Here is a 66,922-nt window from a genome sequence, read left to right on the forward strand (position 1 = left end):
GGGCCCTACCTTATGAAAAGTTCTGGATCCGCCACTGCCACCCCCTGGGTCTGTCTATGCATCTGTTTATGATTCTGCGTAATAGTACCAATACTGTTTTTTTTTTCACCTTCCTTACTTGGCCCTAGACAGTTGCTTATCTGGTCAAGGTTCTATCACTAGCTTTTTTTAGACTAGAGATTTCATGAGTACAAATTAAACCGGACCTCGGTTGAAGTATTATACGGCGGCTTCACTGTTGTGCCTTTAAAATACACCTATACTGCACGTACAAACTATGCTAGAGGAAAAACGGGTTTGTTGTGACGCCTCCGGGTGTGGGAGCTTCTCGCTGCATTGAAGACCCATTGGTGGCCTTCAGCTGTTGTCTCCTCTATGGTCGGGTTGTAATGGGTCTTTCCCGTATAAGCAATTTCACACAGCAAAATATAATGAACATGTTTACTTTTATATAAGTTTCTTTAATAAGGAAGTTTATTAGTAAATTGAGTTGTTTTCGCATCACTTAAGTAATTACATGTAACGAACTAACATAGGTCCAAGTAATGTGCAGTGGCTGATCCAGGGGAGGGTTTTAAGTTGGAACCGCCCCTTTTTTGGGGTGATCAATGCATTTGAATGGGCACATGGTTGGACCCCCCCCCCTTTTCACAAAACGGCTGGATCCGCCCCTGATGTGTTTCAGTTTAGATTAGAGTAACTGAGACAGATCCAACCATTTTTTAAAAGAGGGGCCTCACCCAGGATAAGCTGAGGCGGATTTAGTAATTTTTCAAAAAGGGGGACCTAATGTAAATTGAGTTTTTTCGCATCACTCACTAAATAACATAGGTCCGAGTAGTGTGCAGTGGTGGATCCAGCAGGAGGGTTCCCGGTTGGAATCGCCCCTTTTGTGGGGTGATCAATGCATTTGAATGGGGACATGGTTGGACCCCCCTTTCAAAATGGCTAGATCTGCCACTGATGTGTTTCGGTTCTGACTTGACTAGCTGAGACAGATCCAGCCATTTTTAAAAGGGGATCCTAGCCAAGGATAAAGGGTCAATTCCAACTGATATATCCAAATGAATTGATCGTCAACAAAAAAGGGAGGTTCAACCTTCGGAATCCCCCCTCCCCTAGATCCGCCATTGACCAGAGACTTAATGTGTACAAACCTGACGTAAAATTATGTACTATTGAATAATAAATAATATCACATTACCTCCAAAAATCACATGTTTCAATAATCCAAAAACGATGTTTATGTAAGAAGTTCCCGCGCAAATGTCATGTGTTACCGAAACGGGAAACACACAAAAGAATTGTAGGTGCATGTTGTCATTCACATTCCGATTAATTTACACAGTTCAATAAAATATATATGTTAACATTATCTATATTGGTTTTGAATTTAGTTACTAGATCAGAAAAATGATTTGTTTCTCGCAGACAACACAAAATAATAACTCGACACTTAATCTAAACATCCCTACAACAAAATGGGACGAACACACAGATTTCCTAATTTTGATAAAGGTGAAATATGTAGAATAAGAATTGTGCACTCTGGAATAAGATCATAAATAAAGCCCTATATAGAGTGTAAACAAAAAAAAATAATGTATGAAATCATTGTTTATTACATCTGCTTGCATAATAATATTGAAGTTGAAACTAACAACGATCACGTGTATCCTGTCAACCCCTGAAAAACATAATATTGTCTTCTTGACTACTTCCGCAAACCGTGGTCTGGTAAAATGATATATTGTTATAGTGTATGTTAACTAAAAGAAATGATAGAATTGTAAAATAAATTAGGAAAAGATAGCTTTCAGACAATGCTTTAAGAAAATCAAAAGAAAACAGGGTCACCGTACGATTTTTCCGGTTAAAATACAAAATAGAAAAGTTCCATGTAGAATCTTTCAGAAAATGCACTGTTTGAGAGTTCCCTCCCCTAAATATTCCAATTTAAAAATACCCAAAAATAATCAAGACTTGTAAAAATAATAATATTTATAAGTTATATTCTGATAAATTGGTTCTTTTAATTGAAAATTTACATTAAATATCTGCATTCCTGAATCAGATTTTGCTAACTTTATAGAAAATCTGGACCTTAGGTTCTCTGTTTTTTTACAATCCAAGATGGCGGAAGACACCCATACCACCTTAAAGAGAGGACAAATTTTTTTATGAACACAGTGATCTATTAATCCATGCACTGAAAAGAGCTAGAACATTTATATACATAAAACAGTAATGAAAAATGCCCTACAGATACAGTACTGATTTAATTAGTGTTATAATGAAACAGTACTGAAGAAATTAGTAACGAAGCATTACTGACGAAATCAGTACTGAATCATTACTGGCGAAATCAGTACTGAAACAGTATTGTCATAATCAGTACTGAAACAGTACTGTCAAAATCAGTACTGAAACAGTACTGTCAAAATCAATAATGAAACAGTACTGACAAAATAAGTACCAAATTTATAGAATTAGTAAATGTACCGTTTTTTGTATAGTAATAAACAGTACTGAATAAACAGAAAGTATAACATTACAATTTTTCTGTCTTGCCGAACAGTACTAATATATACGAGGGTAGACATGTACCAAAATCGTGAGTAAATTCTTGTTAGTGTAGGTCATGATATCAGCCCGAGAGACGATACTTAGGTTTTTTCTTAAGAAACGTTTTGGCCTCACGGTCTTCGACGGTGTTGAGGTCTCCTGGAATAACATGACCATAAGGAACATATATAAAACTAGATTTTTTTTACAGTCTCAAGTGGAAGGAACATTATATTCTATATTGAAGTCTGATGTAACTGACGTATAATTGAATGAAACATCTGCTAGGATTTTTTTAAGATAACGAAATAAAAGGTAGTTCTATATCATCAAAATATGTAGGTATTAAAATTTTAGTTATGGATGGTAGATTCATTGAATACACTTGATAAGTTAAAAATAATCAATATCTCTATTTATTTATTTTTATTTAAGAAAATGCCGTTTATGATTTTATAAATGGACCAGTCGAGGATCACGCTGCGTTTGAAGACCCATTGGTGGCCTTCGGCTGTTGTCGGCTTTGGACGGGTTGTTTTTCTTTAAAATATTCCCCATTTCCATTCTCAATTTTATTATCGATACTAGGAAACAGTCTGTGAGGACGAGTGTATTCATACAATGGGCTAAAAAGGGAAATTTGTTCACACTATAGCTAAAAACAAATATCATATAAATTAAGTTATAACTTCAATCAATCCATCGGAGAATTTTCGTACTTTCGCATTTCATTTTGAAAAAAAAGGAAATATTGGATTTTTTGTTCAAATATAAATTTAAATATGTTTTTCATTATGTATCAATTGCAACATGTCTTATCAAAATCTAATCGATACTTGGCAGTATATTCCAATTTTGAAAAAAAACATCATAAAACTAGTACTTACAAATAACCAATTATAATTGCTTACTTTTTACTGAAAGTTTTAGCAGAGGTATACGTTGTAATTTGAGTTAGAACAGGCGAAGACAACCAAAGTTCGTTTTCGGGTGAAAAAGGTGATCAGTGCTGATTTTCTTGAAAAAATAAAAGACATAGAAAATTTTGTCATTTACATCTCAAGGGATCTGGAACAATCTGTGTTCAATTAAAGTAAGATTATTGTAGATGAAAGACCTGTTAACAGAACGTAAAAATCATTTCACTTCATGTTATATTTTTTTCTTAAACCACTTTTCGCTGTAGCATTATAATTAAGTACAAAGGATCCTTTTTTTCATTCCGAAGACAAACAACTGTCCAAAAAATAATTTTATATAACTTTGAATAAATAAATATATTTTTCAGATAATAAATATTTTAGTGAATTAGAAATGGTTGTGCAATTTCATAATTGAACTTTCTATTGATATTTGACCAACATGAATGATAATGAAAGATATAATTGATAACTTTTAATGAACCTAACAAAGTACAGATAATAATTAATTATAGATCTACTATCGAGGAATTTACCCTGCACCCCTATCTGTGTCAGCAACTTGTTATCACCGATTTAGTATAAAAGACACAGTCCAATTAGAACACCTCAATTAGAAACGAGACATTACACAAGCTCCATAATGGGGCTAAAGTTACTTATATTATGTGCCCTTGTGGTACTTAATCAAGCAGGTTTGTTATAGGCTAATTATATATTTCTAATTTTGATTCAAATAAGTAACGATAAAAACGAATAATTTATTATCCAAACACACATGTGTATTTCGTAATATTGAATGATAATTAGAAACTGATAATGATTAACCCTTTAATTGTAAAAATTCTGTGTATCTCATTGTTACTTTATATCTTACTTTTTTTTTCGTTTATTGTTTTGTTCGTAAAACTTTATTAGATCGTTCGTTTTCTCGCTTGAATTGTTTTGCATTTGTTATTTTTAGGCTTGATAATTATTTAAGTCCGTACGATAAAATACTCGTGTCTGGTTAAGAGATGTTTCATTGCCAGTCATACCACATCTTTTTATTTTTATTATTAACTATGATACTCATTTTCAGCTAAACTACCTAAATCCCAGACTGCTACATGTGCAAGACAATGTACAGGTAAGTCACGTGTTTCATAACTTGTTACCTGCAATCTAGCGCAATTTTATAATATAAACATCATTGAATTCTTACGATAATGTAGTTTTAAAGCCCAGAAATATAAATCCACATGCATTTTGACAAGATGCATTTCTTTATTTCCTAAATAATAGTTGTCTCTTTTACAGTCATGAAAATAATCTCTTTTCCATAAAACCGAAATTATTTTAACCGTTCTATTAATAAAAGGTTTCCCCCATTACTATGAACAGGGACAGTCTATACCTGTCCCGGCTTCGAATTATCCTCGTATTTAAATTAAAAACTTCCGTTGATATAAGTTCACTTTGGAACAGCATATATTGTCCTTTTTGAAAGGAGGTTTTATTATGGTCATTATTTTAATTTGCAGAATCGAAAAAATTTGGATACGAAACCGGAAAGACATACGACTATGACTACACGTCAAAGGTGTCAACGACAATACAAGGGGCTTCCGAAGATAAAGCAGGAATTGACATGGCTGCAAAAGTTCACATCGAGGTTCAGTCAAAATGCGATCTAGTGCTTAAGGTAGTTAAGAAGAACAAAAATAAAAGTTAATCTAAATTCAATAACTTAATGTAATGAATTTTGTTGTTGACATTAACTATAAGTAAACATTATGTCATTTATATAAGGAAGATCGCTTCTCAGTTTCAAAATAAATAATTCTCCATAACACTAGTAAATATTGATAGGGGATTAATTAAGGAATCAAAAAAGCAAAAAAAATATAGAGGTCAATGTGCTTGTTTTCGAGATATTAGCCATTGAAATTTTGGCGGGAAAATGTTATCTCTTGATTTTTCATAGCTTTATCATCGACAAGTTAAAGTTCTCAAAAACTATTAAAAAATAAATAAGATTTTATAAGACTTTATCAAATGGCTTCTGATTATACATGTAAAAGATTTATAAAAAGAAAAATTGGGTCAATGACCAATTTGTTTTAAGGCATTCAAATGGATAAAACCAGAGGATTTCGGAAATATATTGTCTTATTAGATTTATTTGATAGCGATACATTTTCGTATTCAGAATCTAAATGAATTATTATAATCATCTCTTTTCATTTGCAGGTTTCTGATGTAGTACTTACTGAATCAGACCCTAAATCACCAAACACCAGACGCAATGCTGACGTCACTGGCGAATTCAAGAAGAGTCTTGAACAGAACCCATTGATGTTCTCTTTCCAAGATGGCCGTGTTGATGAACTATGCCCTTCAAACGACGAACAGACATGGGCTCTTAATATCAAACGAGCAATCATCTCTGCTTTCCAGAACTCTATGGATGACTTCAGTCAGGAACAGGAAACCAAAGAGGTAAAATTGTGTACCATAATCTAAGGATAACCGATCATTCAGTTGTAAATATTGAACTCGGCAAAAAATATGTTCGGAATGTGTCGGCCGTGTCTTTCACTTACAAACCTAACTTAAAGTCTGAGCAAAACAAAAGTAAAGAAATCAATGATTTTTTTTTTAAATAACTCTTTTCGTGGTTGTTTTGCTCTATTTCATTTTAGATTATAACAAACCAGTCAGCTACTCCCGTAAGTGGGACCAAGTCGTTATTCTAACCATTAAAAAAGAAAGTTATCATAAAATCAGAACTCAAATAAAAGTATTATTATACTAACTATTTAAATTTTCAACAATAACCGTATGTTATGAAATGAAATAATTATGAAATTGTTTTCAGATGGATGTAACCGGAAGTTGTGATGTAAATTACTCTCTGGCTTCCAATGGGTGGTACACAATGACAATTAAGAAGACAAAAGACACATTAGGATGTGTAGATCGTCATGGTTACAAAACAGCCATGCAAGGAACACCATATAGAGTACCATCTGTAAGTTATTATTCTATATTCCATTTCTTTTCAACTAATGGTGTCGCAAAATATCCATATTCTACAGTTGGATTCACTTTCAAACAATATTATATCACGTAAAACAAATTGAGTAGATTAAAACTGTGTGTGACTGAAACGGTTTTCACTATGATTTTATTATTGTTATAGGAAATCCAGTCAATGCCATTGGTTAAAAGCACACACGAATGTCAACAGGGAATCAGTAAAACTGGTATCCTTCAGAGCAGCAGTTGTGAAGAACAACATGTTCTACGACCATTCTCCAGAGAATCAAGTGGAGCTGTTACAGAAACCAAACAGACATTGAAATATATTACAGAGAGTCAAAGCAGATCTACAAAAGGTGAAATTGAAACAACAGAAACTATTGATATATGCATCGCGAATCAAACGAATACTAAGGACTTTTTATCTACAAAAATCTTCCTAATATTAACGAAGTCCAAACGTCATTTGTTTCCTTGTAAAGAAATTGTAATACTAGAGCTGATATGACATGTTCACTACTTAATGGCAAAGTTGACAATAGATGAATTTGTCTGTTGTGTTTACGTTCCCGATCAAGATTAGATCACGCAAATTAATAACAATTTTGTTTATTACATTAACGTGCAAACTATGTATATATAATTTCCTAATTAAGTATTTATGTTCAATTTTAGTGTCTACTGAAAAGAGAACAACACTGGCATTTGAGCATGCTTTTGACAACACCAATTCTGCAAACGCACAGAAGGAGGTTGTGAACAAATTGAAAGAATTTTGCGAATTATCTAGAGATGCCTTGAAAGTCTCCACAGCTAAACAGTTTACTGAGCTTGTCAGACTTATGAAAACTTTGGATAGCGATAGCATGGAAAGTGTCCACAAGAAAGTACATTCAGGAAAAGTCTGTCCAAAGAATACAAAAGTCAGGTATATATATAGTTTATCTGTAATATTTTTTCTCTGCAGCGTTTGCCATTTACGACTTTAGTACTGTACAATATTACATGATCGGGTAATTAGTTAAGTCAAATAATTCAAATTCTGCTTTCTTGTAGCTTTTGTGTTGTTTTTTACACATTATCTCATATTTAACGTAATTCCAAATATGACACCGGTAACTTGGACAGAGTTATAAAGACATTTTCTTTTTCTTCAATAATTTGTAAAACAATGACCTTTCCAATCTGATGAGAAGTCTTCAGTAATTGATACCATTACTGCAAAAAAGCCATTGCTTTATTAAAGTTAAAAGTAAAACAATTTTTTCATAATTTGCAGGAAATTCTTCCTTGACGCCATTCCAATGGTTGGAACTAAAGCTTCTTTGAAAATGATGACACATTTGATTAATACCGACGAAGTTACCGGAGCTGAAGCTGATATGTGGATGACAAGTCTATCTTTTATTCAACATCCAACAAAAGACATCCTATTGGAACTGAAGGTATATATAACTCTTTAATTATTCACTTGAAACAAAAGATTTAATGAATTGGTTTCGTTTTCAAGATGTTAGAATGTAATGGTTCTTTGTATATTTGTAAATTTATGTATATGTAAAAATACTAACGGTTCTTTCACATATGTAAATATATGTATACGTAATGATAATAACGGTTCTTTCAAATGTGTAAATATCTTTATACATATAGACAGTAACGGATCTTTCAAATATGTAAGTGTATGTAGATACGTTTCATCATAATGTATGGTGTTCATGTCTCTCGTTTTAGCCTTTGTTGACTAACACAAAGAACGGACAAGCCATGCTTGCAGTTTCATCACTTGTGTACACCTACTGTAAATCATCTTCCTGTGCTAACGACATTGATATGGTAAACCTTGTTGCCAGCTTAGAAGACAAGATTGGTGTTGGATGCTATGCAGACAAGAACAATGTTAACAACGTAAGCAGTTTCATTCATTTCTTAAAAACATGTTCATTGTTCTTCGGAAAATTTACTTTTAAATAAAATTTGTCATATTAGACAACAGTATTTTCAATATAGGATAATTCACTTATCTTTTATGTTTCGTTTTAGATAATCCGTGCCTTACGTGCCTTTGGAAATGCTGGTTTCTCTAGCAGTATCACAATGGTCAATAGCTGTTTGACAAGAAAAGAAAATCCGACAGAGGTTCGCCTTGCTGCAGCTCAAGCTTTCCGCCGAATGGCATGTGATGCAAACGTAATTAAAAACTTATTTATTATTTCTTATTCATTATCTAACATTCTATACTCTATGATAAACGAATCTATAATTAGACTTGTTAAATTGCCGACATTGTATTTTTAATTTTTATCAAAATTGTCTTTATTGTATCAATATACAAATACAATCACACTGTCTGATTACTGTTGTGCAAACATTTTATTTTGATGTTACTGTCATTAAATATCATAATTGATTTATCTTTTAATTTAGGGGTAGAAAATGAAACAAAATATAAATAAATATAGTGTATTTAAGATATCGAATGTATTATTACTGCAAAATAACATACTTAAATGCAAGAAATATATCTTCAAAATAGGATTTGTTTTTATTTCAGAGAAACGAGTTGATGACAATTTACTCAAATCGCAATGAGGATTCCGAGATAAGAATTGCTGCCTATCTTGGATTGATGACATGTCCCTCAAAGTCTATCCTCAACAAAATCCAGACAACACTGGAATCAGAAGAAGTAAATCAAGTAGGCTCCTTCGTCTGGACTCACCTTACAAATCTAATGGAAACATCAAGTCCACTGAAACAAAGCATAAAATCTATTTTATCTAATGACATACTGAAGAAAGAATTCAACTTAGAAAAAATGAAGTATTCCAGAAACTATGAAGCTTCATTTTTCCTAAAAAAGTTGAACACAGGTGCAGCAATTGATAGCAATCTCATTTGGTCTTCTAAGTCTTTCCTTCCAAGATCAGCCATGACAAACCTCATCGTTGACCTTTTTGGTCACTCTGTTAACCTGTTTGAGTTTGGAGGAAGAGTAGAGGGACTAGAGTATTTCCTAGAATCATACTTTGGACCCGAAGGATATTTTGGCAAGTCAAAGGATGTTGTCAAACAATCAGTGAAAGTTATTAGCAACAAAGCAATGGATAAACTGAACGAGGAGGTGAGCAAATAGATTGACAGAAGTTATCTGTTCTTTTCATATTGTATTTGAAATCCATTCACATTTGCCTTTATTCATATTTTGTTTGTTATACATTAAGTGTCTAATCGTTTTATTCAAAAACCAATACTTATATGAAATAACCACTTTTCGTCCTTTTCATCTTATAAGTTCAAGTATATTTAATTAATACAGAAACATCAATAATAAATTTTGAATTTTTGCCGTTTTTTTAGTTTGGATCAACAATGGAAGAGTTCAAAGGGAGCATGTATTTGAGAATATTTGGCAATGAACTACAGTACATCAACACCGACGATATCAAAAGTCTGATTGAAGGACAAAACTTCAACATTCTGGATTTTATCATCAATCTGGCTAAAGAGCAAGACTATTCTTTCACACAGAGCTTCATGTTTCTAGATACCAGTCTCATAATTCCAACAATGGCTGGTTTCCCACTTAACATAAGTTTAGACGGAAGTGCTACAATTGACCTCCAAGCTTCCGGTAAAATGGACCTTAGACAAATTCAGTCAAATCCCATGACAGTTTCAATCGATGGAAAAATTCGACCAAGGTAATATTAAATACTCAGATACACAATTTTAGTATTAAGATCAACCAAAACAAAAGACGCAAAAATAAAAAAAAACCAAAGGCAAATGTCAGCTTGAAATACAAACTGAAACATCAGGAAAGTCATTAACCAAATAAGCACATATCAGTCAACAATAATAGTTTGAATGGAGTTTTATGATTGTCTCCGTTATTCATTCAAACATAAAATTTGTCATAATTTTGCGCAATAAATATCCCGTGGTTGATGATATCAACATGATCAAAGAAATCAAAAATTATATCAACAAATTATTATAACAAATTTTTCAAACTATAAAGTAACAATAAATGCTTTAAACAGTGAATACATATAATCAAACAAGTCTGGTGTTAATTTTTTTCTAGACAAAAAAAAAATTAAAGACTATGCATGTTTTTACGCACGAAAAAAAACAACCAGTATATCACAGTTGCGAAAGAATGTAGATCTGAAAAGATATATATCCGTACGCATAATTAAGAAATGCATATTTTCTAGGTAAATTTGTATCTTAATCAATCTAAATATCTTTTTGATTCAGTGCTGCTTTGGAAGTGACAAGTCTAATGAGTGTTGATGCCTTCGTAACTAAAGCTGGAATGAAAATGGTATCCTCAGTGAACTCTGCCTCTGCTGTTGAAGGTCATCTGGAAATTAAAGGTGGACAACTCTTTAGTGCCGAATGGAAGACACCAGATGCAAAGACAGAAATATTTGAAGCAAAGTAAGTATGAAAAATTTCATGATAAATTATTTAGGTCATAAAAAATATCTTTTACTCTTAAGGTAGCACAATACAAAGATTTTATACCTCAAATTCCCCAGTTTTAAAATGCTGTAACTTTCTTTATAATGCTTGAAAATTTGTAAAAGTGGTATTTATGGATAGCTAACAGATTACTCTTTCAAATTAATGCAATGTTAGTATTATACAACAATTATGTAATCAATTATAAGGTTAACTGTGTCTACAAAATTTTACAAGAAATTTTGAAGTTCAATTGAAATTAGCTTCTTCATTGATATCCCGAGAGGGTTGATTTTATTATATGTTGTTCCTAGAGCCATTATCTACAAAAGGGTGTCTCAGATTTTGGATAGAATGTATAGATCAAATTTTACACCTAATCAAAAATTATCTACTTTTATGTGGTAAGGATGTTTACACTAATTAGAGATTTATGAGAGAATGGAATATGATAGGGATAATTTAAGACACCCTTTTGTGGTTCCTGCTGTGTTGATTAAGATTTCGTTGAAATTTCCTGTATAGGTATAGAGATGAAAGAGTTAAATTCATTCAAGTGAACTGAACAAGATTTCCCCATTAATTGCATAATAATTGATTACATAATGATTGCATAACAAAAATATTGCATTCATTTAAAAGATGAATCTTTTATCTATCTATATATACCTCTTTTATTAATTCACATGCAGTCTAAAGAAAGTAACAGCATTTTAAAGGTTAGAGATTGGAAGTAAAACATCTTTGTATTGTGCTACCTTAATATAACCAGTCTGGGTTTTTTAAATGGTATAGTTTCCGTGCTGTTTATGAAGTTATGTTGATATAATTCACTCGAATGACAACCTTAACTTACCTCTTTCCATATCAACAGCATGTTTTTTTAGAATAATTGACTGTTCTGTTCTTTTCTATCTGTTACATTTTTTATTAATATAAAAGGAAGAAAAGGGAATGCAGTCTCTTATCCATATAAACCTTGCATACTTTATAGTATGGTAATGGTTATCTCTTTTTGCAGAACTTCATTCTTTACTGTTCATCGTGATGAGACCCGTGAACAAAAGATGATAACACAAAACAGACAAACAAAGAAACTATGCACAGGAGATGACCTTTCCCACGTGACTGGACTTGAACTCTGTGGCGAAATTTCCTACCCTAATGCTTCTTTAAAGGCTGATTCTCCATATTTCCCTCTAACTGGACCATTGGCAGCTGGTGTTACACTCTACAAGAGAGACAGCCATACTAGTTACAAAATGGAGTATAAATTTGGAAAGGTATTTACCTTTTTTTTACAGCTTACTTTTTTGCTTAAGTCTAATGTTTAAAAATTATGAATTTATTTTTGATCACTGAATGTTAGTCTTATTTTTCAATTAGGTAATAATACTTCAACCACTCATATATATCGTAACAGGAATATTATCAGATTATTACATGGCATTTTTCATATCGCATGTATTATCAGACCTAGGTTCAATATCAGCCCAAGAGCCGCATGGCTCGAGGGCTGATATTGACCGAGGGCTGATAATACATGCGATATGAAAAATGATATGTTATGATCTTTTTATCATATGCTTCAACAGTAGAGAAAAATAACAGATTCACATTTTGATCCTCTACGTGGTTTCCGAAAAGAAGTTGAAAGAGTAAAAAGTTCACGGACGTCGGACCCAAAATTTGATACATTCAATATGAAATCTTTCCATCATATGCCTCAACAGAAAAAAAAACACATTTTAATATAGACAATTCGACAAAAAAATAATTCAACAATATACATAATGAACATTGTTTGGAAAAGTCAACTTTTTTAAAGTAACTTTCTAAATTATGTTTCAGAAAAACTTAAAAAATTCATTTATTTAATATTCTATTTTTTTAATTAAATTTAATTATTTTACACAATATACTTTCCAGTATTCAAATAATTGTTTTGTACACTACTTTGTAATGTTTTTCACTGAAAACGTAACATTGAGATGTATTTTCCGGAATTTGCCGAGTATCACCGGAATGCCATGTGATAACGTTACGGAAAGGCATGTGATAACAATCGAAGCATGTGATAAACTTTTCATATCAGCCCGCTAAGCACCAATTCGAAAAATATGGAAAATACTCTAATTTAATGCTATTATCATACGATTAAAATCATATGTTATTTAGTCTAAGTATATGATAAAAATATATATATATCATTATTCCTTTTTTTTCTGACGTGAGGTATAAAGGTTTTATTATCATAATTTATTTTAGACAAAATCTGTAGTGATTGCCAATGTAGGATTTAACACACCAGGGTCAAAGGTTGATAGAGAAATGAGACTCGGTTTCAATCTGAATATGAAGAAGCATGATATAGAAATGATGATGCTGTCACCATGGAAAAAGGCCACCTTCAATGGTAACTTTTAATATATAAGGAATTATGTATTATATGTCAATACCTTCAATGTTATTTGTAATTGACAATGCTATCAATTTTCACAGTAAAATTTAATTTAGCATCAAGTCATGATTTTAAAGTTTTAAATCTTAAATAACATTATATTTATCAGGTATTATGGACTTCTTCCTTTTTTATTTATTTAAGAGATAAATATTTTTGTTAATACTTTTTACAAAAAAGTAATCTATTTTATAGGAGCTGTCGATACCAAACAAAGACAATTAAATGGTAAATTACTTATTGACCAATCAGAATACTCAGTCAATGCAGCTTTAGCTAGTAAGAAGAAGTCTTCTAAAATGATATATACACCATCTGTAGAAATAGTCATACCAAAGAAGGATAACATCAAACTTGATGGAACTATTGAATATTTGGCGGGAACAACTTTGGATTCTGCATTTACCATTCGTGGAGTTTCAAAAGAACCAATCAACATGAGATGTGAGTTAAACATCAATAGTCATAGAAGTTAAAGTCACATCCCCTTGCAAAGAATACAAAAATAAATAAACAATAAATCAAAAAGAATCAGCATGCCAGATTTACAGTATTACATCTCTTTTATGAAATTCAATGATTTGATTTACTTTAAATGCAAAAAAAAAAACCCAGCAACTAAATGCTTTGATGCATACAAAATCTATTATGGGCACAGTTTCATTTTTGTTTATTTTCTTCATAATTTACGTATACATATTTTTAATTAAAGTGCTATACTTAATTCTATAATAAAAAGAGAAGTTTAACTATATGTTTTTTGCTGTTTTATTTGTAGTGAACATGCTCAACAAGAAGGTTATAAAATCCATCAAGGGCAGTTTTACAATGGACAAAAAAGAAGAATATAGTTTCGAGACCAGAATGCAGACACTAGTAACTAAAAAATCTCTGAGATATAGTCCATTTATCTCAGTTAAAACCCCAGCAAAACTGTTGATGGGTCTTGGCGGTTCAGTGGAAATTAAATATAAAAAAGCTGCAAAGGTTGACCTGACTGTTACCGGATTGACACGTTCTCCAATGAAATATTTCGGTAAGTAGAATTATTCTTTTCTATATATATTCCATTTATCTCTCTTTGTTTAAGAGTATATTACAAAATGTATTTAGATTTAAAGGACGAATAAACTTGTTGGTATTCAACTTAATTTAAAACAGATAATAGAATTTGTTTTGGTGACATTTGGTTGTTTATAATTAGGGCCAAACTTTCCACTTTTGTTGATGTCATTTTTAAATATGATTTTTGTTTTCAGTTCAATTAAGAGATACAGGAAACGCAAAGCAAGCCCGTTATCAGACAAAAATGAACATCCAATCTCCAATTCTGACTACTAAAGGCAGATCCAACATAATGATTCGACCTACATCTATTATAACCAGAACCACGTTTGATTATATCATCCCACGTGTTGCCCGTGATAAGGTTACCATGAACAGCAAGATTGTCATGAAATCAACAAAGAAAGCTACATCAATCAAAGGCAATGGGTCAGTGTTATTTTATTTACTAGAGTATCCATAAGTCAAACATAGTCAGAAAATAAACATAAGTAGCCTAAAAACATGGCAAATCTTTTAGGAATTTTGGTCCTCAATGCTCTTCCACTTCGTACTTTATTTGGCTTTTTTTAACTTTTTTGGATTCGAGCGTCACTGATGAGTCTTTTGTAGACGTAAAGCGCGTCTGGCGTATATACTAAATTTAGTCCTGGTATCTATGATGAGTTTATTTACAATATCATCGTTTAAATATTTAGCCATCGCTTTAATTGATTAGACAATTTTGTAATAGTATCAAACAATGTACATATATTTAAGAGTCTCTTTGTATTTCTTTACAGTGTTTTGACTTTGAAGAAAATGTCACATTTGAACCTTAACCTTGGAATGAATTTTTTGACCAACGCTAAACTGACCACTAGCAACTTCAATGTCAAGTATGGTTCCAATAAGAAAGATATGAACAAACAGATTAGCTTTTCATCAACAGTAAAACACACGTTAGCATGGAGAGCAAGCGATGTCAGAGTCAGCGCACAACTGCAACACCCTGAATCAGTAAGTTATAACAACACTTTGCAATGTACGGCTGATATTCTATGTTTAAAATACAGAATATTATTGTCTTAAACGTCACAAAAAATATTCGATCAATGAAGCCTTTAAGTAAGTCTACATTAAAGAATAAAATAGAAAGTTTATATGTAATCTGATTTTGTTTTGAAGAACGATGTCTATATGGTACCAAATATTTTGTTTTCTAGGCAACAGACCTGAAGATAAAGGGAAGTCACATTCATACCAAAAAGTCACTGGATACCAGCATTTCAGTGTCAGTTGGTAAGAAACACACCTTGAGCACATCAGTCTTCCTGAAAAACAAATCAAAGAAATTGACATCTGTTTCTGGTGGAATTTCACTTTCGTTGAATGAGAAATCCCTTTCCATGTCAAATGTCTTCATCCAACAGAACAACCAAAAATATACCAACGACTTCGCTGCCACTATCGGTAAACAAAGAACAACGATAAAATCTGCCATCAAGAGCATGTCAAATATTGAATTCGAAATATCCAATGATGTAACACTACCAGAAAGAAAACCTTTTACCATTGCTGGTCAGCTAAACAGGAGCCCTAGGGATTTCAAAGTAGGAGCACAAATTGGAAAATCATATATTTTGGCATTTACTTCTCAATACAAACCAAAGACCTTGATCAAGATGTCTGGTGATGTGAAGGTTAACAGCAGACGCGTGACAGCTGAAATTGAAGCAATGAACAACAATCCTCAGTATACCGGAGCATTTGATGTTAAGTGGGATGCTGATAAAGATGAATCAAAAAGAATAAAGTTTGTAGGAGATTTGACATACAAAAACTCCATGGATGTAAACGCTAGACTAGAACATGTCAACCCATTTACTAGTGTCTTATCGAGTTATAATCATATAGTTGATATAAATACCCAGGGCCATTTTGATATCTTTGTGGGAGGGAAAGAGGAAATAGCTTTAGATCTTAATCTAAAAAACAAAGATGAAGGAAAAGCTGGAACCCTTAGAATGCAGACACCGGTCACTGGATTAGTACAAATGAATTATGATTTAATGTCAACTACCAAACAATATCAGAACTCAATGGATATCACATGGCAGAAATCAAACAAAATTGGAATTTTAGTAAATTTGGACAAACCATTCAATGCCAATAAATTTCATGGAACAGTTACAGTTAAAACTCCATTCAAGGGCTTCCAAATGTCCTCAGTAGAAGTGGACCATGAATACAACGGAAAGGTAAAAAGTATGCTGAAAACTGAACTCAACAACGAGAAAGTAAAAGTTGATATTAACTACAATAACGAATACCAGGATGTAAACGGTGTAATTAGTGTAAAATCGTCATTATCCAGCTTGAGAACAGCTTCTGTAAGCTTCCACCATAAAACTACAGACAACAAATACCAGAACGCTTTAGCAATGGAGCACAATGGCAAAGTATATCAATATGAAGGTCAAATGAATCACAGATTTACAAAAGGAGGACTGAAGAATAAAGGAAAAATTGTCTTTAATCTACCAAACAACAGATATGATGCAAATTGGGATCACAGCATTACCAGCAATGAACTCATTTCTAAAATGCAGTCATATATTAATGGTAAATCCTATGAATTGGACGTAAATGGAAGACAAGCCATAACATTGAGTGAAGGGGGAGTATCATTTAACCTGAAGATTAAATCTCCACTTATGGACGATATCCTTCTGCGTGTTGACCATCAACACAGCCCATCATTGATAGACAGTTCAGCAACCGTATCTATTAATAGTAACGCTATGATGTCTGGTCATGTAGACTACAAGAGAGAAGCTGGCAAGGTGATATCAAAACAGTCTTTCAAAATGTCTGATATCGCTTTTGAAACTTCAATTATATCTGAATATGCCCGTTTTCCAATGTCAGGACAAATTAATATGAAGTTAAATGATAATGAAATCGATGCAAGTGGAACCTTTGATCGTCAGCTGAACAGCCAAAACGGTAAACTTAAATTTAGGTCACCATTTACCAAACCTATTGTACTAAGTATTGATCGAGCAATTGATGGGGAACAGATCATTTCATCGTCTATTGAGTATGGAAAAACTGAAATTATTGCCATGGAAAACAGATTCAGATGGGACAACACAAAAATTGTCAAGATATCAGTTGTAACACCAATAGAGTCAGTCAGGAAATTTGAAACATTACTCAAGTTTGATGGAGGTATAACTGCTTTCAAAACAGTCGCAAGTTTAGAAATTGAACCTACTTTTAGACCAATCCAGATGACATCAGAATGGAACTCTGTCAATGGGCTCAATGGAAAAATTCGTTTGGAAACTCCATTCCAACAAATACATTACAGTCAAATAAGTTTGGTTTCTAAACCCACTTCTAGAATGACATCATCAGATCTAGTTATTGAATATCTCCCAAGACGAGAAATAATCATGAAATCAAGCTACATGGTGCAGAAAGATCACTTTGAAGGCAGTTTAGACATAAAAACTCCCTTCCATGATATGCAAACAATGTCAGCATCAGTTAAACATGTAACTCGAAATAACGCCTTAAATTCTGAGATGACCTACACCTGTCCTAAAGGAACAAAATACGTCGCTGACATCAACTATAAATCTGGTATCAAGAAAGAGGGGTCAGTCAGTCTGAAAATGGACAAGAAAAGAATAAGCGTTAATGGTATGGTCGACATGACGTCTGGATACCCAGCTGGTTTCTTGAAGACATCAACACCCTTTACAAAGGACATTATTGTTGATATTAAGCAGAAGAATCAAGCTGAAGTAATTGTGACGTCGGGCTCGCTGAGATACGATAACGGAAAAGAAATATCATTGGAAAACCGATTCCGTTGGAATGATGCCTTTGTGTTCACAACAGCTCTTGCTACACCATACGAATCCATGAAAACAATTAACTCTGTAATAGAGGCTAAAGGAGACTTACGATCTTTCTCTCTTTTAAGCAGCATTGAAGCAGAACCAATCACAAAGAAGTTTTTAATATCAAGTGCCGTAAATACAAATGGTGGATTCGATGGTAACTTCCGCATTGAAACCCCATTCGAGGCCATTCCATATAGTCAGATAACCGTCTCTAGTCAAAAAAGTAGCAGATCCACAAGAACAGTTGCTAATATAGAATACCTTCCAGCTAAATATATCAGTGTCAAATCAAGTCACACAATGGATTTGAATAACATTGATGCAACTTTTGAAATTCAGACTCCATTCGCCAAATTTCAACATGCATCTGCTTCAATAAAACACACAAATGACGACAAAGGCATTTCATCTTCTGTAGGAATCGAATATCCTAAAGGAAATATATATTCTATAGACAATTCCGTTAAAAACGCCGAAAGGAAAGACGCTTCCATCACCGTCAAAAGTCCATACAGCAAACCAGTAAGTCTGTCAGTCTATCATCAAGGAAAATATCCGTCAATGGAGACACACGGTGAACTACAGTACCAGGGCAACCAGAAACACATATTGGATATAGCATTTAATAATAAAGCTAACTTTAAGTCATCTGTGTCATACAAGTGTCCATCTATGGACAAAATATCTTTGGAGATAAACCATAAAGGAAGCATGAAACAATTCAATTCTCTCGTCAAAGCACAATACAAGAAGGGCGAACCACATCAAATCGAAGTAATCTTTAAAAATTTGGCTAAAATGCAAGGATCTTTTACAGTCAAATCAGCGTTCATGGATGACTTTAAAGCATCTTTCCATCATACAGGGTCATTGAGGAATCTTAAATCTCATGTTCAATATGCTTACGGTAAAATGACTCCAGCCTCTGCCGATGTAGCACTTATTTCTGGAAAACGTACCAAGGGATCCGTGAAATTGTCTGCACCAATGTTTGAGGATATTACCATGACTCTTATTCACAAGGGAAATCTGAAAAGCTTCAGAAACAAGATGAACCTAATCTACAGCAAGAAACAGAAAATCAGTACCGACTTCAATTTCCGTCTGGCTAAAGTAATGAAAGCTACATTTATGTTTGTTTCTCCGTTTAAAGGATATAAGAAAGTCATTGCCAACGTGAAACACGAAGGAACATGGAAGAGCTTCAAGTGTGATGCCAATATTAAAAAAGGAAAAGACGTTGTTAAAGCCAACATGAAAACATCCATAGGGTCTAAATTCAACTGGGAAGCAAGTGTAGAAACTCCAGTTGCCGGTTGGAAGAAAATGAATGCTGCTGTATCGCACGAAGGAACACTTTCTAATTTTAAATGCCATGCCGAGATAGGTCGAGGTAAACAAGACATGGTCGCTGCAGACATACGATTTGCAATTAATCCATCCATTGATATTCTGTTGGCCGCACAGACACCTTTTGTTGGCTACAGAAATCTCAAGGCATCTTTGTCACATCAAAAATCAGACAGCAAGATAAAGTCTCATGCTGAAATAACATACTTCAAGAAAGATACAATATCTGCAGATATCTTAATAAACAAACCAACAAGAAGTGTTGATATTTCCATAAAGACTCCGTTCAAGAAATATGAAAAGATGGCAGGTTCCTTCTCACACACTGGTTCATTATCAGAATTCAGTACAAAGATGGATTTGGCAGCAAACAAAGAAAAGTACTCGGCTCAGATCAATTTGAAGACTGTAGGTCAACTATCAGCAGAGATGAAAATATCAACACCCATTGTCGGCTATCAAGAAACCGATCTTTCCTTTACTCATAGTGGAAGCTTAAACAATTTCCGTTCACGAGCAAATATTCTTTTCAACAAGAAGAAGAGTGTCGCTGATGTCTCATTTAACTCACTCAGTGGTGTAGAAGGACAATTGACATTGCAGACACCCTATACAGAAACTGTAAAAGCTACAATTATGCATAGCACTGAGGGAAAAATGAAATCATCTTCAAACATTGCATATGGTAAACAGACCATTTTAGATTTTGATGCTTTGTTTAGTCAGAGAGGACAAACATTTGGAACTGTCTCCATCAAAGCATTAAAGGTACCAAAAATGGCAGCAACTTTTGAATACGAGGGAGTAATATTCAACAATAAAGCAACCATACAGGCATCACTTGGGAAAGACAAGATCATTGTTGAGACACAAATGGAAACCAAATCGGATGTCTCAGGAAGAATTTCTATTTCAACTCCATTTAATTCTGCAAAGACGATGTATATGGTATATTCTAAAACTGGACCGATGAATAAAATGAACGGTAACATTGAAGCTGGAATCAACGAACAGAAGATTACGACTGACATAACTATTTCATCTGATGACGTAACAAAGGCATCTGTCACACTCCGAACACCGTTTGCTGAACTACGAAATGCTGATGTATCCATTAGATTTTCTGGCACCGCTAAAAACTTTGATAGCCACAGCGAAGTGACAGTTAACGAAAAAATGGCTGAAGCTGATCTGACAGTCATTGTGAATGATCGTCTTGACATTAGAGGGTCTATGAAAACTCCATTTACTAAAGACTTTGTCATCCGAATGAACCATGATGGTGCATTGAACAGTTTCAAATCTTCTTCTGATGTATCATATGGATATGATAAAATTAGTGGACAAATAACAACTGATTTAACCAATGGAGTACAAATTGACACCACCCTCAAAACTCCATTTTCAAATGATGTGATCTTTGCTACATCTTCTAACTACGATTTCAAAGACTTCCGATCACTTTCTCAGTTAACATACAGTGGAGCTAAACAACACGAATTAGAAGTCACCTTCTCTGTCGTCAAGGAAAGAAAATCTCTGAAGACAAATGCACAAGTAACCTACAATGGAAAATCAGTTTCAGGAAAGGTTGACTTTGAAGGTGGAATGAGAAACTTCAAATCTGCAGGAGAGGCTAATTACAATAACCAGAAAATAATGGCAGAAATCCAATTCCAGTCACTGAGAAGACTAAATGGACAATTATCATTGAAAACACCATTTTCGTCCGATTTCCTCCTATCCTTCAACCATCAAGGTCAGATACCAACTGCTTTTACATCAGCTGCTTCGATGTCATACGGAAAGATATCCCATGATATTCGGGCATCATTTAACCACGATGGGTCATTTAAGAAGTTCTCTACTAATGGTCAGATTAGTTATAATGGCAAGAGAGTATCTGCAGACATTTCCTTTGATGCTACTAGTGACATAACAGGAACAGTGACATTGAAGTCACCTATGACGGATGACATAATTGTTACTTTCTCCCATGATGGAACACCACTGAAATTCAGGAGCATTGCCAAAATTAATTACAGTGGATCAATGAAACACGATGTTCTCATAACATTCAATCATGCCGGATCAATGATGAATTTTAACACTAAAGGCGCTTTAACATACAATGGCAAAACCACATCAGGCGAAATTGTATTTGATGCTATTAAAGACATTGAAGGTAAATTAGAATTAAAAACTCCTATTGCAGATGACATAATTGTAGCAGTTTCTAACGAAGGATCCTTAAGAAATTTCAAAACTTGTCTCAAAGTCACATACAAAGGACAGTTGCAACATGATGCCAGCCTTAAATTTAACTTCGATGGATCAATGATGCGGTTTGGAACAAAATCATCTTTAATGTATAACAGCAAAATAGTATCCTTCGATGTTAGTTTTGATGCTACCAAGGATATTGAAGGGAAAATTACATTGAAATCGCCATTTACCGAGGATATGATTGTGGCCTTCTCACACGAAAAATCGATGAATAATTTCAAAACCTGTCTCAAAGTTACTTACAGTGGAGAATTGCAGCATGATGCCAGTCTTACCTTTAATATGGATGGAACATTGGTGAAGTTTACAACTAAATCAGTTTTTACCTACAACAACAAAATGGCCTCTACTGCCGTCAGTTTTGATACCACAAACATTCTTGAAGGCAGAATAACAGTCACAACACCATGGACAAATGAAATCATTGTAGCTTTTTCAAATGAGGGATCTATACAAAATTTCAAAACCTGTCTTAAAATTACATACAGTGGTTCTTTGAAGCACGATGCCAGTGTTTCATTTAGGTTGGATGGAACAGTCAGAAAGTTCTTAACACTGGCTTCGGTGAAGTACAATGGCAAAATAGCTTCCGCTGAGGTAACTCTTGATTCTAGAAAAGACATTGTTGGAAAGATCACATTGAAAACACCAATGTATGATGACGTTATCGTTGAGATTGCCCGCAACGGTAACTGGAAAAACTGTTTGTCTTTTGTTCAAATCACCTACAATGGCGCTTTGCAACATAACGCAAGAGTAAGCTACAAGTTGATCAAGAAACCAACAAGTATCCAGGCAAATACTGAGGCAAGTTACAATGACGAAACAGTATCCGGAGACATTTCTATTGAAACATCATCTGGAATTGATGGAACCATGACTGTTAAATCACCTTGGAACGAGGACATTACAACAATTGTTAAATACAACGGAGAACCAAAAGATTTCACTGCCCAACTCCAGCTGGACCACAAAGGCTCTCGTCAATATGAAGTAAATATAAGACATAAAACAACTGGTGAAATGAAGAAACTTTCAACTGCTATCTCTGCGTCCTACAACGGCAAAGAAATGTCGTTTGACGGTTCATATGACTTAAAAGACAACAAGAACGCTCAAATGACTTTCAAATCACCATTCACCAAAGATGCATTTGTGAAAATATCTTTAGAAGGAACAGTTCAAAGATTTAGCTCAAATGTAGAACTATCATATGGCGAGAAGACCCATGTTATTACTTCAAAATTCAATATGATCATGACTGATTCCAAATTAGGTTCTGCAGTTGAAATATCAGTCGACAACCAGAAAGGATCTATTGACCTCCTTGTTGAGTACTCTGATGCGTACAAGGTTAAAGTATCTGCCAGTTCTCCACTAACTGACACCATTGAACTAATGTCTTCTGCAAAAATAAACCGTAACAATCTAATTGGTTCATTACTGATTAAACTCGCAGGAAAAACCATCCACGACAGCAGTTTCAGCCTGACAAAAAGAATGGGAGAAAACCAATTTGTCGCGAATTTAAATGCTGTATACAACTCTAAAAATGTCAATGGGGGATTTTCAATTGTTACATACAATGGAATTGACGCCAAAATGACACTAGAGACTCCAGTTGCAGGATACGAGAAGATTGCAGCCAATTTCTTTTACGAAACTGACAGGGATGCAATTACGGCACAAGTCAATGGAAACGTTGGATCTAACAATGTAGAATTTAATGCAGTTTTTGATAAGACTTCACCATTCAATGGAAAAATTAATATCAAAACTCCAGTCAGTGGATTAACCGAAATGTCAATGAACGTAGTTTTCAACAACAATCCTTCAAACTTTCGTCTCACATCTGATTTCGCTATTGAAGGTCAAAACATGTATGACCTTAGTTTTGAGCATATCTCCTCAACAAGAAATATACAAGGAAGTCTAGAACTGAAAACAACAATTTTAGAAGACATTGACATCAAATATGACATCTCTGGAAGTTTAACAAAGTCTTCATCCTCGTTCAGTGCCTCCGTTGGAAGTAACAACCAAATTTCATTGAACACTTTGACCAACATTCAAGGCAGGCAGATGGGAGAAGTAAAATCAACCTTAAATATCAACATTGCTGGTTTCACAAAAACAGCTGAATTAGAATTAAAAAGTGGAAGAAGCTTCAGCGATTTCACTTCTAAAATAAGTGGAAAAATTGATAACGATGAAATCTCTGTAGAAACCATATTTAAAAGTCAACCATCTTATGAGGCATCAGTTAAGGTAGAAACACCTTTCAAATCAACTAAATCAATGTCAGCTACGATCAAGAATATTCGTAAATCAAATTTTGTCAGCACATCAGCTGTTGTTGCACTTTCCCCTGAAAAGGTTTACGAAATGAGTCTTAATTATCTCAACCAGAACTTCAGAAAGATGGATATAAAAACTCCAGTGAAAGGACATGAGTTGATGAGATGGGTATACAGGCACGGGACTGACCAGGTTTTATCTGTATTTTCGAACTACGAATGCTCAACTGGAATTCAAATTACTGGTGATATTAAACTGTCACCAAGATCGATCAACATGGATGTCAGGACTCCGTTTCAATCAATTCGATCATTGTCTCTTAAGGGAAACTTAGAAAGACAAAATATGATCTATAGTTTAGACACTTCTTTTGAGATGAATAAGAAATCAGTTAAACTATCTGGTTTAGTAGACTTAGAAAGCAGACCAATGACAACTAGAATCGAGCTGAAGACTCCATTTAATGGACTTGAATCTTCCGAGATCAATCTGTCATGTACAGGAGACATCAAAGATTTGCGCGCCACAGTCGAAGTTGTAACTCCTTTGATTAAACCAATCAATTCCGAAGTACATATCCGTTACGATTCTATTTTGGACATGGAAACCACTGCAATTATTACCACAGGGTTTAAGTCCTTCGAACGATTGAGTGTTTCATTGGTCAACAAGAAATACAGAAATGAATACCAAACACATGTTGAAACCTCGTGGAATAGAGAAAAGACCATTTCATTTGATGCTTCATGTGATGTTTCGGAGATATCTAGTGGAAAGCATATCAAGACATCCATGTCAATTTCTACACCTTTCGAAGCCCTTAAAACTATAACTTTCAATATGGGACATACATATTCCACTGGTAACTACATGCAATCGGTCTTCTTGGAATACAACGGGAAACCCCTACTAGATATTGACACATCTTATTCAAATATTGAGCATCACACAGTATCCATAGTAACAAGACATCCTAGACCTATGAACTTCAGAATCGGAGGTCACATGGAAGCCGAAAAGATAAACAGTGATATCAGCTTAAACTGGAATACAGACAAAACAGACAGCAATATGAACATGGAAGTCTTTTATAGTCATAGCAATAATAAGTGTAACTTAGCACTTAGATTTGTACATCCATCAAAAACCATCGGATTTAGAGGAGAATTAAAACGTTCAACAAGTCATAACTTAATTTCGCTTGATGTAAACATAGATGATGCCAATGTATTTGGATATACCTATGATTGTAAACACGGCAATGATGACAGAGATACTAGTATGAAATTTCGTTTCCCAAACAGATCTATCATGTTTACAAACGCAATTCAGAACCGTCTTGGATCTAAAATGGTAACTGGTGCCTTCTTCTGGGATGCTGATGGTGACCAGACAAAGAAAGTATCTGTTAAAGGGGATATAACTCCAAGTGAAAATGGTGTAGATGCCAATGTTGTTCTAGAAATGCCAAGTATTGGACAGGTAATGAAATATTTTAAGTAACTTTCTTGTAACTTAATCAATGACAATTGAATTGTTCAATTTCTGTAATCGTACTTTCCTTACCGCCCCTGATGATAAAAAAACATTGTATAAAGAATCTTTTTCTTATCGATGAATGTTAAATTAAACAATGTTTTATTCTGGTTATTCCAAAAAAAACCAACCTATTCTATTTAATATATACTGTATGGATAAGTCTCATATATTTTTTTGTAAACATTAACCGATATTCATTTACTTTTTATAAATAGGATGTTAAGCTTGATTCCAACGTGAAATTCAACAAGGGATCTGTTCTGTTTGATGGTAAAACTGCATTCCAGTATTCCAAAGATTCAAGGAAGACACTCATCCTTTCCTCACGACTGGAAGATCTTTCATCCGGTACTGACACCAACTACAGCTTTAACCTAGGAATTAAACATCCGTATACTACTGTTGACGTTGAGGTAACTTCACTCCTAGAATCATCAGTTTACAAAAAGATGGGTTCTGTCGATGTTAAATACCAAACAGCAAACAAAATGGCAAAGAACTTTGGAATAATGGGAGAAATCGATAGCTTAAAGAAGAGCATCAAGATGGATGTAAGTTATTATTTTACTGCCATGTTAAGGGATGAATCATAAACAAAAAAGCGTTATTTATAATGCTATATATATAACACCCGAATAATCAGTAGTAGCTTGTACTATATAGAGGCACAAATAGAGAATTACTTTAATTTAGAAAGAGGTCAACAAAAGGGCGGAACTCGAAGAATTATAAATAGAGAAAACATTTTAATGTCCATGAAAGATTACAATCTTAGAGAATAAATATAACAAAATACATTAAATAATAAAAGAAGTAGCTAAAAATTCTGTCAAAACCCTATGTTTTATTCAGAGAAAAATTTGAAATGTGTACTGAAAAGTAATATAGAAAATATATGTTTTATCATAATATATACATGTATTTAAAAAAAAACATATATGTTCATTTACAGCTGACCACGCCTATTAAATCAATCAATATCCAAGGAAATGTGCAAACTACAGCTCCATACAAAGTGTCAATTAAGAACCTGTATGATAATGCCAAACCAGTCAGTGCAGATATTGTCTTTGACCCATCAGATGCCAGTATTGATGTCAACATGAACTATGATATTGGTAAGAATCAAAAGCTGACCAAATCATTATTAATATTTAAACTAAATTGTAAATTTTCTATCAACTAATGTTTCAACTAAGTATGTTTTTAGTTACAAAGATTTCTTCTCGTTTGAGGCAAAGTATGTTTTAATAGTTAAGGTTGCAGCTTCTATAGGCAAAGTACTTTTTCAAAGCAAATGTTGCAACTTTCTCAGACAAAATATGTTTTTGAGTGAAAGTTGCTTCTGCCTCAGGCAAAGTTGCACTTCGATGATATTGCCTGCTATTTTTATGGTTAACTATTTTTGTCTAAACAGAAAAGCCCTCTATGTTTTTATTACACAAACTTGGATAAAGGTTTTTTCGAAGACAGTTATTACAAAGCACGTTGTCTGTTCTATTTATTCGGTCCACTACATTTGCAAATCTCAGACTTTTATACGACGATTAAAGATAATGATCTGTGTACTTAATATAGAAATAGTTCATGATAAAAATATGTAGCATTCGGATTGAGGACAATATATGAAAGGTATACTTCTTAAATATCGAAGTAACAAAAAACATTAACGTGTACAGCATTTTAAGATTTTACCTTGATATTGTTTCAGACAATCCACAAAACATTCTTCATGTGAATGCTAAAATGTCAGACGAAAGTGGAATCACAGCCGAAGTTTTCAGAGATGTGGACAGTAAGAGAGTTTCCGATACACTCATTAACCTGAAACTGAAGACTTCCAAGATACTCCATACACGTGTACATTGGAACCCAGATCTTTTAAAAACCGTCAAGGTTTGTTGTACATTAAAAGTTATGGGAAACCATTCATCAGTGTTAAACATAAAATTACTTAATTACAAATTAAGCAAAACATTTATCTTTTTTACATCAGTAACTTGTTAAGATGAAAATAATAAGATAAACAAATCAAACAAAATAACAACTTCATTAATATTACAATTATGAATAGAAATTATATTTGAAACAAATTGAATTTAAAAAAAGTCTTTTGGTTTTTGCATTATTTTTCTTTTAAATTATAGTCCGTTGTTTAAGCTAATCATAATGTCTTCTTTTGTAGTCTGTTGGTTTGAACAAGATTCATAAATATGGCAATGGCATCAACAAAGCACTTCAAACATCATGGATTGCTGTAGAACAGGAGGTCCAATCAAAACACAGATTGATCATATCTGCTATCAAAGAAGACATGAAACCATACATCAATTTTATGTCAGCTAGAGTTACCGAACTTCAAAAAATGAGACGCAATAATGATTACTACTTAAATGATATCGTAGGACATTTCCAAACAACCCAAACTGTTATCAGGTAGTTAAAACCGAATCATTATCTTTAATTTTGTTTCGTTAATTTTCACTATTATTGGAATTCAAAATTTTGTTATTTCTTTAAATATAATACAAAATAAAGATGTTACTATAACACTAAGTAAAAAATATTCACAGTAATACCGAAAGTTAAATCTTAAACAGTTATGTGTAAAACTTGTAGGAAAGTCTAAAAACTAATAGAAGGAGTGTCAACAAATGGTGAAATATCCAAACGAGCTTAAGAAATTAAACACTTTTAATTTCTATGAAAATGTTTGACTATAATTCTGACAATTTCCTTTATTATTTTAGACATCAGATGAAATCACTTCAGTATGAAATCAACAGTCTAACAAAAGACATGGACTGGACACTATATAATTTGTATCTTGCTGAAATTACTGAATTAGTAAAGGTATATTTATTTCTGTGATTTTGTTTTAGGTTTTCCACTCATATTGTTTTATAGCGTTTCTATTCGTCTATGACTGCTATTCCTTGTCTTAAACATTTTACAATAACAGCTATGAATTGTCACATTTTACTACAATAACAACTATGAATTGTAACATTTTACTACAATAACAACTATGAATTGTAACATTTTACTACAATAACAACTATGATTTGTAACATTTTACAACAATAACAACTATGAATTGTAAAATTTTACTGCAATAACAACTATGAATTGTAACATTTCACTACAATAACAACTATGAATTGTAACATTTCACTACAATAACAACTATGAATTGTAACATTTTACTACAATAACAACTATGAATACAATAACAACTATGAATTGTAACATTTTACTACAATAACAACTATGAATTGTAACATTTTACTACAATAACAACTATGAAGTGTAACAATTTACCTCAATAACAATTCAAATATGAGTTGTAACAGTTTATTACAATAACAAATCAACAACTTTGAATTGGAATATTTCACTAGAATAACTACAAATTGTAATATTTTACAACAATAACAACTATGAATTGTAACATTTTACTACAATAACAATAATGAATTGTAACATTTCACTACAATAACAACTATAAATTTAACAGTTTATTACAATAACAACTAAACAACTTTGAATTGGAATATTTCACTAGAATAACTACGAATTGTAACATTTCACTACAATAGCAACCATGAATTGCATTAACAAACTTTATAATATTTTTTCTTCTTTAAGAAGAATAACACATTAATATTTTATTTACATTACAGTTGATGGAAGACATGTCATTACAGTACTACTGTGAAGTTTTAGATTTTACACAGTCACAGACAACACAGCTGTCAAACACCATTGAAGGAGTATATACCAAATATGGAAAACAAGTAACAGGTATACATCAACATTAATGATTAATGCTAAGGATATAAATATCAGATACTACTCTGTAAATAGGAACGATGAATTAAACCTAATATAAAGTACAGAAGTATGTAAAAGGAAAACATTAATACTGAAGTCCAATTGAAAAGCTTTTTATTTGACTATTTAAATTAGGGACTTTCCGTTTAAAAATTTTCTCGGAGTTCGGTATTTTTGTTATTTTACTTTTTTTACGATTTGATGTATTTTCAAGTTTAAACTATTTCTTATCTATCTTTCAGATTCAGTTGCATCTATTTCAAGCAATAAAATTTTGGAATCAGTTCGTTCAAGATTACCAACAATTCCAATGAAACAAATGGCTGACAGATACAACACAGTTATCTACAATGCAAGAGAATCAATCAATACTGGGCTAATAAAGACACTTCCAACCCCAGTATATCATATGGTGAGTTATACATTTGAAATATACTCCCGACCCCCAGTATATAAAATTGTGAGTTATACATTGGAAATCCATCTTTAACTTGTAGACATCTTCAAACTATATCATCAAAATGCTCAGAATTTTATCAGCAAAGAAAAATTTAATTAAAATTCAAATGAAACCTATTTTTTGTTGAATTCTATCATTTTTTATAAGCTGGTTATCTTATATTGTGTTGAAATATTAATTCGATAAACTAAGTGTTAATTGAATGTTTCTTCTGTTCTTTTCAGGCTTCATCAGCATATAAATACTGGGAGATTGAAGAAAACATCAGATCTGTTTTTATCAAATTCGTCAATTTTATTAAAAAAGATATTGAAGACGAATTCAGTAATATCAAAGACTTAATTACTGATGTTAAGAAAACAAAAGTCACAGTATATGACCCAAAGAAAGGTCACTTTGAAATGGACATTTATCTTCCACTTGAAATGAAATCTTTCACAGAAGTAAAAAGGATAGCCAATCCAATTGAGAATCTCAGATCTTACATTCCACAATCTAATCCACTCCCATCCTTGGGCGATATTTGGTCTCATGCAGTTATTCCATCGTTTGGTGGTGAGTAAAATAAAGAAACGTACTCTTTGAAATTAAACCAAACATTTGTTTATAGTATTTCCAATTCACTAGAATTCAATGTTCTAAACGACTAACCGTAATGCTTATTTTTTTTTGTAATACTATGTACATCATACATAGGTATTTATTTTCAGTGAAAACTTATTTTTCGTGTATATTGCATTCTTTATTCAGATGATCATTTTAGTCAATTTGACGCAGCGATCATTGCAGTTGTATCATATTCAATTCTATTCTATTATAAAGTTCAAATTTATGATAGAAAAATAATTATGGGAATTTCCTGCTAAAGGGAGGCGAAAGATACCATAGAAACAATTAAATTCATAAGTCGATAATTAACTGAAAACGTCATGACAAAACAAAACCAACACCAGAACAAAACAATAACAACATTTAACTTAAAGCAGCAAATAAGAATAAGTTTGCGCACATTATCGTATACTACTAAATAAGTATGTTCCACACCTTCATTTACAAAAATGTATACCAAATTAATTGAACATATTTCAGCTCATGCTTACATCAAGGGAGATCATTTCACCACCTTTGATGGACAAGAATACGATTTCAATGGACGATGCAGCTATGTCCTTGCACGTGACTTTGGCAAGGACAAGTTCAGTATCATTCTTAATTACATGGGACGACAGAGCAAAAAAATGGTTGTCATGACATCCACACAAAATGTTCAAGTTGCTCCAAATGGAAAGGTAAACATTTTTCGGATCTTATGTTACTAAGTTTATTAAAGTTTAAGAGATGCATTTGATAATCTTCATCTGAGAAAATAAATGAATTTTATAAAACTTTGCCGCAGACGATATGTTTTTTTCTGCATGTATTGAATTCATTGTATTGCATATTCACGATGAGTGCGTTCCGTGTAAAAGTTAGGATTTGATGTTCGATAACAAATATTTATACAAAATTAATTAAACTATTTTCTTTCTTTTTAATATTTTCTGCTTTCTTAAAAACAGCGTATGATTATTCTCTTCGCAATCCTTATTATGTATGTGTTATATTATTTTCAGGTCCGTGTTGATGGAGTAGAGAGCAAGCTTCCATATGCCTCAAACGAGATAAAAATTTCACAAGTAGGAGACAACATTTATGTTGATGGGAATGGTTTTGGTGTTGTCAACAATATCAAGTCCGCGTCATATGACATTGAACTCAGCCATTGGTTCCACGGAAGAACAGGTGGTCTGCTTGGTGTCCATGACAACGAGAGATTTGACGACATGATGATGTCTAACAAACAGATCACATCTGATGCCAATGCTCTGGCCACTTCTTGGCAAGTCCAAGAAAAATGCCGTTAACTTTAGAACGTTTACCGAAAGAGATTAAGTTTTGTTTTTGTTGATTATTTGTTAATTGTTAACTTTTGGTTCTTATTTATTTCTTCATTTATTTATTTTTGTGTATAAACATTCGATTATAATAAATTAAGAGCAGCATTTATTTTGTTTGTTTCACTCATAAATGAGCTATTAAGAAAGTAACGTTTACTGCAGCAATTTAAATTACTTAAAAGGTTGAATAAGGATGACAAAGCGAGAAATGCAACAAAAGCACTATCAAAAAACGAACGGTAGTATATCATATGTCTGACTTTCTGGTCTTCGTCTAGATGTTTTCCAGAAGTTTAATATACAGCTTAAAATGTCTTTTTGTTGTTGTTGTTTTTTTGTTGTTGTTGTTGTTGTTGTCTATGGTTTGATGGTACATTGACGTATACCCGACATTTCTTTTCACTCATACGTGTCATATAGTATTTAAAACGTATGGGTTGTATGCTTTTAACATGCTTTTGTTTAGAATTAACTGATTTTAATAATTCTGTGTATCTTTTGATATTCAGCTAATGACGTTAAAATAAATGAGATGCTTAGGGCTCAAAACTATGTTTTACTCCGACGCGTGTTAACTTGACTGTCCAACGACAGAAACCTCATCAGCCCTTGATTTTTTTTTGTGATAGATAAACAAAAGTTATGGTGTAACCATTCATGAAACAACATCAGTTCATGCACTACAAATTTACACTAAGCAAAGGAAAGCTCTTTTGTTGCTGTTCTACAGCTCAAAGTCAAAGTGAGGGCTTCAACACGGAGTAGAAAATATCTCATCGAATTGAAAGTATAAAACGCCCCCAAACAACTTGTATCTTGATTTAACATATGAACATGATGGCGATGACCGACCTTTTAGTAAATACATACTCTTAAATACATTCACAACTTGGCGAAACGATTTACATGTACCACTGTTGGTAGAATTTGTGTATCCGATGACAACACCCTGACAGTAGTTAAGTATGGTTCTTCAATCTTGTTGCAACGAACATGAGTGAAAAGGTGTATTACTCTAACTATCGAAATTTGTATATGGTGTAGTAAAACTAATATTGCTATATAAATGAGAGGCGGAGAGATACCACAAAAGTATTAATATTCAAACTCTTAAGTCAAAGAAAAGCCGATAAAGCCAAGGTGAAAACGGATGTTGATCTTTGAATAACGAGACAATTATCCATAAGAGTTCAAATGAAGAGTATAAAAGCAATTATAGGTTACTGTACGATTTCTGATTTTTTTTCCTTTTAGTGATTTAAAATAAGCATCGATATCTTAAAATATGTCTAACTTATAATGTGTTGTCTCTTCTTGATTTTCCTTCATGAGCATGATCTGATTCATTTTTATTTTTCAAGTAATTTGATAAACGTCTCTCTAATAAACGCGATTGATAGTTTACAAAATATTTGATAATTAAACAAAAACACAACAGCAACGATACAAACATGTTTTGGGAATGACTGATGACATCATTACGATAAATAATAATGGAAGGTTTGGAAAACATTTGAACTGAGAAAAAAGGGATTTGATAATGAAAGCATCATGTTTAAGTTCTAATCTTTATATCATCCTTACTGTACTTGCATGTCTTTGATTTTCAAATACAAACGGCAACATTCTAAAAGGTATAATCTGAACAACCTTGTACAAACTAGTGCTATATATATAATTATAGAATAATTAACACCCATATAATACGATGATAGTGAGCAGAAAACATTGCATTTAATGTCTGCTAACTTTATTGACGGGGATTCTTATGTTTTGGGGAAGGAAACCAATGTTACGAATTACTATGCAGCAATATGAATTCGTCCCAATGATAATCGTCCCATGCTGAATATTATTGATTTAACTTATTAACTTGACAATAGTTGTTAGTGAGACCTATTGAATTTTCCATGTAAAGCCCCCCTAAAAAAAAGAATGCAAAGAGAGATTAGAATGTTTTACAAAACGAAATACATTTTTTTTCTTTTGTCTGTACGTAAAATTAATTGAAAATATCGAACAGTCAAATTCCATAAACTTGTGGTTTTCAAGATTGATAAACAGTGATTCTTTCAGCATATTTTTTTATGAAGTTTTTTTTTAAACATATGAATTTGTTATCTTATTATAATAAGATTGCCAGGGTATTCTTTTTGTTCAAAATTTGTAGCTATTTATATACTTTCAAGCTATAAAGTTTACCCTTACGATTCAAATTTACCCTAAAATACGTTTCTATTACGAGTTTTTTTTTACATGTCACGGATATTCATATTGAGCATACGATAAAGTCTCAATAAAAGAAGGGCAAAAGATACCAGAGAAACATTCAAACATATAAATCGAAAACAACTGTATGTAATATATGTTTACTGTACTACTAGTGTTGTCAACTGTTTTTAAGTGTATCTCTTCTTCGAAAATAGAAAATATTCTGTTGAAAGTATTCCGGTTTGGCCAATGTTTTACAACGAGATATAATTACAGCATAGTAAGACTGTGTAAGTTTTATCAATTGACTATTTTTCTTAAGCGAGCTAAACTGAAAATGACAGTTTATAGTCTTCATATAAATGAGATCTCAACTCTCCCCCTATACATCTAGCTAATGTAGAATAAAGAAACACATAGCAATACGCACATTAAAACTAAGTTTAATAGTAGGTCGAGTCCGATGTCAGAATAGGTAACAAAAGAAACTAAGCAAAATGGCAATGGTACATAAATGAAAAAAGGACTTAAATATACTAGCAGTTACTGAAAAGAGAGGTCAATACCTCAATTTTAAACAGATTGAAATATGATATCTTCGTCATATGAAAACCAAGTACAAATCCTCCCCATTAGGCAATCCTTAATGACCTGACAACAGTATTATAACTATATCCTTTCCGAATAAGTCTGTTTAAAGTTTTGGTTAGCTTTCGGGGTAGATGCCGACATTTTGGTGCTTCGTAAAGAATATTACCATAAAATAATTGAATGGGAAATACCTGAACGTATGAAGTTTTTCGTTCAGTGACTGTGAACTCTCTTCGACTAGTACTATTTATGCTTAATATGAGAAAGTTGTTAGTTGTGTGTGCCGGTTGGCTGTTGATCTGATGAGCCAGGCGTATATTACAAAAGCGTTTTGTTCTTCTTTTTTTGTTGTTACACCACTTACTGTCCAAAGTAAAGACGAGGACCGGTTATGCCCCAAAGGTTGCTTCATCTTACTCTAGATCCGTTGCATTTGTACAAATTGATATTTCAAAACCGATATTTTAGACTGGTGAATTGTGATTTATTTATAAGTTGTAAAATCTTTGCTTATCTTTTAAGGTGGTAAATGGTTGTTAACTTGTAAGTTATTTGGTCTCTCGTGGGATAATACGCGATCTTTTATTATTATTATAAACTTGCTTTCAATAACTCTTGAGTAGTACTCTTAGGTCAATATTCTGTGTTTCATGACTTTTTTAAGTACTTGTAGTTGTTTTTGTTTATGTCGATCTGTCACCGTACCTGTTTTAAAGGATAGAAAAATGCTCTCAAAATTTGGTTACTCCTATGAAGTCAGAAGCTTGCCATTCATTGTTTTTTGTTGTTGTTGTAAATTGCTGTCTACAATATGATTTTTGTTTTCACATTTTGTCATGCCGGGACCTTTTATTGTTTACTACACGATGTTGTTTCAGTTTTGCTAGTTGTTGAGGTCGCATACATGGAATGAGTTGTCTCTATTGAAGGTGTGGGTCGTCCCTTTGTATAGCCTATCCGGTTTTTGTTCGGATCGAGGTGTCTCGTATCTAAGTGTGGCTGGTTTGTGTTATAGTGTTGGCAAAGAGTACTAGCAGGGCATTTCATAGTTGCAAATGCAAAATACGTATTGTTTTCTAAAATAGCCTTTTTTCATGAAAAATGATAACTGTATAGTCATTTAATGCGCACGTAATAAATAATAAATAAGCTTTATTTAGAGTCGGCATGGTATATAAAACATAGACAAACATAAGCTCTAATGAGCTTTTAACCGACATAACAGTACAACATTTATAACAATACAATACATAATATAGTACACATGCAATAAATATCACAGCACAAAAAATGAAGCACTAAAAGCAGGATATAAGCATAAGCTAGGTACTAAGGCTAAACGCATATAAGTTTAAACTAGGCATAAAAGCTGGTAAAAATGCATAGCATAAAAATTGAAAAAAAAATGGGATATGATCTAGATGGTAAATAAATTTGCATAAAATATAAACTAAAAGTCTGCACAAACTGTGCACTTACAGTCATTTCCATTCCATGACTTTAAAATATTTTTGAACTGACTAAAATTAGCAATTTTTGTAAAATCATCAGGTAGATCATTCCATAAAACAGAAGGTGTGTATTTAAAAGAGTTCTTACCAAGGTTGTTGTTCGGACCCTAGGTATATCTACAATATTAGAATATCTAAAATTATATTTACAGTCTTTAAATACAACTAAATCATGTAAGCATGGTGGCACAAAATAAGTGCATGGTGGTGACAATTTATATAAAATTTTAAAACACTCAATAGCCATGTTACGCATATGTCTTATTTTCAGTGATGGAACCTTTGCTCGTAAAATTAGTTCATCATATGAACTAACATAGTCTTCATATATAAATTGTAAAGCCCTTTCCTGAATTTTTTCCAATTTGGTGGTGTTATTTTTGTTGCAAAAATGCCATGCCAAAGGACAAAAATTAAAATTAGATAAAATAAATGTGTGGAAAATTGTCAGTTTATTCAATTTAGTAAGGTAGCAGCCAATGCGCTTTAAAACATTGAGTTGTTGGGATGCTTTACGACAAATATTTTTAATGTGGTGATTAAAATTAAGTTGATAGTCAATATCAATGCCCAAAAGTTTGACAATCTCATCACAGGATATTTTTGCTGACTGTTTATTAAAAACAGGCTTTTTTGCAAATGTTTTATCTCCAACTGCAATGGCTTGGAATTTGTCAGGATTTGCCTGCATACAATTAAATCTGAACCAGTCAATTAAAACAGCACTTTCTCTTTCGAGTGTACATAATAAATTATCAAAATCATTGTCAGCATAAGACAGAGTATTGTCATCGGCATAATTATTCAAGGTACCATGTTCAATAAAATAAAATATGTCGTTTATAAAAATATTAAATAATAGGGGTCCCAGGATTGAGCCTTGGGTTACCCCTTTCTGGATGTCAGCCCAACTGCTGAGTGCTCCCTGAAGTTTGATTTGTTGCCTACGATCTGTAAGATAATTTTTAAGTAATTTCACTGATTTAGAAGAAAGACCGTAGGCAGATAATTTACTTAAAAGAATATCATGAGGTAAACAGTCAAAAGCTTTCGAAAGATCCATAAGAATAGCTGCCACATACATATCATTATCCAAAGCTGTTTTCCAATCTTCAAGGAGTCTCAGCAAAGTTGTCTGACATCCATGACCTTTTCTGACTACACATAAGGCAGCAACCATTTGATTTTCTGGGGGGGGGGGGGGGGCTATGGTTTTTTTTTCTGGACAATTTTTTTTTTTCGCCTGCGGCGAAAAACTAATCTATTTTTTTCGCGACAAGTCGAAAACAATTTTTTTTCTTTCAATTTTAGCATTACATATAGTCATGAAAGTGGCAGCTGAGGGTGAAACAAACAATTTTTTTTTCTCAGAATCAAAAACAAATTATTTTTTTCTCCAAAAACTGGAAACAAACTTTTTTTTTCCAAAAAAAACCATAGCCCCCCCCCCCCCCCCCCCCCCCAGAAAATCAAATGGTTGCTGCCTAAAAGAGCATGAAATATATTCTCAAAAACTCAGTTAACTGGTCAGACATAACCATTTCATAGACTTTTGAAATTGTTGGTAAAATGCTCACAGGTCTATAGTTCTTTTTATCCAGTGGATCATTCTTTTTATGTAATGGTACAACCTGAGCTTCTTTGAGTCTTTTGGGAAACTCACTGGATTCTATGGTGTTATTTATTTATGTTGTTATGTGTTTGTTGAGTACTGGTGCACCAGCTCGTAGTAGTTTAGATGATATTTGATCTACGCCAATAGCTTTTTTTATATTGATAATTTTCACAAGTTGGTTTACTGTGTCAACATTTATAGGTTTAAAATCAAAAGGTTTATCATGTTGTATGTGAGATTTAATTTTTAAAATACTAGGATGTGGGTTTTTTTTCAAAAATAATACCTTTGCCTATGTCATTGGCAACATTAACAAAAAAAAGTATTAAAGTTGTCACAGACATCTTTAGTGTCGTTTAAAATTTTATTATCATCCACAAGTACAATTGTTTGTTGGCTACAGGTAGATTTTTTAGATAAAAATGGTTTGACTGTGCTATAAAAGTGTTTTGATTTTTGTCCTCCAGCACATATTTCTTGAAAATAAATGTTCACTGATTTTCTTTTTAATTTTGTGACCATATTTCTTTGTCTTCTATATGCTTCCCAAGTTTTGCTTGTTTTGTATTTTTCAAATTTTGTTCTCAGCATTTGTTTGTGAAAAATAACTTTTCTTAGTTCCCTGTTCATATATGGTACTGAGTTTTTTCGAGGGTATCTGTATTTCATTGGTGCATGACAATTTATCACATCAGAGACTTTGTTTCAAAATCATTATATACCAAATTTATATCATCTATATATTCATCTGAATCATGTAAACAATTTATATTATCAAGATCATTAATTCATTTCTTAATTTGGCGTATAAATATTCGCATACGCTTAAATCAGTAATTCGGTTTTCACACATATATATCCAGATTTCGCGCCTTTTCTCTAGTCGAGAAAAAGTTACTGATCAAATCGACACGTATACACTGACCTTGGTAATATGAGTGAACCTGAACCGGAATCGCCTATACGCATTCAACGCAGCGAAGAACGTGAAGGGTCTACTCGATTTTCACCTGAGGATGCCTTATCGCTGTTTACCCAGAGCCTTGATTTGACATTGAGAAAGCACAAAGAAGAGCTATTCAAGGAGATTGACACGAGAATTGGTGCTACAGAAGCTGAAAGTGTACCTCCGGTTAAACAGACTCCTGAATTCAGGTACGACGGTAATGAAAAACAATTTAGTTTTAACGGAGAACGTTTAACAGAACTTGAAAAGACCCTCAAACTCATAGAGAAAGACTCTCCGGCTTTAGCCATTCAGTATCTAGAAAAGAGCATAAAGGCCCTAAAGGAAAGAAATAAACTTCTTCGCATAGCCGGCAAGTACGGGTGGGACGTAGTGGACGAATATATAGACGACCCTATTACAGAGGGGACCGACGACGTAACTAAGTTAAGACAAGCTGATTACCGGGCCAAAGCTAAGAGACGTGACAAAGTAAGGACCCGTCCTGCTCCTTATATTCCAGAAGCAGAGAGTCCCCAAGTTCCTCAAGATGAGCCTTTTCGTAAAACTTCATTAGCATCTACAAGAGAAGTATCTAGAAACTACAAATACCCGGCTGCACAAGGATCACAAACCCGTACAGGACCTCGCACCGGTATCTACAACCAGAATGAGTACTTCACCAGTTCAGCACCAACAGACAGGTGTTATTACTGCAATGGTGAGGGTCACTGGGCCTATCATTGCCCAAAGAGACGTAGGTTCCAACCAGCCGAGACCAGTGGTTCTTCAGGAGCAAAGTGATGAAACAGTTAAGTACAATTTATCTCCTTTTATAAGTCACGATCAAGATTTTGAATTTGAGTGCTCCTCAACCAGCTCGTTTAGAGTAGATAATTTACGGAGAAATTTAGACTATTGGAAAAATACTTTAAATGCTAATAGTTTTGTTCTTAATGTTGTCGAATTTGGATACCTGATACCTTTTTACAAATTGCCTCCGTCAGCTTTTTAAAAGAACAACAGTTCAGCTATAAAACACACATCTTTTGTTGAGTCGTCAATTATAGAATTATTGTCAACAGGTGTGATTCGTAAGGTGAAAGATCACATTCCTTTTATCGTTAATCCGTTATCGGTGTCAGTTAACGACTCAGGTAAAAAGAGATTGATTTTGGACTTGAGGCACGTTAAGATTCATGTGGACCCTATGGCTAAAATGGCCGTTTTTCACCTCAAAAGTTACTATGAGTACAGACAAACCTGCGCATCTGTAAAACAATTAAGGCATAGCATGCCCTAGATAAATGAATTTTAAGTATGTTTTATGTTTTAGAAAAATAATAACTTTCCAGGATTTTGCCATGCACTTTTTTTCATTCCTCTAGAAGGTGCCAAAATAAACTAAGTTGGGAAACAGGTTTGAGAACTTCCCCACAGGTAAAAATTAAAGTGAGCATTTTTAATATAGATGGACAATAGATACCTGACAATAATTGGTTATTTAAACTGTGTACCTGAGTGGACCATTTCAAGGTAAACTCAACTGTTTGTTAATTTTATCACCTTCTGCAGAGACGAAAAAAAGTGTACGGCAAAATCCAGTTAAGTTATGAATTTTCTAAATCATACAATGCATTTGAATTCTATTTATCTAGGGCATGCTATGCCTTTAAACTTTTTCAGATGCACAGGTTTGCCTGTACTCAGAGAAAATTTTGAGGTGAAAATACGGCCATTTTAACCATAGGGTCCACGTGAACCTTAATAAGTTTAATGAAAAAAGGAAATTTAAATACGAAGGTGTAACTGAGGCTTTGCAATTTGTATCAAATCCAGGATTTCTGATAAAATTTGATTTAAAGTGTGGTTATCATCATATTAATATACACGAAGATCATCAAGAGTTTTTAGGTTTTTGTTGGGTTTTCCCAACCGGCACTCGGTATATCGTTTTTAGATGTTTACCGTTTGGTTTATCTACAGCTGATCACGTGTTTTCTAAAGTGTTGAGGCCACTAGTTAAGCACTGGAGATCACAAGGTTATCGTATGATCATATATATATTTAGATGACGGTTGGGGGATTGAGTCCTCTTTTGAGGATTGTGCGAAGCTTTCTAAGGTCGTAAAGCAAGATTTATTGTCAGCAGGTTTTTTCCTGAATCATGAAAAAAGTATTTGGGACCCCACAAAAGTTTTAACTTGGCTTGGGTTCCGTTGGCATTTGGACACTTTTGATTTGGAGATACCTGAAGATAAGATTGAGCGTTTCAAAGCTACTATAAACGATATTTTTAGCAATATCAATAATGTAACCGCTAGACAATTAGCACGAGTTACTGGCAAGATTATTTCCTTCATTCCCAGTTTTGGCAACATTTGTAGAATAATGTCCAGGAATATGCTCATTCTTATCACCGCTAGCGATTATTGGGATTTTCATATTCAGTTAACCGACGAAGCAATTCTTGAATTAAATTTTTGGAGGATTAATTGCACTTCACTTCCCAGGAAATCTCTCTTACCCGTTTCATTTCTGCCAGATAGAATTGTCTTTACTGATGCAAGCGGCTTCGCTTGTGCGGGGTTTGCTGTTCAAACGTCAAATAAAATTGTACATAAAATGTGGACTCCTGACGAGGCGAAGAAAAGCTCTACATTCAGAGAACTTTCAGCAGTATTTATAACCCTATTTTCCTTATTGCCCGACTTTCAAAATCGTTTGGTGAAAATTTATACAGACAATCAAAATGTAGTTAAAATTGTGCGGGCTGGGAGCATGAGATCAGAATTACAAGAAATCGCTTTGAAATTTTTTAATCTGTGCATTCACAATTGCATATCCCTTGAAGTAGAATGGGTTCCCCGGGAACTTAACACCACTGCAGATTTTTACAGTAAACTGTTTGACTTTAATGACTGGTACGTGAATGATGTGTATTTCAAGTATTTTCAGTCTTTATGGGGTCCGTTCGATTGTGATGTTTTTGCCGATTATAACAATCACAAATTACCTAATTTCTTTTCGGCGTATTGGTGTCCAGATACAAGTGGTGTTGATGCTTTCGGGTTTTCGTGGAATACTTATAACTGTTGGTTAGTTCCTCCTGTTCACCTTGTAGGTAGAGCATTAAATCATATTTTAATTTGTAAAGGAAAGGGCACTATCGTTGTTCCGAAATGGACCTCGTCATGTTTTTTGCCTATATTGTGGTCATCATCAAACAACCAATACAAATCTATTGTAAAGGATTTTGTAGAGTATGTTAAACCATCTGGATTTTTTGGTCAAGGCTCGGATAAAAACAGCATTTTCATTCATTCTCCATTAACTTTCAACGTTCTCGTATTAAAGATTGATTGTAGTTAAATCCGTAAGTATATCACTCAATATCCATTTATATATATATTTATTAATTTTAATTTTTTTTTTTTTTATATTTTTTGTCGGTGTTATACTAGTAGTTTGAGACAAATCCCATTTTGGCATAGCATTTATATATAATATTATTTTGCGACACGCACTTGTTTGAGCATACTTAGAATTGGAGTTGCATTTAATATGCAGTTTTTAACAGATGAAATCGTTTATACCGTCTTTTGCATTTACTTAAGTCCCGTTTGGGCATAACCTTGGTTTATTTAGTAGATTCTATTTTATTTCAGAGATAAGTCCCGATTGGGCCCTCTCGTATGCATATATGAGTCCCGTCTTGGGCATTATTTTGATTTATTCTGTATTTGTTTTTTTAATGAAGAGATAAGTCCCGTTTGGGCCCTCTAACACTTTAACACAAGTCCCGTTTGGGCATTGCATTGTTTTATTTTGGAGAGATAAGTCCCGATTGGGCATCCAGCACGCATACACCGAAGTCTCGTTTGAGCATTATTATGTTTTATTTTGTTCGTTTCGATTCGACAGAGATAAGTCCCGCTTGGGCCTCTAGCACGCATGACTTATGTCCCGTTCAGGCGTCAAGTTATTTTATCATGTATTGTTGAATTTTACAAAGAATATAATCCCGTTTTGGTACTCTCAAAATACCATTTATCTTAATGTTGTTCTATTTTATCTTAACACATTTAGTCTTAGTATATTTGAAAATCAAATTGAGAGTAAGCTTTTACATATATATAGTGCTTAGCTATATGATTTTTTAAATCAAATTAATTTCATTTAAATTTATTTTTCAGTTTAGATTCAAACATTCACATTGGGAATCCTTAAAGCATTTTTCTAATCCTGACTTGAAAGCCCTAACAGTTTCTTTATGTTCAGTAGTAACTGTTTCAAAAAGCGAAAATACTTTGAAGAAATATAAAGGATATTTCAAAAGATTCAAATACTGGTGCTTAAAGTACAATCTACCGTTTTTGCCTACCACTGTTTGTACAGTTGCTATTTATCTTAACTATTTGATTCAATCTGGAGTTTCCACTGCCGTTTTAAACGCAGCGTACTATTCAATTAAGTGGGAACATGATCTGAATTTATATGACAGTATATTAAATGACAAATTACTAGACATGGTATTAGAAGGTGGTATAAGATTGTTATCTAAACCTTTGAAAAGGAAAGAACCTATCATTTTGAAGAATATTATTGCAAAATTTGACAAAAATTACAATTTGCCAGGGTTGAGAATCTGTGCTATGATGTTGATAGGGTTTTCCGGGTTTTTAAGATACGATGAGTTGGCACACATCCGATCTTCCGATTCAACGTTCAACGATTCTCATCTACAAATAAACATTCAAAAAAGTAAGACTGGTAGATATCGACAGGGTAACACCATTTTGATTTCTAGAACTGGTACTGACCTTTGTCCAGTTTCTATGCTACAGAAATATTTTCGCGTTGCAAGTTTGCCAGTTAGAAGTGACGAATACATCTTTAGAGCTCTGTCATACTTCAAATCTATTGATAAGCACAAACTAGCTTGCAAGAATAGGCCTCTATCTTACACTCGTGCTATGGAAATTATTTTAAATGCGCTTTCCGAAATAGGCCTAAATAGTTCTTTATTTGGCTTACATAGTTTAAGAAGCGGTGGTGCTACAGCAGCTGCTAGTAATTCTGTTCCCGACAGGCTTTTGAATGCTCACGGTAGATGGAAGACAGACAAGGCTAAAGATGGTTACATAAAAGAAAATTTAGAAAATAGACTTAAAATTTCTCAAAATTTGGGATTATAATTATGTGTTTGGAACATCCTTCCTTCCTTTGTTTTTGTCGATCAGTACAATTTCTCATCCAAAATTGCTTTTTGTTTTATTTATGTATTATTAAGACAATTTTTATGTTCGTATGAGTATAGCGAAGAAGAACATAAATTCATTTCTTAATTTGGCGTATAAATATTCGCATACGCTTAAATCAGTAATTCGGTTTTCACACATATATATCCAGATTTCGCGCCTTTTCTCTTGTCGAGAAAAAAAAACTGATCAGATCGACACGTATATTTTGCATTCATGATATGTAATTGCAGTTATCTCTTTTTCTGATTTCACATTTTTATAGTTGTAGATTTCCTACCATTTTTCGGAGATCAAGAGACCATGATTTACATGACCAGAGTTGTCACAATTTATTTCTATTAAACTGATCAGTACAATTTCTCATCCCAAATTGCTTTTTGTTTTATTTATGTATTATTAAGACAATTTTTATGTTCGTATGAGTATAGCGAAGAAAAACATAAATATTATTATCAACATTAAAAGATTTAAAACTTCTGTATTGTGTCTTACTGTTTACACAATTAGGTGTATGACCTTTTATAAAAGTAGATATCATATGACGACAATCACTAACACCAGTGTTAAAATTCAGTGTTTTGAAACAGAGTTGTTCTGTTTGTAAGAATAACATCTACAAGTGATGGTTCATACCCTTTCATATAGCATGTTGGTTTTTTCACTATATTTGACAGATCAAAAATGTCACATATATCCTCCAATATTTGTGATTTGCTTTTAACCATAAAATCATAGTTAAGATCACCAATAACCATATAATTTTCTATAAATTTATCTAATAGTATATTTATGGAGTCATAAAAATTATTATTCGCCATTGATGGTGGACGATGAATAGCATAAATTAACCATTTAGTTTTATCAAGAGTAATCTCATACAATGTTTTCAAGAGTCTTACATTCAATGTCAAGTTTTCTTCTGGCTGGTATGTCAGCTCGCATGAAAGTAGCTATACCTTCTCCATGGTCAGTACGGTCTCTTCGCTGTAGTTTATACCCATCGACTCCAAATAAGGAGTCTTTAAAAGAAGAGTCTAATTTGGTCTCAGAAATAATCTGACAGTCAACAATTTTATCAAGTAGAATTGGTTTAAGTTCGTCAAACTTGTATCGCATACTGTTAATGTTTAGATGGCATATATGAAAGTTGTTTATATGCTTTTTCCTAGCTTCTCTAAGTTCAGTGAAGATGTCAGACCCTGAACCTTCTGTAGATGACGATGAGTTGCTAGTGTTCATACATGTAGAGTTTTGTAAGGAAATATCAAAAAATGAATTGGTAAACTTAAATGAATTAGTCATTGCATAACCACGGTTCTTCAGAGTTACATAGATCATTGTAACTGGTAGGTGAAATATTGGCACATTTAATGTGCCACCAGTAGTTGCAAGCCTCACATAATACGGCACGGTGGTTTTTCGCAACTGCTTTATAGCAGTGACCATATGGATGTTTAGCTGGTCCTGAGTTGAGTGAAATATCACCACTTATAACGAGAAGTATCAGAAGTCTGTGATGTCGTTGTTTAAACTCACAAATAGGTCCCTCTTAATATTAAACAAATGATATTATTGATTCTCTCTTGATACATGTAAAAGGAGCATAGCATAGTATACTACAAGAAATTAAGCAAGCGTTTTACTTGACAAGCAACAAACCTGTTAATTCGACCGTCCCGCGAATTTTTCATAATGAGAAGATTTAAATGAATTGATATATGTAAAAAAACAAACAAAAAGCAAATGTATATGCACGTTCACCGCCTTCACAAAAGATTAAAAGCTTAATATTTCAGACGACCTGGATACTTTATACGTTGAATATATATGCCTTATGATATAAAGTTTCCGTCTGTCTTTAGCGACTACTTGACAGATTTTTCGTAATGTTAATTTCTCCTTTGTAATGAGTATAAGGATGCCTATGTTAGGGATGTGCGTACCTTGCAAACACATTTCACTTGACCTCGCCCTTATTTCATGGGTCAGTGAACGAGTGTAAGTATACGTGGTCAATTCATTTTTTTTGTTTACTATAAGTGATAGGTCACTACAATTCTTAAAAATTCCTAAATTATCCGTTTATAAATTTTGGTGAAATTATTAGAAACTAAGGTTTCAACTCCCTCAGGCAAAGTTGACTTTAGATGAATTTGGCTTTTTATTTTAGGTATTTTTTGTCATAAAGCTCTTCAACAGGTTTGGCACTTATACATCTTCTGATTTCAAATGTTTGGCTTCGAGCGTTCCTAATGATGGTAAATCCAGAAAAACGCTTCGGACGCATGAAATTTTTAAACGTGTTGTTTTCCATTTTCTACTATATTTGGCGTTTTGAATATCTGTAGGGTGTTTTTGTCTAAGTGGCTGATTTAATCTAACCTTCACCTAAGTTTCATGGTTCTGTGGTTACAAATAAGTTTTTGTGTTTTGGTCTGTTTTTCAAGTACTGTATTCAATGTGTCAACTATATTTGGTGTATGGAAAAATTGTATGATATATATGTCAGTCTTGCATATGTCATTTGACATTGACTTCATATTGACGTTCATTACTCAATGTCAAGGTTTTTTGTGTTTTGGACTGTTTTCCTTGATATATATGCAATAGGTTAACTATATTTGGTGTGCGTAATGATCTTCAATGTCTGTCTGGCAGGGTTCATTTACCTTGACCACTTTTTTGGATCATGTTAAGTGTATGTGATACTTGTAGTAAAACTTAAAATTGAATACTTTCAACTTAAAAGCAATGTTCTGTAAAACAGGCGAGATATTTCACAATGTGCCCTCTTGCATATCATTTTGATATACAAATAGGAAGATATGGTACAATTGCCAACGTGAAAACTCTCCACCTGTGTGATATGCATTTGTAATAAGATTATGGGATTAGCTTTAGTAAGACTAGTCAATTCAGTTCAGTACTTTTTTTTTTTTTAAATTTTAACGATAGGTATATATAAATCTTTGTTATTTTGTAAATGTTTTATTAAAATGTAGATGTGGTATGATTGCAAATGAGACAACTCCTCTCAGGAGACCAAATCACACAGAAATTAAAAGCAATGTTTCACCATATGACCTTAAACAATGAGCAAAGCCCATACCACATAGTCAACTATAAAAAGCCTCGAAATCACAAATGTAAGACAAGTCAAACGAGAAAACTAGTGATCTAATTTATGTACAAATAATGAAACGAAATACAAATATGTTATACAGCAACAACTGACAAACACTTTATAACAGGCTCCTAACAGGCACATACATACAAAATATGGCGGGGTTAAACATGTTGCCTTTTTGTTCTTATATTTTCGTGAAACAAAAACCGCAATAAACAGTTATGACCATCAAATCATTTTATCCCGGTGGATAACAATTATGGTTTGATGGTTACGAACTTGTGATGTTTGGTATAACTTTCAACTGTTAAAGCCAGGTACATAACAGTAAGAAATGTTTTATGAATAATTTACTTTTAGAATTAATAGAGTATACCACTAGTCAATTTTATTTTTTACAGAGTTTGTCTTTAGTGCCGTGTGGAGGCAGTAGAGTGCATCCCCGTGCTTCAGGTTTATGCTCTTATAATATACTAGATTATGGAGTGTGTGTGTCCGAGCGAGAACTGCTCTAGTTCATTACTTTAGGAATATTTATCAAAAAGTAGTATTTCAATATTCAGCCCCATTCTACTATTTAGTCAGCCATCAGTCCTACTCTGATATACCCTATCTTTTTCGGGTAATTAATACTGATAGCGTTTGACATTTTAAGCCGAACAGATTTATCAATTTTACATAACTTAAATTATTGTATGCTGGTTCATATTCTGGACGCCAGTCTTTGCTCCTTTATAATATAATTCACTAACAAAAAACAATTATGAAGCTTAGAAATGGAAAAATATTAAATACTAAACTTGTTCAAAGGGTATCTACACGTCTCAATCTTCAAAATCGGTTATCTAAAAATACTACCATCGCTAACATTTTTAACAATAAAAATCGTGGTTACCCTTCTATCGATAAGTGTCATGCCAAAAATGACTTACATGTCCCCGTCTTTCCACCAACAATACGGTTAGGTCCACGTTTAATGGTAGCACATTTTCTTTGAATTTTGAAACTGATATAACTTGAAAAACAAACAGTATTATTTATTTACTCACAAGAAACAAACCGGGATGTGGTATTCAGTACGTAGGAGAAACTGGACGATATTTATCTAAACGCACTCAAAAACATCTGTATCGTTTTAAAAGACCCAATAAATTCAAAAGTATCATTTACCAACACCTTAAAAAGCACAACCATCCTTTTAAATATTTAGCAGTTCAACCTTTAGAAGTAGTAAATAAGCAGCCTGGTGAATCTCATTCAAAGTTTGTACGATTACGGAAAATAATTGAATTAAATTGGATTAAAAAATTACAGACAGTCTACCCTCTCGGTCTTAATGATAATATCATGGGAATTGGTAATATATCTAGAACCGATTCCGTTAACATTTTGGATATAGTTTCTAAAACTGTTCGTTAAAACCGTTCTCACGGTCGTAGGACAAATCGCAATCAAAGAAAATTTCGGACCAATCATACCAATATTTCGGACCTAATTTCTATTTCAAAAAACAACGACAGACATTATCTGTTAACAAAACTCTGTTCATTACCGCTTAATAAGTTAAATAAAATTTTGGAGGATTGCAACACAATTTCATATAGCAGTCCTAAGTATGAAATTGTTCAAATTATTATGGCATATTGTTATTCTAAACTATTTCCCAAAATTGATCGCCCTGAAGATCATAAAAAACATTTTATTAAAATAAAGTATGTCAATAAAGGTTTTGATTTTGTAAATATTGCCGGTATATTTAACGACCATTCTGTTAAAGAACAAATTCCTGGATATTTTGACAATACTGAGCTACCTCTTATTTGTTATATTTACAAGAAATCTACCCGGAAATTTGTGTTTAATTATAGTCAACTGTGTAAAGATGTTAATATTAGTGAAAATACACCTACTTCATGTAATTGTAGTACCTCCGAATATATTTATGGACCCATTTCCCATGTTATAACAGGAGATCTTAACATCGTTCAAGACCGAGAGTTAAAATCATTCCTCAGAAAAGGACCTAAACATCGTCCCCCGTCAATTATTAATTGGAATGAGTGTCGTAATATCATCCACGACTCACTCCATACTTACTGTGTGAAATGGATAAAACGGGAAAAAGCTGACAAAAAATCTTTGGACTCTTTTTTTAATTCAGTAATGAAGATAGTTGATATATTACGTATTCAACATTTTAAAGAACATTTTACTATTAACAATAACCACAAAAAACCTATTTCTCGTATCAAACATAAACTAAAAGAACTAGCCAAGAAATTTGTTTTTGTCCCGGCCGATAAAGCTGCTAATAATATTATTATTGTTTGACGTAAATTTTACATCGAGGTTCTGAAAAAAGAAATCACCAATTCACCAACATTCCAACTGACTCCATTTTCAGAAAACGACATCTGTTACAAACATAAACTTTTAGCTACCGCTTACAAGCAGAGCCAAATACAATGAAAGTCCCAACTATGTACTGGCTTCCGAAGCTACACAAAACACCTTACAAATATAATATAGATTTATTTCGTCTTCAAGCAATTGTTCCACTACTAAATGTCTATTCTTCTTACCAGCACACTTGGTACAATTAAAAACCTGATAATAAATTGTTCAAATAAGGCCTTCGAAAATAGTGGAATTAATTACTTTTGGAGTGTCAAGAACTCGTTGGAAGTACTTGATAAATTGCATGCTTTTATTGGTGATTTTAAATCTGTTCAAAGTTTTGATTTTTCTACCCTGTATACCACATTGCCTCACATTCTCATTAAGAACAAATTCACACACCTAATTAAATGGGCATTTAAAAAGTCAGAATGTGAATATATATGTTCAAACTCTTTTAGGTCATTTTTTAGTAGCAATAAACAAAAAAACTATGTCAATTGGACATGCTTTGATACTATATATGCCGTTGAATTTTTACTAGATAACATTTTTGTTCGCTTTGGGGATTCCGTATATCGTCAGATTATCGGAATTCCAATGGGGACTAACTGTGCACCACTTATTGCGGACCTAGTTTTTGTATTGTTATGAGTTACAATTTATGACAAAAATAAGCAAAGACCCATCGAAACAACATCTGATAAACAAATTTAATAATACTTTTAGATATTTGGATGATATTTTGGCTCTCAATAATGACGACTTCAGTATGTATATTAATGAAATTTATCCTGTTAAACTTACTTTAAATAAAGCTAATACTAACAATGACCACTGCCCTTTTCTCGATCTTGATACCTATATCACTAACGGAAAGCTGAATACTAAAATTTATGATAAAAGAGATGATTTTTCATTTCCTATCGTTAGTTATCCATTTTTAGATGGTGACGTTGCCTTGTCACCATCTTACGGTGTTTATATATCTCAACTTGTACGATTCGCTCGTGTATGTAACAATGTTTTAGATTTTAAGGAGAGAAATTTATGTATTACTGAAAAATTATTACACCAGGGTTTTCGATATCACAAACTAGTCAAAACATTTACTAAATTTTACCATCGGTATAAGGACATCATTCGTAAATATAGCTCAACATGCAGACTTCTTATACGTTCAGGTATTTCACATCCAATTTTTTATGGAAATATTCTTTATAAAGCACAAAGGTGTCAGTATTCACCTCAAAAACTAACAAAACCTTTGAATAGACTTATTAAGAAGGGATATATATTAACGATACTGTTGTCAGGTCATTAAAGATTGCATATTTTGGCGTTAATATTGATTCACTTATAGGGTCTTTGCATTGGAACTAAACACATTTATTCAAAAACCAATTGTTGGCTTGACACGGGTTATGTTCTTCTCATATATGTTATGATGGTATGATACTAAACCCCTAACGGGAAGGATTGTGCCTGATGTTCATATGATGAAATCATAATCTTTCAGTCAGTTTAATTGAAGTCTGGAACTGGTATGTCAGTTAACTGCTAGTAGTCTGTTGTTATTTATGTATTATTGTCATTTTGTTTATTTTCTTTGGTTACATCTTCTGACATTAGACTCGGACTTCTCTTGAACTGAATTTTAATTTAAATTTGTTTGGGGGCCAGTTGGGGGACGCCTCCGGGTGCGGGAATTTCTCGCTGCATTGAAGACCTGTTGGTGATCTTCTGCTGTTTTTTTTTCTATAGTCGGGTTATTGTCTCTTTGGCACATTCCCCATTTCCATTCTCAATTTTATAGAAGGCCACAAATGAAAAATGTGAAACAATTCAATTGAGAAAATTCATAATACTATTTTTGGCTTATTCATACTCGTGTACAAATATAACAAATAAGTTCCAATATGATTTCAAGGGGATGGTATTGCTTCATTATGAACAGGGATAATAGACCGGATTATTTATCAATATTTAGTATCAGCTTGATTGAATTCCATATAGACCCTTCACAAATCTTTTTTTTAACTTACCGGTTCATGACATTATTTGGTATTTTTATCCATGCATGCACCATATGTATCCAGCTTGAAATTTTAAACAGACCAGCGTTTTATGTTTGAAGTCTGACTTTTTCGGATTTAACAGAAGCTAGAGATTTAAATTTTACTAAACGGATGCCACAGACTTGGTCTTGAAATATCCATAACCAAATTATAGAGAATAAACTGACGAAACCATATGTTCTCCGAGTGTTCGACATTCATTTTTGTAATTTAACTTAAAAGGATCTTGTCGATAATAGTATTATCTTATTCTCTGTGCGATGATTTACATTAAAAAATCCAAAATTTGCAGGTGAAGAAAACAAGGAGTATGGGTACTAAAGTTATTTTCATTATTAGATACGGGAAATACTTTCTTTCATACTGTTTTTTTTATTTGCTATGTATTTGAAATTGAGGCTGTTCTACAGAAATTTATACAAAAGGAATCTCGTGACCCATCTCCAAGTTAAAAAAAGAAGAGGTATAAGCCTACATTAAAAGACATAATAAATTTTTTTAAAATCCTATTAGAGGTCTACAAACATATATTCAATACACAATCACATCTATATAACTTCATATAGTAAATAGTCCCGTGTCGAGACGAGTTAAGATAATATTAAGCCAGTCTTCTGAATTTATCCCGAAACGTTAGAAGCAAGAATAAAATGTTCTTATATGTAATAAAAGATTACTGCTAACATGGTTCATGAGACAGCACAGGACAATGATGCGAGTTTAAATATTCCGTCATTACTCGCCTCCTTTTGTATCGGTAATTGTTATATCAAAATGTTACTTATAGAAAAATTAAAGTTCTTCAACATGGAAACATGGAAAAAAACGAATATAACTGACACATCATTACCGTGCCTTTTAGAAGAAATTATGTACAAACCCTTAAATAGTGGCGAGAAACATTTTTCACGAACAACTTTTGGCTATATATTATATTAAAAAATATATTTATAAAGTTATTCTTATTGGATTTTAATCAACCAATATATTTTTTTTATCACTTTGTTTATCAGGTTATATTTATCCTTGAACAATTATCTTTTACTGGTGATATAAACACAATTTGTTTTGTCCTGAAATTTGCCATATATATTTTACACAAATTGGTTTGCAATATATATTATAAAGGTTCACATCTGTAGAAAAAAAACACAATCGAATATAAAATTATGACCAAATAAACAAATATACTTCCGACAATTCCGTGTCTTTCAACACATGGTTTGGGAAAATCCGCCCATAAATACCTTAAAATATATTTTTAAAAACTGTTATGATATGTAAATGTGTAGCAAAAAGTTGTAGGTGGCAAATACGAAATACGTATTGCATAATACTTACTTTACAAATTCCACAAATCTTATGTAGTATTTTCAAAAAATTATCAGTTAACTTTACATTCATGAATCTCCTTAGTTCATCAAGAGGCAACTTTCTATAGAAAGATTTTAATCAGTCAAAAAAGCAATATCAAAATGTTCTCCTGGACACCGGCTTTATGAATGCCGTTCGCAAAGAAAAACAAGCATTGTTGAAGGCCGTACGGTGACCTATAGTTGTTAATGTCTGTGTCATTTTGGTCTTTTGTGGATAGTTGTCTCATTGGCAATCATACCACATCTTCTTTTTTTAATATTATTCAATATGAAAAAAAAACCCGCCAAAAAAGACGACGTCAAAAGAATTTTGCACTGGCGAAGTCAAATTGTTATTCTAATGCAACAACGTTTGTAACGTTCATTTTGATTGGATAACGTTACTTTTTTACATGGCATCAATTGACAACAGATGCTATGGGACGTACGCGCAAGCGCAGACGGGTTTTTTATTACATTTTTAACGTGGTTTTCTGTCAGTTTCATTAGAATGGAGATAACAATATTGTATTTTAAGCTCCGACGGCATCAATTGGGGATTGATGGTCGCAAATACCCGTTTACTGTCTCCGCTAACGCGTCGCAAGTAAACTTAATTTGCGACCATCAAATCCCCAATTGATGCCATCGCGGAGCTTAAAACACAATAGACTGTTGGTTTAATGATATCATATAAGTTTTTTGTAAAACAAACTGAATGAAAAAATATTTTAAATGAGCCACTTAGTTAATGTATACTATATATCAAAACTGTGTTGAATATGCACTAAAGGAACCAGAAAAACTAATCGAGGCCCTAAAATTTGAGATATTGTCAACCGGAATGCGAGAAAACCGCATATATTTTAATGGTCAGGTCAATAATGGGATATCATATCGTCAATAGTATGGGACCAGTTCACATCTACAATCATCAATAAGCTTGAAAGAATACAGCGACAACCTGTGAGATTTATAACAGGAGAGAAAAATACAGAGAAGTTGGTTGCGTCTCAAACACGCTCACCAAACTGAAACTACCGGACATACAGACAAGACGCTTAAGTCAGAAGCTAATATTTCTGTACGAGGTGGTCGCAGTGCTATAGAACCAGACAATTTAAAAAAAAAGCTCGTCCAAAAAGAACACTAAATTGCTGTCAAGGGCCCGATTTGAAAATTATCAGTCAAGAAATGTTGTGAACAAACATGCAGATAAAAAACTACACGAAGTGTTTTGAGATCTCAACGAGTAAAATCATGACAACAATATTCTAACTCATTTTTCGTATAAACAGTATTCGAATAGAACCACATTGAAGAAGCGTAGTGCGTACACCGAGCGTTGACAGCCGTTATGAAACTACTCTCGTGCATCGTCAATACATCGACGGCGCTCTCTCTACCGTTGTATTAAAGCCGTAATTTGTATCCAAAACGTTCTCCTACAGATACAGATCTAAAAGGATCATGGTTCAAGATCGAAATATACTAGGACGTGTCCCCTCTATATATTGTTAATGACCATGATCGTTAAACTATGAAACTGTTTATTTTTTACTACACGCGTCACCTACATAAATTTGAGAATGGAGATGGGGAATGTGTCAAAGGACAACAAACCGACCATAGAGCAAACCACAACCGAAGGCTACCAATGGGTCTTCAATGCAACGAGAAACTCCCGCACCCGGAGGAGTCCTTCAGCTGGCCCCTAAACAAATATGTATACTAGGAAGTTGCGGAAGGTGTAATGTTTTGACCCGTCCGTCTGAATGTCTGTCTGCCTGTCCGTCCGTACGTCAATCCATCGGTCCTGTTTCTTGTCATCGCAACTCCTCTCAAACCACACAACAGAATTTCATGATAATAAGGACATACTAAGTAGATTTGCATATCGACAAGAAATTACAATTCATTTTTTTTCTAGAAGTTACGCCCCTTTGAACTTATGTGCTTCGATATACCTCTGCAACAGTTTGTCGTCGCAACTCCTCTGAAACAACACCACAGAATTTCATGAAACTTGTAGATAATAAGGACATACTATGAAGATCTACATATCGACAGGAAATTATGATTCATTTTTTTTTCTTATACAACTTTTTTTTCTTGCAGTTAATTTATTTCTCCAGTGACAATGTGGGGACGTAGGGCAAGTGAGCGCGCTCACTAAGGTTCTTTAATTTTTATTTTTCCAAGAAAATATTTGCACATTATTTGGGGTTTGGCCACAGGAGTATGTATTTGGTCATTTTTAGAGTAAAATGCTAGCCTGGGATCCTGGCTGACTGCTCGACAGAAGAGCCAGGCGGAATACAACCTGGTTTGTCAATAGGATATTAGTATGTTATGAATTCATTGCAAATGATTTTTTATTTTATATTTGATATGCAAATTAAAAAAAAATAGGTATATTGATTAACATCGTGAATCATTTCAGTTAATTAACGATTGACAACATGTTAGATTTAGTAAGGTTGCCAGGCTATACGGAGGTGTGGCACCAGGTGGGGTTTATATCGGGAGTACGGGGAATTAAGCAGCTTTTGAGATCGAGGGACTCGTGAATATTTTGGTCATTTTGGTTGTACATTTTTACTGTAGGAAATCTGGTAGCGGCAATTTTTAAGCTTCTTGCCAAGAAAAATTCAGTAGGCATATATATTAATACATAAAATTGAGAATGGAAATGGGGAATGTGTCAAAGAGACAACAACCCGACCATATAACCGACAACAGCAGAATATAATATATATGTCAGCCCTTTCCTGTCAGAATAAAATGGTCCGATAATAGCATTTTATTATTAATAGAAATCGTTTATTACTAGTACCTGGGGTTTTCAGTAATGATGTAGCCTTTTAAAGCCGACTATATGGTATACGGTTTTGTCATTGATGAAGGCAGTAGGTGCCTATAGTTGCTTACATGGACTTTAATTGTACTTCGCGTTGGTGGATAGTTGTCTCATTGGCAATCTTACGGTTTATTACAACATCTCCTTATTGTATATAGAAGTACCTGAATAATCCAGTCGTAATACATATATTCCACTGACCAACGACTATTTCATTAACCTCGTAATTAGGAGAGATCAATTATTTTAAGGGACTGAACTAGTCGGGATGTGTTTTTTATATAGATTCCGAACGAAAGTCCACGTCAGTAATAAAAATAAAACTGGGATACGGTAAACATGCAATTTTTGTTTTGCTTTTTTTAGACGCATTTGCTGTAATTAATGGATTAAGATTACTTAGGTATATATTCCACATGGAGGTACTCCGACTTACAGGAGAATTATACACCGAAGAAGAACCCGAGCGCCATCTGTCGTCATAATGATCGTTAGCATAATACAACGATGACATTTAATACTTCGACATTTCACACATCGACAATTCACGAATCGACAAGTCACATGTTACGAGTTACAAAACATCAAATTACAAAAAGACAATTTACCAATAAAGAATTTTGAAATCTACAAGTTACAAATTGACAATTAACAAATGAAGAATGTTGAATGTTGATACAAAGATACAAGTTACAAATCGACAATTTACGAATGAAGCATTATGAAATTGCACACTTACAAGTAACAAACTGACAATTTACCGATTAGGAATGTTGAAACTACAAAAGTGCAAGTTACAAATTGACAATTTACGAATTAAGCATTATGAATTTCACAGTAACAAGTTACAAATTAACAATTTACGAATTAACAATTTAGAAATTACACAGTTACAAGTTACGAATTGACAAGTTACGAATTAAGAATTTTGACCCCGTTGGCTTTCCATAATATTTTGGGTGATGGTGTTGTAAAGGTAAATAGTTAATATATTCAGAAAAGTACATACCCCTCCCCATTTCTGGAGCATGGACATGAATAGTAATTTTAGATAATGCTGGAAGTGAAGAAATGATGATACCGACGTTTATATTTCAATTAAAAAAGACAGAAAATATGTAAATATAAATCAAATCTCATCAAAAGATAAAATCCCTATCAACTCACCAATGCACGATTGATCCTATAAATAAAAATTGTTCGTGTAATACATGTCCAAATAAGCACCAACTCTTGAAGAAAATCATTCAACAGTTATATGTCCTCAATTTTGGACGGTTGGCTGCGATTGGTCATATAGTAACACGTGTTTAATTAATCGCAATCAACACTTGCAGAGACCGAGCATGATTTTTTTTTTTTAATATTTATTTTTTTCTTAATATATTCAATATTAAACAGAACAAAATCCTTTTTTTTCATAACATTTCACTCACTAATGAAGTAGAAAGTTCATTCTTTTGATACATTTATAATGTTATTGAATTTAATTATAAGTTGAATTCAAATCTATCTGGGGCAGATCCAGTCATTTTAAGAAAGGGTTACCCAACCCAGCAAAAAGAGGGTTCCAACTATTTGTCCACATTCAAATGCACTGATCGTCCAAAAGAAGGGATTCCAAACCCCGGCACCCCTCCCCCACTGAATATTAAATTCATGTATTTGGCAGCAAACATGCGATTTTCACGAAATGTTTAAAGGGGTGTGGCACCGTTAAAGTCCACAATTCCTCTAAAGTCCACAACACCGCTAAAGTCAACAACAAATTTCCGCTAAAGCCCACAACGCCGCTAAAGTCCACAAACTTTTCGCTAAAGTCCACAAAATGACCTCCGCTAAAGTCCACAAGAAAACGACGTTAAAGTCCACAATAGCAAGTTCCGCTAAAGTCCACAAAAAAGCACCGTTAAAGTCCACACCATTTTTTATTGTTAAAAACATATCATTCGTTATTTTTATCCCGTTAGTACAATACAAAGCATCAGTTTGATACATGAAAGAAGTACAGTATCTGTATATGATTTTGTTCCATTAATTTTGATCTTTATATTATGATGATGATGGCCAATTTGGACATCATTTTTAAAAAGTTTGTAAATTCGTTAGTTATATTATTACTGCATTCTACAAGTACTTTTTTTCTTATCCTTAACATTTAATAACTTTTTGACATAATTAATGTACAAAGCAAAGGTGCCTCATAATCTATAACATTTACACGGCATTCATTCAGGCAACAATCTAGATTATACCATTAAACAAAAAAACTAGTAATTAAGTTTATGAATTCCAAGTTCTCCTGTCGCAAAACTTTTAACCAAATATATCTAACGTTATTATCTATGTTCGCTATAGAAAACAACAAAAAATAATGTGTTATGATTTTCAGAACGGAAAAATGAAGCCGGTATGAAAAATTCTAAACTAGATGTGTCAAAGCAACACGAATGGCCCCGTCCCAAAAAGTTGAAAAATCTGCAATTTCAATATAAACACATGTGGACACAAACATGATGGTAGCCTCACATATCAAAAATCAGCTCAAAATCTGGAGGGGAATAGTGAAAAAATCCGTATAACTGTGATTTTCAATAATTTATCAAAGTCCAAAGCCCGTAATTTCAGCGAAAAATTGTGGAGTTGACCTATAACTCATCATGGAGCAGAACGAAATTTAAACTTGATCTGTAACTCATCACGGTTAACTCACATACCAAAAATCAGCCCAATATCTGAAAGCGTTTAGAAAAAAAGTCCGTACAACTGTGATTTTCAACAAATGTTGCGGAATGACGGAATGACGGAATTACGGAAAGACGGAATTACGGAAAGACGGACAAAGGGTAAAACTATATGGGCGTTTTTCAATAAAAACGTATTTTCTTGTCCTAGCCACTTTAAAAAAAATGTGTTTGATCTTTGCAAGTAATTTTTTGTGCAGTCAGTACATTGAATTAGATTTAACATTTTTAAGCAAAGAAACTGTTTATTTTTTAGAGGTATTGATAAGATATTGACTCCTGAATGGTCCAAAACAACCAAAATGGCATGTCCCTAGACCGCCTGTCCAACATTCATACTCTAAAATATCGTAAAAAAATGAAGAAATTAATGGGTTTTTTACTTTACATAAGTTCTTTAATAATTCAAAAGTATGTTCAGAGCCAACATATTCTAATTAACAGCTTTCAATATAGGTTTTTTAATTTCAGAAGGTGTGTCCCTCACAAATTGTCCACTACGAAACGAAGTCATTAAAATTTGCCAATGAATAAACAGTTTTATAAAATTAATGTAATTTTTGTTTGCAAGAGATATAAACATTAGGGTCTTACAAAAGAAGTGATGCTTTTATAACGGCAATTAAATTGTTGGTAAGAAATTCAAAAATTGAGCACATCAAATGGACCAGAGTGATACCGTATTTTTGATAATGTCCCCTACGAAACGGGTCAAATCTTCTTCAGTATCTGGTTTTAAAATTATGAAAAAAATATCAGTGTACAGCTTGATAAATGCTTTGATGAATACAATCAGTCTTGTTACTATTACAATATAGGGATTGTGGGGAAAAAATAAAGCATGCGTATACGTCCCTTACGAAACGGTCCCCTACGAAACAAGTATGGGAGAAAAACGTTTCGTAGTGGACACTACCACTACCATGGAGTCTTTTTTTAATCTTTTTTCAATTATATTCGTGCAAAACAAATAACAAGGGTTAGTTTCATGTAATTTTTATTATGTTTTTATTAACATATAATAGGGTTGATGTCAAATACGAAACTTTTTGTCCACTACGAAACGGTTTTGTCCACTACGAAACGCATCAAAATGTCCACTACGTAACATGAGTTGAACCTTCATATGTGAAGTACTGTCTAATCTTTATCGATAAAAATGATTTTCTAATTCAGACAAAAAAATGATATTTTTCTAATATTTAAAGTAAACAAACTGGAATGTCTATAGGAGACATTTAAAATTGCAAAAAATATGTGTGTTTAGAAGAAGTTTAGTCCCCTACGAAACAGTACACAAATTATGAAAATAATATCATTTTAAAGAATATTTAAGATTGCACTTTTTGTTTACAAACAGGTCTATTATAGAGGTATTCAAAATAACTCTTGAAATTAAATTTTAGACAAGTTGATTTTCCATTTTTTTTTAGGTCTGAAATGTACGCTTTTATTGAAAAACGCCCATATGGCACCGACAACTTCGTTGCGAGGCCATAATAAAAAAAAGATCTATTATGCTTTAAATAACATTTTTATCGATTAGTATCGGAAATGGATGCGTTGAATGAGTTTCTATCAAAATGTCACAATAAAACCTGATTTGATCGATATATGAAGATATGGTATGAGTGCCAATGAGACAACTCTCCATCCAAGTTAAAATTTATAAAAGTAAACCATTATAGGTTAAGGAACGGGCTTCGACACGGAACCTTGGCTCACGCCGAACAGCAAGCTATAAAGGTCCCCAAAAGTTACAAGTATAAAACCATTCAAACGGGAAAACCAATGCCCATAAATGGGGCTTAAAAAATTTATACATACACTAGTTGTTTATCTTGGTAACTTAAAGTGTTTTAATCACATGTAAAATTACTCACAATATTAATATGTATAAAATCACAAAACGCTAAATATGTTCTACAGTAACCCATAAAATTGTATTGAAATGAACAGAAACATTCTTTGATATTATATAATTCGTAAAAGTTTCTGCTTAAAACTTCATACTAGTCTTCCATTTAGCTCTTTCAAAATACTAAAAAAGTATCTTCAAAAGAGAATAAAGAAAGGAAATTAACTCTGAAAGCGATACCGTGAACTTTGATGTGACGTACATTTTATCAATCAATATGACTATTATATAGGATAGTTCAACAATTGTGGGTATTCGGGCTCAATGCAAGATGAACTTTCCTATCGCGTTTATTCTATATACACCCTGCCTTTATCCTATATCCACACCCTCCAATGTCCATAGACACATATTTATATTAGTTCTGGATTTCTCAACACACAAATAAATCGGCAAGTGAATGCAAAAAACAAAACAAAATACATTTGACGGCATTTACAGTTGGATTTTCACAAACCATTTGAATTGTCTGAATATATATTTGTTTATTTGGTCATACTTTTCTTCGGTAAGTTTTGTTTTTTTCCTGGTGCAAATCAAATTTTTGGATAAAATATAAACTTTTTGTTATGTCATCAGAGATTGATAATTAACGCTTCAAAATAGATATATTACCAAATAAAGTTATGAGAGTTCTGCTTCTATTGGTACTAATTTTTATTAAAATCTTACATGAAATAGTCCCTAAATATTTGTTATGAAAAAAAACATAGATTTTCATGATATATATAACAACAAATTGTAGGTGACAAATACTTCTGACCATCAAATCAGTCATCTGATTAAGATGAAGAATTGCCAATAAAATTAAATATGCATAGAGGGTCGATGTCTTCTGTGTCTATTTCTACGGAGGCGACTTTCCCCGCGTAATAAGTTCAAATAACAACTAAATGTGCATGCGTTTTTGACAGTTCAAACAGAGTAAGCAAACTCTGATTAAACGACGCATTAAACGGCGCACAACGTTCACCAAACTTTGGTTAGAAAGAAATGCACTCTTGATCTCTTGATAGATATATGTAAAGTTGTAAACAGTTTCAGAAAAGGTATCACTCCAGTGGATATAAATTCTGCTTTTGATAAAATTTTGGGGAAATATGTGACATCTTTGCCCACTTTTGCAATATTGTTTAGAAAATACATGCAGGTTGTTGCCATACAGCAAAAAGAAAAAAAATATCTATCTTTAACCCTTTAACTACTGGATATCAAATCTAACGAAAAATACTGATTACATACGTATGCACAATATGTGACACAAACGGTACGTTTTATATGTAAGATAGCAAGGACAAGGGGTGGTAAAGTTTATGTATATTGCTGTCTATCATAAGTGCTAATCCATAGACAAATCTCATTTTGTGGTGTCATTTCTAAAAAAGAGCAATGAAACTACATGTACCATTACATATCAGTGTCAACTATATAAGAAAGTTTTTATAAGCATCGGAATCCTCTTTGTTGAGTGAGTGCAAGTCTCGCATACTGTCCACACATAGTGGTCATCGTGTCAGCCACTGCTTCACCTAGATTTCTCGGCGCCCGTTTCTGTCTAAACCTTCTTCTATGCACTCTTCCAATCTCCGTCATTACTACCTGTCTCTCTGAGCTCTTACCACCTTGTCCACATATCTAACTGCCTTATTTCTATGTAGATGTTTTATAAATGTATGATTTTACTCGGATTTTCTACTGAATACAACCAAATAAACGGAGAATGTGTCCAGCTAGTATATATAACATTATAAAGTATTATTACAGAAGAACGGCCACCCAAATTCGTATTTGATCCGTGTTTTATGGTAATAAGCATTGTGTATACGGCGTTTCATAAAATTTGGTTGAGGCAAAATAAAATTAGAGAACGAAAACTAATATTGTTGGGACGTACGTACGGACAAGGGTTACACTTAATGCCCACCCCGAAGCGGAGGGGGATAAAAATTTCGGACGTTTTTATACTAAAATTATGCATACCCGGCCAAATCCCGTTTATCCCTACGACCCATATACGATCTGGTCGATTTGGTCTGGTCGAGATCAGGCTGAGATAGTGAATAGTTGGTTTGGTCTTGATAGTCGATTAAAGATCGTGTAAAGATCGTGAATTGATCGGAATTATCGAATAGTACTAATTTTTTGTCGAGATGAAGTCGTGATGGAGTCATTAAGGAGTCGTGAATGGTCGAGTTAAAGTCGTGTAAAGTCGGATGGCGGTCAGGTAGAAGTCGTAAACAGGCCCGATCAAGAATTTGGTTGAGTTTGGTCGTGGAAATTTGGACAATCGGGATCATCGAGTTGATCTGAGCGGCAGTGTGAACCTAGCTTTATAGATATTTGCAAAGGAAATTTAAATATCAAATATAGGCTCCTAATTATGTCTCCAGCATATACATAAAGGGAACACTATGTTGGAGTTTCTTGTGGATGAACAATTGTTTACTAAAGAATAAAAAGAGTGTAACAGCTAGATAACTTTTCAGAAATGTTGTCTGTTTGATTGATAGAAAATCGCAACACAAAGATCACATTTATGGTGATAAAGCAAATACTATTATCTTTTCATTTACCACAAATATAATTTATGCTGACAAGATATACTTTCTAAGAAAAAAAGTCCATGTAAAAAACAGAAATTGGTCTTTTGAAAATAAAAAAAAAATGTTTGGACTTTAACGGTGCATTTTTGTGGACTTTAGCGGAACTTCTTGTTGTGGACTTTAACGGTGTTTTCTTGTGGACTTTAGCGGAGGTCATTTTGTGGACTTTAGCGGAAAGTTTGTGGACTTTAACGGCGTTGTGGACTTTAACGGAAAATTGTTGTGGACTTTAGCGGTGTTGTGGACTTTAGAGGAATTGTGGACTTTAACGGTGCCACAAAGGGGAAATGGGGTAATAAAATGGCACATCCTGCATTTTTTCAACAAGGTGAAGATCACAGCCTGTTTATTTCAAATCAATTTAGACCCCCTCCCGCTTTCCGTTTGACCCATAAAAAATAAACGTTATCTTACTTACCACTAAACTATTTCTTTAATATATTACTTTTTAACGAAGTTGCATTTTAAAAAAGTCTCACAGTGGCGGATGCAGGAATTTTTGAAAGGGGGGTGCTAGCCCAGGGCAAAGGGGGGGTGCAGGGGGGGGTGCAAACATATGTCCCGATTCAAATGCATTGATCGGCCAAAATAAAGGGGGGGTGCGGACCCCCGGAACCCCCCCTCTGGATCCGCCACTGTCTCAAACGTAATAACATTCATCTTATACATGAAATGGTTCTTTTGTTTTTATCAAATTATTAGATTCCTAATTTTTTTTCTAGAAAAAAAACTCCGTTGAAGGGAAATGAAAAAAAAATGTGTTTATACTATAACTTACATTTATTAATTTGAGGCCATTTAAGTTTCTCAAATGTTCAGTCTTGCAAAATGTAATACTTCTTCCTTGAAACGTCGTACAAGTCAGATACAAAACAAAACTAATAAAAAACAGGCCGGAAACAACCTGCCGTATAGTTTTTCTGCACTTGTAGTCAGGTCAAGTTTTTCTGCACTTGTAGTAGCGCCTCGGACCTTGACCCGACTACTCGTGCAGAAAAACTATCCGGCAACGGTTGTTACCGGCCTGTTTCTTTGTTACCTTTGTATTGTATCTAATACATAATATAAAGAACAAACTGCCTCAACTTGAAAGATTGATAAATGCACAAAATCAACTAATATAAGAACTATGGACAAAAGCATTCACAAGTAAGAAAGTAAATATATTTAAAATATACTTTTATTGCTGTTTCTCTCTCCATTTATAACATTGTATTTGTTTATTTTGTGTATTTATAGGTGATCAGACATCTTGGTTTTCCTGACCAATAGGTCATTACCGAAGAGGAAACTTAAAGTTGAAATTTATCTACATAGTGCACAATTGGATTAATTTGAACTGGAATGTGTGCTTTCTGCAAAAAAGAAATAGGAAATTTCATCATAATCACATGATAATGGCCATAAACAAAATGAAGTTCTATCATAGATACAATGTACAGAAAAACACTATGGTATTAAAGCAACAACATATTATATATTTGTCGAAAGAAAGGAGAAATGCAGAAAAAACACTATTTTGTTGTTGAAAAAAGGAACACCAGTTTTATCCACTCATTTACATCGCTCCCTCATATCAAATATATGGAAGAAAATCATTGAAGAACAATTTGCAAAATGTTTTCTCTAAGAATTGAAGGAAAATGTTTACTGATTGGAATAATGTATTTACTGAATTCTTACGTAGTGGATTAAATAACTGTACACAAGCTGAAACAGAAGAAAATTTTAATTTAAAATAACAGGAAAAGTGTTTATTTTATTATTTAATCTGCAAATATAAACAAATTCTTTAGAACACCACAAATGGTATGACATTCAAATTGGTTGCTTATTAATGTATTGGATTGAAACAATTACAAAGAAAACAGAATCCTCTGCTGCAAATTTTTTTTATAAATCAAAGTTAAAGTTATATAAATACCTGTCATACCTAGACCTAAACAGCCAGACTGTATTAATTTTCAGTGTCATTTAAATGTTGAGTCAAACATTTCTTAATATAAAGTTATATCATTTGTATCAATTATTCAGTCTTGTAAAATTATATTCATACTGTTTGTATACATGGTATAGTGAATAAATGTTTAATTCTAATGGAATTAATTTGTATCAATGGTTCTGATTGGATGACAGTGAGCGTAAAATTCTCTATCTCCTTGTCTGTAAAAGAGGGACGAAAGATACCAGAGGGACAAATTTCCTCAAAAGAAAAAGAATTTCCTCAAAGGAAATAGAATTTTCTCTAAGGAAATAGAATTTCCTCAAAGGAAATATTTATGCAGCAAATTCCCTAAAGGAAATCTTTTTCCCTTGAGGAAAACAGTTTCCCTTGAGGAAAACAGTTTCCCTTGAGGGAAAATCTCGCCACTTGTTTCATATAAAATATACAGCTTTTTAAAACACAAGTTAACAACAAGAGCCACTCAATAAAGAGTTTTGAGAGACTATAAAACATTTTTTTCTTAAAATTATAATGCAAATACAAGTCAACTATCACGAGTATAAAATACATTTTCGCTTTATTAAAATTTCATAGGAGATTTTGGCAGTATACATTACCATATTTTCATTTGTAAAAAGAAATATAAATTTTTCATTATCAGTGTCCAGAAATTAGAACGTCAAATTTTGAGAACTGCGTGTAAAATAAAAGCAACCAATGTGTTGTCAGAGCGACCTTCAAAAATAATAAATTCAGAGATCTTCAAAATTGAAGAAGAAAATTTAGAAAAGAAAGAGTTAAAATATGTGTGTCAGTCTATGTATAGAGAGAGAAGAAAACTGCGTCCGGCTTAATCTAAAAATCGAGCAGAATTTCACAGAATATTGGATGATATTGGTGTTGTTACAAACAAAGATGATGACTTTGTATTGTGTAACGATCCAGAAAGCCGTATAATTTTATTAGAATGCGAGGCTAATTTGAAATTTCAGTTTACAATGTCAGAGGAATTTTTTGCTGTTGGTACCTAGTCAATCATTTAGTTGTTATATATAAATAAAAATATATAAAATTGGCGCAATTAGATGATTATTTTATTCGCGCAAATGATACCTATAGTTTTGAAAATTAGGTGGCGCAAAAGCGGTATTGGCGCAATTAAGTTGTGGCGCAAATGAGTTACTTTTTGGCGCAAAAAGATATCGCCCAGGAAAACAACTTTTCCTCTGAGGAAATTGTTGAAAAAAGAGCATAACTTTTTCAACAGTAGTGCTAGAGCCAAAAAATTTAAGGACAAATATCAGGGAACCAATACCAACCAAGTTATCAACTTCATTTTGACTTAACTCCAAAAATTAAGGTGACAACTTTTGCACTCAGTGGAATTGCAAACTTGTCCCTGAGACAGTTGCTTTTTTTACCCATTGATGTTTCCAATTTCACGTGAACGATATGTCAGAGTATGTTCTTATAAACCTATTTGAACACAAAAGTTAATATGTTGTCAGACTAGCATCAGAAATTCAACACGCAAGGATGGATGTCTGAAAGATATATCGGGATCGCCGGATTTTGTATTCAAGGTTATTTTTCAACAGTGATGATATTTGATTTTTGTAATGTCAAATTTAAAAATCAATGATTAAGCA

General features: G+C 33.1%; 2 protein-coding genes and 1 long non-coding RNA gene across 3 annotated transcripts; all 3 read left to right on the plus strand.

Moving 5' to 3' along the window:
- The first annotated feature begins 4,112 nt into the window (after nt 1–4,112).
- LOC143066849 (uncharacterized) lies at nt 4,113–28,748 on the plus strand. Its single transcript, XM_076239661.1, has 27 exons — nt 4,113–4,180; nt 4,567–4,614; nt 5,009–5,169; nt 5,718–5,966; nt 6,346–6,498; nt 6,670–6,865; nt 7,185–7,437; nt 7,789–7,954; nt 8,244–8,417; nt 8,553–8,699; nt 9,064–9,207; nt 9,493–9,633; nt 9,870–10,213; nt 10,776–10,958; nt 12,004–12,265; nt 13,251–13,398; nt 13,639–13,887; nt 14,222–14,479; nt 14,703–14,937; nt 15,291–15,507; nt 16,074–18,050; nt 24,450–25,820; nt 26,093–26,428; nt 26,830–26,995; nt 27,589–27,773; nt 28,063–28,313; nt 28,628–28,748. Exons 1-27 carry the CDS (start codon nt 4,129–4,131, stop codon nt 28,746–28,748), a joined length of 8,187 nt encoding a protein of 2,728 aa, XP_076095776.1. The 5' UTR covers nt 4,113–4,128.
- An 819-nt stretch (nt 28,749–29,567) lies between these two features.
- On the plus strand, nt 29,568–32,213 carry LOC143069405 (apolipophorin-like). The gene is made up of 5 exons (XM_076244022.1): nt 29,568–29,681; nt 29,954–30,123; nt 30,396–30,726; nt 31,261–31,460; nt 31,785–32,213. The coding sequence occupies exons 1-5, from the start codon at nt 29,573–29,575 to the stop codon at nt 32,073–32,075; spliced, it is 1,101 nt and encodes a 366-aa protein (XP_076100137.1). The 5' UTR covers nt 29,568–29,572; the 3' UTR covers nt 32,076–32,213.
- Nucleotides 32,214–39,680: 7,467 nt separating this feature from the next.
- On the plus strand, nt 39,681–44,616 carry LOC143066639 (uncharacterized). The gene is made up of 2 exons (XR_012975713.1): nt 39,681–39,793; nt 44,515–44,616. It is a non-coding gene; the product is annotated as an uncharacterized LOC143066639 (long non-coding RNA).
- The last annotated feature ends 22,306 nt before the right edge of the window (nt 44,617–66,922 follow it).

The sequence above is a fragment of the Mytilus galloprovincialis genome, chromosome 3 (genome assembly GCF_965363235.1).
Source record: "Mytilus galloprovincialis chromosome 3, xbMytGall1.hap1.1, whole genome shotgun sequence".
Classification (NCBI taxonomy): domain Eukaryota; kingdom Metazoa; phylum Mollusca; class Bivalvia; order Mytilida; family Mytilidae; genus Mytilus; species Mytilus galloprovincialis.

What these genes read in the sequence shown, in the direction of transcription:
- LOC143066849 (XM_076239661.1), top strand. Translation starts at nt 4,129, where the DNA reads ATGGGGCTAAAGTTACTTATATTATGTGCCCTTGTGGTACTTAATCAA. An exon ending in AATCAGAAGAAGTAAATCAA is followed by an intron (nt 9,208 to 9,492) that starts GTAGGCTCCTTC and finishes AACCTGTTTGAG; the next exon opens with TTTGGAGGAAGAGTAGAGGG. An exon ending in AGAACCAATCAACATGAGAT is followed by an intron (nt 13,888 to 14,221) that starts GTGAGTTAAACA and finishes TTTTATTTGTAG; the next exon opens with TGAACATGCTCAACAAGAAG.
- LOC143069405 (XM_076244022.1), top strand. Translation starts at nt 29,573, where the DNA reads ATGTCATTACAGTACTACTGTGAAGTTTTAGATTTTACACAGTCACAG. An exon ending in CAACCCCAGTATATCATATG is followed by an intron (nt 30,124 to 30,395) that starts GTGAGTTATACA and finishes TGTTCTTTTCAG; the next exon opens with GCTTCATCAGCATATAAATA. An exon ending in AGTTATTCCATCGTTTGGTG is followed by an intron (nt 30,727 to 31,260) that starts GTGAGTAAAATA and finishes AACATATTTCAG; the next exon opens with CTCATGCTTACATCAAGGGA.